Source organism: Ictalurus punctatus, chromosome 1 (assembly GCF_001660625.3).
Source record: "Ictalurus punctatus breed USDA103 chromosome 1, Coco_2.0, whole genome shotgun sequence".
NCBI lineage: Eukaryota > Metazoa > Chordata > Actinopteri > Siluriformes > Ictaluridae > Ictalurus > Ictalurus punctatus.
Window position 1 is genome coordinate 31,625,567 of NC_030416.2, and position 66,001 is coordinate 31,691,567.

General features: G+C 39.8%; 2 protein-coding genes across 4 annotated transcripts; both read left to right on the forward strand.

The window, feature by feature from the left end:
• Positions 1-13,708: 13,708 nt before the first annotated feature.
• Positions 13,709-38,261, forward strand: snx16 (sorting nexin 16). Of its 3 annotated transcripts, none has more exons than XM_017480353.3 (8): positions 13,711-13,914; positions 19,663-20,158; positions 26,608-26,694; positions 30,309-30,457; positions 31,618-31,687; positions 32,545-32,681; positions 32,813-32,929; positions 35,466-38,261. In XM_017480353.3, exons 2-8 carry the CDS (start codon positions 19,799-19,801, stop codon positions 35,566-35,568), a joined length of 1,023 nt encoding a protein of 340 aa, XP_017335842.2. In that variant the 5' UTR covers positions 13,711-13,914; positions 19,663-19,798; the 3' UTR covers positions 35,569-38,261. The 3 variants fall into 3 exon arrangements, with proteins under 3 accessions (XP_053539884.1, XP_017335842.2, XP_053539881.1); XM_053683906.1 differs by having other exon boundaries at positions 13,712-13,914; positions 35,469-38,261; XM_053683909.1 differs by lacking the exon at positions 26,608-26,694 and having other exon boundaries at positions 13,709-13,914.
• Positions 38,262-54,169: 15,908 nt separating this feature from the next.
• asip2b (agouti signaling protein, nonagouti homolog (mouse) 2b) lies at positions 54,170-60,524 on the forward strand. Its single transcript, XM_053683918.1, has 3 exons — positions 54,170-54,493; positions 56,127-56,203; positions 58,020-60,524. Exons 1-3 carry the CDS (start codon positions 54,385-54,387, stop codon positions 58,191-58,193), a joined length of 360 nt encoding a protein of 119 aa, XP_053539893.1. The 5' UTR covers positions 54,170-54,384; the 3' UTR covers positions 58,194-60,524.
• Positions 60,525-66,001: the final 5,477 nt, after the last annotated feature.

A 66,001-nucleotide genomic window follows, 5' to 3' on the forward strand; every position in this document is an offset into this window, starting at 1 on the left:
AATCGCAGACTGCGCTCCTCAGAGTCTAATTTGTTGTCCACAAACCCGCTTAAAACCTCTGAGTGACGGGGCTTTTTCTGTCTCTGCTCCTTCCCTTTGGAACTCTCTTCCTCGTGAACTTAGGGAAGCTCAGACCTGTGACATTTTTAAAGCTCAACTCAAGACACACTTTTTAAAACTAGCATAAGCTTGCTGATGTTTGCTTTTATTTTTTTTATTTTTCTATGTACTGCTTATTTTGTGTACAGTGCTTGAGAAGCTGCTTTTAAAGGCCCTCTATAAAATAAAGTTATCATTATTATAAATTATTATTATTATTAATTTTATTATTATTATTATTATTATTATTACATTTATTTGACTTTCTAAGTCATCACGTGAGAGTACTTAATGTATGCATTCATTGGACTCCAGTTTTATGTCAGCTCTAATTATTACATTGTTTCAAGATCTCAAATTTTGCATGTGTACTCAGATTGTGAACTTTATACAGTCCCCGCTGAAAGTACTGGAATGGCAAGGTTGGTCTTAGCCCTGGGTTTCACCTGTGAAGTCTGCATTTGTTGTTAAAAAGAATAAACCAGCATAAAGCTCAGGGAGCTGTCTATGGGAGAAAAGCAAGCTATTTTTAATATGAGAAAAGAGGGGAAATCAATTAGAGGCATTGCACAAGCATTCAACATAGCCAGTACAACAATTTGCAATGTCTTGAAAAAGAAAAGAAACCATTGGTGAACTAACACCCAAACATGGAGCAGGTCAGCCAAGGAAAATGACAACAGCCGATGATGAACATTGTGAGAGCTGTGAATAAAAACCCCAAAAACAACAGTATGTGACATCAACAACCTCATGGGCAGGGCTGAAGGTATCACAATCCACTATTTGAAGAAGCCACTCATCAGCAGTAAGAGTCAGAAAGCCAGATTGAAATACAGAGATGAGCCACAAAAGTTCTGGAATCAAGATTAATCTCTACCGAAGTGGAGGTAGTGTCATGGCTTGGCTTGCATGGCTGCTTCTGGAACAGGCTCTCTAATCTTTATAGATCATGTAACTCATGATGGTAGCAGCAGAATGAATACAGGAGTCTACAGAGCTGTCTGCCCATTTACAGAGAAAGGCATCCAGTCTAATTGGGAGGAACTTCATCATGCAGCAAGACAATGAAGATTCCAAAACAGACTGCCAACTCAACATAGGACTTTATCACAGGGGGAAAGTGGAAGGTTTTAGACTGGCCAAGTCAATCGTCAGCGCTTAACTCAATTGCGCTGCAGTTCACTTCCTAAAGAGGAGACTTCATATTTTATCCACAACATTGGTGGACTCTGGAGGGAAACAGTCTAATTACTCGTTTAATCTCATATGAAGCTCCTCTAAGTGCCAGCGAATCTTTTCCAACCAGAATTCTGTTAACTTTTTGTTATACCAGGACAGATGGCCAACATTTTATATAGCATCATTTCTTTTTCTCTTTTTGAGGTACACATTCAGTCTTCCTGGCCATCATCCAGAGAAAAGAAGGACTTTTTGTTCTTCTCTAAAAGCAGACATGTTGCTTAAGAAAAAATACAATTTTGTTTGTAATCTCCAGGATTTTACTTTGCATGAGCCCAGTGTGAGCGTTCAAAATTGCTCCTGACAGCATGAGCAAGAAAATGAAAATTGAGTTTGTTAAAGCAAAAATTGCTTGGCTTTTTTCTCACCTGTACAAAATGTTCTCCTAAAAACCACAAACACCACAAAATGTACAAAAGCCTTCTTTCTAGGCAAGTTCATTATGAATAATGGCTTGCTTTTAAAAAATAAAAGCATCCCAATAATGTGCATTCTCCCTGTCCACCAAAGGTCACTCAACGAAAAACATTGGCGATGACGACGAATGAGGCTGACCTTCTGCCCGTATAGATGAAGCAGTGGAGTGAAGCTGCCATTAACACAGACCAAGACGCAGAAATGCAGAATCAATCGAGGACTATGCTTTTATGATGGAGTCGGCTCTGATTTACTGAAGCAATAAAGCCTCTCGGAGAGGCCGTGTGGATTGCCAATGACTGAGAAGTAGTCTATTGTTTTACTGAAGTTTCACATAGTTCTATTACTCACTTCCCTAGCTCAAACTACTTTATGAGTGTGTGACAGCAATAAAACAAGAATACCTGCACCACTTTCCATTCCTCATGTCACACTAGTCACAGAAAGGTTGGTTTGAAAGAAATCCTACACACACGCAATTTCAACACTGGTATTTTATATATAGTGTGGGCGAGAATATATACAGGTTCAGAGTGATGTTCATTCACTGTTCTGCAAAATGGTAATACATTTTTTAAATGTTTTTTTTTTTATTTAGTAATGCTCTGAATAAGCTATTAGAAGACACAACAATAACTGAATTTACAGAAATGAACCATTTCAAAAGTTTACATACCTTCTATTCTAATGCTGTGTGTTGTTACCTGGATGATCAACAACTGTGTTTATGTTTTGTGAGAGTTGTTCATGAGTCCCTTGTTTGTCCTGAGCAGTTAAACTGCCCACTGTTCTTAAGAAAAATCCTCCAGGTCATGCATATTCTTTGCTTTTCCAGCATCTTCTGCATATTTGAGCCCTTTCCAGCAGTGACTATATGATGATGAGATCCGTCTTTTCACACTGAGGACGACTGAGGGACTCGTACACGACTATTACAAAAGGTGCAAACATTCACTGATGCTCAAAATGGCAACACGATACATTAAGAGCCAGGGGGGTTTAAACTTTTGAACAGGATGATCGGTGTAAATTGGTACTATATATATATATATATATATATATATATATATATTAATTATTAACAATATGTAGATTCTGTGTGCCCTGCGATGGACTGGCACCCTATCCAGGGTGTACCCCTCCTTGTGCCCGATGCTCCCTGGGATTGGCTCCAGGTTCCCCCGTGACCCTGAAGAAGAAGTAAGCGGTAGAAGATGGATGGATGGATGTAGATTCTGCAAGGCATATGCAAACCTATAACCTCAAATGCATTATTATTATTATTATTATTATTATTATTATTATTATTATTATTAGGTGCACAGTGCCTTAGTGGTTAGCACGTTCACCTCACACCTCCAGGGTCGGGGGTTCGATTCCTGCTGCGGTCCTGTGTGTGCGGAGTTTGCATGTTCTCCCCGTGCTGCAGGGGTTTCCTCTGGGTACTCCGGTTTCCTTCACAGTCCAAAGACATGCATGGTAGGCTGATTGGCATGTCCAAAGAGTCTGTAGTGTATGAATGGGTGTGGGAATGTGAATGTGATTGTGCCCTGCAATGGATTGGCACCCAGGGTGTACCCTGCCTTGTGCCCTATGCTCCCTAGGATAGGCTCCAGGTTCCCCGTGACCCAATAGGATAAGCGGTATAGAAGATGGATTATTATTAATATTAATATTATTATTAAGTTCTCAATTTCAAGGGTCGCAATGGATCTGGAGTCCATCCCAGGAACACTGGGCACAAAGAACCCTGGATGGGATGCCAATCTACTGCAGGGCACCATGCACACACACACACACACACACACACACACACACACACACGCACACACACATGTACACCTTGAGGAAGTTTATCTTATCCAGTCCACCTACTGGCATGATTTTGTTAGGTGGAAGGAAGCTGGAGAACCTGGAGGAAACCTACCAGACAGAAACCTGAGCTCAGTGTTGAACCAGGACAGCTGTTAAAGTTTAAACTCAAATTCAGTTATAACGTTGACTGCTAAAAATATCACTGCAGACCATTTTTAAGTAATCTTAAGCAGACTATACTCAAACACATTCAGTCCCTTTCAAAAGTATTGGAACAAGGCCAGGTCTTATGTTTGTGCTAACCACTGAAGTCATTTGGGTTTGAGATCAAACGATGAATATGAGATTTCAGCTTCCATTTCCATCTATATGAAAAGCCAATTAGCAAACAATCGAAATGAGGTTGTTCCATCTTCTGACATATTTTGTTTATTTTAGTGTTTTAGTAAAGAGTGTGCAGTGTGTGTATATGCATTTGTGTGTTATGCATGGTGCTTTTTTTTTTTTCTCTCTAATTGCTATGAATTGCTCTCAGGTGCATCATTGGCCATGTGTACAGTGATTTGTTCCAGCTCGACAATCTGCTACCACACATAGTACACATGGTGTTTTCTCTGTGCGTGTCTATGTAGGTTAACTACTCGCTGTGTTATAGCAGATTTATAGTCAGACTTGTGTGCCTCATTATTCATTTCATATCACCAAACATTGCTCCAGGGGACAGTCATACTTTCAGAAACACTTTGTGGTAATGGGATGCATCAGTGGATGGATGGAGAAGGAGAACTGGAGTCTGGTGGAGAGCTTTGTTGGATGGTGTGAAGAAAATTACCTACAGCTTAAAGGAAAAATTCACCCTCAATGATTTGCATACTAATCTTTCTAATTAACGTGTGATATTCGGTGGCATCAAGATTCTTTCATTGACCCAGTTACCTTCAAGCCTAACCCTAGGTCTATTTTCAGTTTGGTTAACGGTTTTCTTCATAACCCACAATGCCGTTTGACTACCTGCTGATCATGGTGCCAGTGGGAATTAGCTTTTGCTTCATCTCTGCCTAAAGAAAGCAATGCAGCGGCACTTTGATCCTTTATTATGTCCAGCTCTCTCACTTCCTCATCTGTACACTCCGCTCTAACAGATCAGTTTCCAAAGCTTCAACTTTCATGCTAGGTACCACCAGCAACACGTAGCATACTAACTAGACCAGCAGGTCTCTATACTTGGATAAACACTATGACATTCCATGACATTCTTTAATAAATACAATCATAATAATTAAAATTGTTGGAATAATGTGCTCTTATTGGAAAATAAACAGTGATGAGATGGCGTGAAGTATGAATATACCAAATATAGTGTTATATACAGAATATACAGAAGATAGTGTTATATACAGAATATACAGAAAAAGTGTTCTATACAGAATATAGTGTAATATACAGAATGTAGTGTTATATACAGAATATAGTGTTATATACAGAACATAGTGTTATATATTTTATATACTTTCTAACTGGAAGTACAAGAATATAGTATTATATACAGAATATAATATTATATGCTTTATATACTTTCTAACCGGAAGTACAAGAATATAGTGTTATATACAGAATACAGTGTTATATACAGAATATAGTATTATATGCTTTATATACTTTCTAATCGGAAGTTTAAAAATATAGTATTATATACAGAAAAGTGCTATAACTTAGTATGTACAATATGTACAGTGGAGAACAATATGCAATATAATATACAATGTGAAAATATAAAAAATGTATAGAGGAGTATTGTACAGAGCAGTATGAGTGTAAAGTGCCATTAGAATGGGGCGGCTGTGACTCAGGTGGTAGAGCAGGTTGTCCGCTAATCGTAGGGTTGGCGGTTCGATTCCCGGCCCACGTGACTCCACATAGCGAAGTGTCCTTGGGCAAGACACTGAACCCCAAGTTGCTCCCAATGGCAAGTTAGCGCTTTTCATGGCAGCTCTGATACGATTGGTGTGTGAATGGATGAATGAGACACAATGTAAAGCACTTTGGATAAAAGCGCTATATAAGTGTGCCATTTACCATTTAGAATGGAGGTGCGGAGTTCGGCAGGGTCACAGCCATGGGTAAGAAGTTTTAGTTCAGCCACACTGGAGGGTTTTCAAACATGAACTGCCTGTTTAAAGTCCTGCTACATCCCCACACCATCACACTTCCACCACCATGCTTGACTGCAGGTATGACATTTTTTTTTTGTGGAATTCGGTGGTTGGTTTACACCAGATGTAACGGGACCCCTGTCTTTCAAACAGTTCCATTTTCGACTCCTCAATCCACAGAACATTTTGAGGATCATCAAAGTGTGTTTTGGGAAAATGCAGACACGTCTTCTGGGTTAGCAGTGGTTTTTACCTCTCCACACGTCCATGGATGCCATTTTTGCCCAGTGTCTGATAGTGGAGTCATGAACAGTGACCTTTATTGATCCAAGAGAGGCCTGTAGATCCTTTAATGTTGTCCTTGGCTCTTTTGTGACTTGCTGCATGAATCGTTTCTGTGCTCTTGGAGGAATTTTGGAAGGTCGGCCACTTCTAGGAAGTTTCACTACTGTGCAGAGTTTTTCCATTTGGAGATAATGTCTCTCACTGTGATTCTTTGGAGTCCCAGAGCCTTTGAAATAGCTTTGTAACCCTTCCCAGACTGATGTATGTATCACCTCTTTCCTCATCATTTCTGGAATTTCTTTCAACTTTGGCGTAGTGTGTTACTGGGTAAGATCTTTTAACCAACTTCATGCTGTTGAAAAAGTTCTATTTAAGTGTTGATGTGATTGAACAGGGTTTGCAGTAATCAGGCCTGGTTGTGTCTCGTCCAGCTGAACCCCGTTATGAATGCAGATTCATAGATTTGGGGAAATACATTTTCACACAGGTCCAGCTGGTATTGGATAACTTTTTTGCTTCAATAAATAACATTATCATTTAAAAACTGTATTGTGTGTTTACTCAGGCCGCCTTTATTTTATATTGTATTTCGTTTGAATTTCTGAAACTATTCAGTATGAGATATACACAAAAACAGAAGAAATCAGGATTGGGCAAATACATTTTCAGAGCACTGTACTTACTTTCCTGGGTTAAATTTTCTATTATTTTGCAAGTGCGCACAAAACTAGGAAAAAAAAGAAAAAAAAAAGAATGAATGTTTACTTGAACCGACTGCATACTAAAGTGGAGGCAAGGTTGCTGAACTCGTTTTGCATATGCAGTTGCAGAATTTTAAACTGATTTAATTTCAAGCGTTATGGATGGTTTGATTTCAGTATTTCTTGTTTTATGTTGGCTTTAAGGCCTAAGGCTATTGTATTATGAAATGTTTTGGAAGATTAAGTGTTTCTGTCAAGTTTTCTCGGTTCACCCTCAGTCAGGTATATGGTGTGCGTGTGTGTGTGTGTGTGTGTGTGTGGAGTTCTGCATCTGGTTGGCCCTGTTAACTGTGTTAGAAGTCATTATTAAGTATTAATGATAACGATTAGCTAATGTGTATTTTTTACAGTGGTGAGATTTACAGTATGTAGTTCAATCAGCTCAAATTTGAGAATAATATACTTTTTGTTTTTTGGTTTTTTAAAGAAAATCGCTAGATTATTTTACGTACATTTCTCATAGGAATCTTGCTGCCATGTCAACTTTAGTTAAAATAAGCTTAGTTAAATTTACTAAGAATGTATGTGTGGAAATTGTTAGCACACGTTTCATGAGTGCATTTCACTCCAGTATTTATTTATTTTATTTTTTCACTGTATACACGTTCGCACATACATTTATGTGGGGGAAACATTTAATAAATAATTAATCCTCATTTAAAAGTGGCTCTAATTTAAATTCAGTTTGTAGTATGCTATTGTTTTGATAAATACAGAATATCTGCAACTCTGTGCATCCATGCTATTATGTTCTGGCAAGATTTACAACAAAGGCAATCTGTGAAAATGTTTCTACTAAGGATGCTATTCTCTCTCTACAGCTTCGGAGTCTTTCCAGATGAAAGCGTGCACTGGGAGAAGCAACAACTAACTCTTGGCTTTTATTCACTTATTCTGTTTGATATCTGCAGAGCATGAAAGCTGTGCTGAGAGCATGATATGTGGAATTCAGCTCCAGAGGTGGTGTGTAACCGGCAAACAACAAAGCTCACAAACAAACACAGTGGAGGTAGAAGAGAGGAGGGGGGGACAAAAGGAAAGGGGACGATGGTATAAGCTCAAACTGTTTTATTACATTGCCATCTTGCGGCAAAAATGAAATTATAAAAAAGGATGCTATGTGTGCTTACGATAGATTGAACATAATGTACAGAATGTTAGTGTGCAAAACACATCAGTGTGTTCATCGCTATACTGTGTGCATTACAGATGGATTATTTTGATGTAAATTAACACTTGGCTAACATTAACACTTATGTGGTTTGTGAATGAGTTCATAGGGCAGCTAAAACAAATCCCTTTAAATTATTAAAACTAAGCTTGTCAGCTAATTCACCAAAAAAATAAATAAATAAAATAAAAACATTTTCATGTCAAGTCGGGGACACAGCAGATTTATTGTGTTCAGCAAAGCATTCATAACACAATTAAATGCGTATGCTACAGAAGCATACTGAATTGTTTGGGATTATTTTGGATTATTTGGGGGTACTTTAATAATTGGGAAATTCTAGAACTTTTTGGGCTTTAGGTTCATTTGTAATACTGGTTGGCTTGTGAAAGAGTTCATAGAACAGCTAAAACAAATCCATTTCAATTATTAAGACTAATCTGGGAGCACTCTCAGTGGCGGTCGCAAACCCAGATAAAATGTCAGTAAAGGCGCCTAGGGTAAAACCTGTGCCAATTCAAATAGGCAAACCAATGATATCTAATGACTGACACCCTGTCCAGGGTGTACCCCGCCTTGTGCCCGATGCTCCCTGGGATAGGCTCCAGGTTCCCCGTGACCCTGAAAAGGAGTAAGCCGAAAGAACAACTACTACTACAGCAGCATGCTACTATAGACAACACAAAGCAAAAAATGTGAGGGGGCATTCCACATATGAGATAATTACAATAAGATTAAAACACAACGGGAGTTAGGGGCAAAGATGGATTACCAAACAGGACTATTGGCCACAGACCCAGAGGCCCAAGGAGTCAAGGGGGCTCCAAAGCCAGAGCCTCCATGTAAAGTCACTCTTATTAACTACCCTGAGAAACTATCATTGTAAATTTCTAATAATAAATTTATACAAATTTATACATTCCTTAGCGGTTAAGGCTCTGGGTTACTGATCGGAAGGTCGGGGGTTCAAGCCCCAGCACTGCCAAGCTGCCACTGTTGGGCCCTTGAGCAAGGCCCTTAACCCTCTCTGCTCCAGGGGTGCTGTATCATGGCTGACCCTGCACTCTGACCCCAACTTCCTGACAGGCTGGGGTATGCGAAGAAAACAATTTCACTGTGCTCTACTGTATATGTGACCAATAAAGACTCATTACTCATTATATTTCTGTAAAGCTGCTTTGTGACCATGTTAAAAGCGTTATACAAATCAAATCGAACTGAATTGAACATTACTCCATCAAAGTGAGTGCTTATCACTTTAGTTTTCTGTAGGACTTTGGGGGCCATATTCTCTGTATTTTTTTGTCATTGTACAGCCTTTGTTGCATTTCCTTTCACCTCGATTTCATTCCATGCATTCCATTACAGCATTTGGCAGAGCAACTTACAGTTATCTCAATTATACAACTGAGCAGCTGAGGGTTAAGGTCCTTGCTCAAAGGCCCAACAGGGGCAGCTTGGCAGTGCTGGTATTTGAGCTCAGTACCTTCCAATCAGAAGTCCAACATCTTAACCGCTGAGCTACCACCAATTGTACATAATTGAATCTTGTGTGTTTTAAAAAAAAAAAAACTGTGTTGTCTAACATCATGCCTTGTCTATAGCAGAGGGGTGGGGGACGTGTTGCTTATCTGTGCCCAGGGACTGAAAATTGTCTCATAATCCATCCCTGTTTCGGGACACAATGTTTTAGGTGGTGTGATGAGACCGGATGTGAAGCACAGTTACATTTTACCACACCAAAGTTGATTATTTTCCTCTAACAGCATGTCCTGAAGTGTTTTATTCCTCTTACACCACAGCAATTCTCCAGTGATTAAACTGTTTTTATGTATTAAGGTGCAGCATGTCGTACATTTTTTTTTAACAGTTTACATTTCGTTTAATGTTGTGGAACATACATGAAACAAGATAGTTCCTGTTATCGCTTACGTTATAGCAGCTAAACTGTTCTTCCCTCACCTGCCGCTCTTTTTCTCTCTCTTTTGAAGTAATTGAGACAAAAAAAATAATAAAAAAAATACAGCGGAACCACAAAACCGAAAGTGTTCCATCCTGAAGACTTTCCTGTGGAGGACAATTTAAAATGATAGCTTTACATTACGAATGCTGACACATTCCTTGCATTTTCTTACAGAAAACTTCACCATATCACTTATTATACATTTTAATTAATTAACCATTTTTTTAAAGTTATATATTATAGATGTAATATATGTGGAGCATCCACCATATTACATTTGAATTAGCTGTTACTATAGAAACGATAACCTATCAGAATGAACGCATTTATATAAACCTGGGATTTCAATTACATGGCATGTAGACTGGAGAACAAGGTTGTGCAGACTGACAAATATATGTGCTGGTTCCATATAAAGATAAGAATACAATGTGGTACAGTGTAAAATCATACACTTTCAGTAAAATATACAGTGCAGTATAGAATGATGTAGTATGTACTGTCAGAAAAAAGGCCCCAAACTGCACCTTCACGTATCCATCCATCCATCCATCTTCTATACCACTTATCCTTTTCAGGGTCACGGGGAACCTGGAGCCTATCCCAAGGAGCATAGGGCACAAGGCAGGGTTTCCTCCCCCAGTCCAAAGACATGCATGGTATGCTGATTGGCATGTCCAAAGTGTCCGTAGTGTATGAACGGGTGTGTGATTGTGCCCTGTGATGGATTGACACCCCGTCCAGGGTGTACCCCGCCTTTTGCCCCATGCTCCCTGGGATAGGCTCCAGGTTTCCCCGTGACCCTGTGTAGGATAAGAGGTATAGAGAATGGATGGATGGATGGTTAATAAATTGAAAATTGTAATCACTGACAAATTGCTGGTGTATAAGATATGCTTTGGAAAGTGCTGTTGTAGGAAATACTCCACTTCCTGGTGGTAACGCATCACACTGCCCCATCGTGGATTATTTTCCTATAATAATATGCCTTATTATATCTTACATAAATTCACTCTTACATTCACTTGCAAATGGAAAATATTACGTTTAGCTGCACCAGAAGAGCACAGAGTGGATTACTGCTAGAGGAAGTGGTTAAGGAAAGGCAGTCAGTGAGAGCGTTTCCTTTTTCTTATACGCCTTCAAGGGATGAATTTAACCCCAATCATCCACGGGGAGTTGGAGTACATCTTCTAGACACTTAATGTCAAAATCCAAATGGGTTCTTCTGGACTTGTCACAGGGACGGGTATGTAACCTTGTATAAAATGACTGAAGTCTCCTTCTTCTGCCAAACAACAACAACAACAACACACACACACACACACACACACACACACACACACATACACACACACACACAGTGTAGAACAACATAAGATTATGATCTTTCCTCTGATGTCCAGACGTCCGTATAAATGGGTCAGACTGCAAAATCTAGATCCATCACATGATGAGTTGCTTGGGACATGAGAGACTTTTATTAGAGCTCAGTGAAAACACACACACACACACACACACACACACACACACACACACACACACACACACACACACACACACACACACACACACACACAATGTCATCACTGCACACTCTATCTGACCTGTGTGTATCTATAGTATACTCTCTCTCTCTCTCTCTCTCTCTCTCTCTCTCTCTCTCTCCACATGGGGTAGTGTCTGACGGACATGCATCATTACTCAGCATCTGGCACACTCTCTATATCACTTCATTAGGCAAGATGGGCTCTTTTTCAATTGTTAAGAGGATGTGCAGTCTCCTTGTCCAGCTCATAAATCATGGTGAGGACTCACTTCGTGTCTTTAAAGAACTGTCAGTATGCTGTCTGTCTGTGGTCCTGGTGATGGACTGGACTGATATTAATAGGGGGGTTTCATTGCAGATAAAATATGTAAAATATCAACATATTATATTTTAATTTGATTCGCTTTTCTGTACTGGTATGCTGTGCATGGAGGGCCAGATGTGTACATTTTGTGGGCTGGAACGTTGAAGAAAATACATCGGGGGGAGGGGGGGTTAAGAACTAAAATAGAAATGATTTGTTGTCCAGAATTTGCATCCTGAATTTTATCCTGTTGCCAAGCTAAATATATCAAAAACCATCCAAAACAAATCGAAGATGTGTTACTGTAGACCCAAGCATTCCTTTCATCACTGTCATGATAAGCATGGCCACCAGAGGAGCCACCACATGGACATGCTTTCAACTGTGTTGCCAGATTGAGCAAAAACCACTCAATTAATTATTTTTTTATTATTTATTTATTATTATTATTTTTTTAATTATGTCAGGCTTAGAAATGTTTTCCCAAAAAATATGGTAGGGTTTGTCAATGAAGCCTCATCATACATCTCATCTGTCAGGCCACCACCCTTCTGAGACCTTCATCATCCTTTACTCCAGGAAATGATGTCACTGATGTGTGTTTAGATAAGTCATGTGAAAGTTCAGTTCAACTTGGTCATGATAGAGGCAGGCTGTATGGATTCTGCATCTACAGCAGGTGTAAGTGGTGTGAAATAAAATAAATCACTACATCTATGCATATGTAGCCTACTCTTAGTTTTTAAATGGTTTGGCAATACATTTATAAATACAGCACGTGTACACTATATGTTACCAGTGGAATACCGGTATGGTTAGCAAACTAGCTAACAGCTAATATGACAGTGTACGCTAAAATATATTTGTAAGGTGTATGTTAAAATAGCTTATAATAGGCACTATATAACCTGTGACCCTGCTTATCCATGCAATTATCCAGTCATCCAATCATGTGGTAGCAGCTCGATGCATGAAATCATATGCAGACACAGTACAAACGCCACAGACATGAGAAAAACATGGACACCTCAATTAAAGGGTGTGTTTTGTAGCTCTAACTTATGTCTCGGATGTTCCACAGCATTAAATGTAACTTTAAAGTGTTAAAATTTATTAAAATGAATACATGGAACATTGTAAACCGCTGTAGTATAAGGGGAATAAAGCACTGTGCTGTCATATGAAAATAATGCAGTCCCCCCTCTTTAAATCTTTAATGGACAAGTTGGTCTTCTTTCACATTGGTTAATGGTTTCATCATCAAGACCCTGCTGGAAAAATAAAATAGAAACCATCAATGAAATTTTTCTAATGGTTTCCACTACAAATACCATTACAAACCATCAGCTGTTCATCATTAAAAACCATTACCAAACGGTTTACATTAATGTAGTAGGACGTATTAAGGATGTAAGTCCTTAATGGTATCCAATAATCATGACATGCCACCAACAGAAACCAACGAATAACCAGTATTGACCCACAGGGACCTTTACAGGTTTCATTAAAATCAATACAATTTCCATTATAACCATTAAAACCATTACATATATTATGAGTGTTTCTATTGTTTGTTTTTTTGAAGCAGGGAGGTGGCTTAATGGCTAGCACGTTTGCCTCGCATCTCCAGGATTGGGGGTTTGAATTCCACCTGTGTGCGCAGAGCTTGCATGTTCTCCACATGCTTTGGGGGTTCCTCCGGGTGCTCCGGTTTCCTCCCCCATTCCAAAGTCATGCGTTGTAGGCTGATTGGCATTTCTAAATTGTACATAGACTGTGAATGTGTGTGTGATTGTGTAGGCTCCAGGCACAATCGACCAGGGTGTCCATCGCCTTCTACCATGGGTTCTCTATGATAGGCTCCAGGTTCCCTGTGACCCTGTGTATGATGAGTGGATGGATGGAACCTGAGTGACCTGAGAGGGTATTTTACCTCCATCAATCTGGCAACCGGGCTCGGTGTCCAAACAGAAGCTCGGAGCTGTAATGTGGCGTTGAAGCGGAGCAGAAAGGCGTGCTGTTAGAAACACCGCGCTTTCTCTCTTTCTCTCTCTTGTTTCAGCAGGATGTGGGCAGCTTGTACGGAAATGCTTTCCAACTGGACAGGAGTTAAGTTTGAGACGCGATATCTGATAAATGAGTAGTCAGATTAGCGGTGAGTAGGACTTTATGAGAACTCTGTATCAGTAGTGTGATATGTGAAGATAGTTGAGTGTTATCATTTCCTCATGGCTACAGCTGGCTGCTAGCTGGGTTAGTTAGCACTAGCACTAGCTTAGCCAAGCCACTGTAACATTACTCTCACCACTGCGGCGTGTTTACTTTATTACTGTCTGCTGAAATAAACCAGAGAGCCAGTGAAATACTTACTTTCCCCCCTTTTTTAAAGTTTAATTTAGTCTCATTTCCCCTTCAGAAAAGGCTGAGTAAGCTAACACTGGGGTCATTTTGGAGTGAAAAAGTTGCTAGCTAGAGCTAGCTTGTTTTCCATCTTACTTAGCAAACCTGTTATTTGGTCAGTAGTTTACCTTATTTACTATTATCATGTTACACGCAGGTGTCCCTTTGGGTAAAAGTGTTGTAATTACAGTATCGGGTTAAGGTTTGACTGTGTGATTAATATTCATGCAAGGTCACTGTGATGTATTATTTATTCTGTATCATGTGAAATAAATGTAGTTTAATCTCATGTCAAATAGCAGTCAGTTTTGGCGAGTGCTTCCTGGAAGCCGCTTTTCTCTGTTTTGTAGCCTGTTAATGTGTTCGTTATTTTTCGTTATTTATTTGTTATTTTTCTTTAGGGTCAGGAGCGTTCTTAAACTTTATTTTAAAGCTGCAATAAGCCATATGTTTCACTTCTTACTAGTACAAATGTGGAAAATGATGTAGAAATGGTCGTGTGTGTTTATTTATATATATATATATATATATACACACACATTGTATTTATAATATATAGTATGTATATGTATGTCTATATATCATACGTGTGTGTATATATATGTGTATGTATGTATGTATATATATATATATATATATATATATATATAAATACAATGTGTGTATATAATATATATATATATATATATATATATATATAAATACAATGTGTGTATATAATATATAGTATGTATATGTATGTCTATATATCATACGTGTGTGTATATATGTGTGTATATATGTATGTATATATATATATATATATATATGTATGTATATATATATACACACACACACACATTATTTTATATATGTGTATATACATATGAGTGTGTATATATGTGTGTGTATGCATATATGTGTGTGTATACATATATGTACATGTGTGTTTAAGCCTCAGAATTCATGTACAAAGCTGAGAAAAATCAAGCTGTCTATAAAGTAGTTTATTTGTATTTGGATTATCCTCATGTCAGTCATTTTATAGACACGCCCCAATCGAAAACTGTCACAAATTATTTCTCCAGTGGGAATTAGTAGAAATTATAGTGCTGCTGTTTTCTTTTAACTTCGCAGTGCTTACCTGTAAATAAACACACAGTCCAAAGGATAATGATTATTAGAACATCAATTTAAAAAAAAAAAAAAAGGACAACCTTTAATTGTTATATTATTACATTAAAGTGGGAACGAGCAGTCAAACCTTTTTTCGCAATGCGAGGTGGCCTCTGCGTAGAAAACCGACAAGTTTGGCACTTTCACCGTAACTTTCTCCAAGTAGGACAGAGAAAAATACCGCCATGGCTGATCCAGATGGAAATAATGTCACGGAAGCGCACCTGTGAAATAGAAAATGACCTGAATAGGGCTGAAAACACCCACAGCATCAGGCGCTCTGCATTCACCGTGTTTAAGGAGAGGACTGCGCTTTTGCTTCATCTTGGGAGTCAGGAGATGAAGTTCAAATACGAAAATCTCATCATCCAACATAGATCACTCATTTAACCTGATACACACGGGAACATTGAACTTCTTTTCTTGTATTATATTCTGTATTATAAGTGACATTGACTACGTTTACATGGACAGCAGTAATCTAATTATTGACCTTATTCTGAATAAGACAATATTGTGATTAAGATGTTTACATGAGTCGCTTCTAGAATGTTCCTTTCATGTTCCCGTTGTACATGTTATAGACCATAGATCGATTTACCGCACGCGTCATTACGTCACCGCGCCACGCCGTCCGACGTCCCTCCAGAATTTCACGCATCGACATACAGTTGGTCTTCGTTATGGGACCGTATACAGTTCTGTGTTTTTATTTTGAATTTCACGAACGCTTCAAGTGCGGTTAATTATTTGTCATGCTGTACGTGCAAATAGACGACTGCTTGAAGCCGCGGGTTGCATCCCAAACCGCATACTTGCCTACTAAACAGCAGCCGAGATACATGTATTTCTCCTACTATATAGTAGGCAAGTATGCGGTTTGGGACGCAGCCGTGCTCTCTTGTTCACCGTAAAACGGTTGAGCGCTGCCGTGTGTGTACGTGTCCTGTCGCAAAATGCGGTGAAAACTCCCACACGACGTTAATAGTGTATTAAGGTGTGTACATGTCTGTAATGCATGTTGATTATGCAACTAAAACAGGAATACTATATTGCTGCCAAACTAAATTTCGTTGCCCGTGCAATAAAAGTGAAAGTGGTTTTATCTTATCTGAATCCTGCTTCCCATAAGTAAGTGCTAGCAAATTGTTAGTGTAGTAAAGTTCACATATTGTCTGTCACATTAATATTTTCACGAGCATATAGCCTGTTCTACACCAGCGTGGAGATTAAAAATAATAATAATAATAAACTGTAATGTGCGTTCTTGCACTAGTTTGTTAAATGTAATATGCAAACACCTGGAAATATTATCAACATAGTATATTATCACTGTATACATTCGCACAAATTTCGTTAGTCCGGTGAGATTTTCACTCGGATCCTTTGGTGCAGTTCGAACGTACCAGAGCGTGCGTTATGACACTAGCCTGGACTGGAATATCACCCAGGTACTATTCAGATTATGATCTTACTCTGCAAAATACAGCAGGAATATTGTATTATCTAGCGTTTCCTGCAAAAACTGACTTATTCTTTCTATTAAAAAGCCGCCCTGTGTGCCGCCGGTGTCTGATGTAAAGGTCGCTGTTTTAATTATAAATCAGATTTATGTGTATAGCTCTACCTTATGAATGATTTTTTTTTAAAAAAAAAAAAACCTCCTGCAGCCTCATCATTCATGAGAATCTATATATTTTATGTGTTCATTATATAGTTTGTAGTTTGATGTGTTTCTGTTTTCTTTGTTTTTGTCATTGAAAGGAGATCCGTTTGTTTGGCTCTGTCTGTTTATATTGTGCAAGGGCGCTCTAAATAAAATACATGTCCACTTAAGAGGATCAAATCGTGCACATTAAGAAAACACTTAGGGCTGGTAGAGGAGTGAGATTTGGCAGAGATGCTGCATTGGTTCAACACCGACGAGAGAAACAGTGAGGAGTGTGTAAAAGTGTTTAGACTGAATGTTATAAGCAGATTTTAGGTTAACTGCATCACTGATTCTGGTTACATCTGATTGTTTTATCTGGGTTGTGTGAACACGATTAGAGATTAGGTGTGTGTGTGTATATATGTGTATATAAGTAATCTATAATCTAGGGATGCACCGAACGTTCGGCAACCGAAGTTGTTAATAAGTGAAAAGGCCGAATAAATTTGACCGAACAATGACGTGTTTGATGACGCGACCAAATAGCCTAGCAACCAGAGTGAGACGCGCTAATGTCACGACCTCGACGAGGGGCCGCGCGCATGCACGAGCTACGTGCACAAGCCACGTGCTCTTCGGATGTTTACTGTGGACACGTGGGTTTGTTTTGTTTCTGTTCCGGAGTATTCTGTCACGTCGCGAGACGTAAGGGAATAGAGTACGGCAGCAGGTAAAGAAGTATTTATTTAAGGGCAGGCAGACAAATCCAAATCGTAATCCAAAAAACTTAGTCAAGACAGGCAAAGGGAATCAAAGTCGCGGTCACAGAAAACAGGGTCAAATCACAAAACAAGAAACACGAACTAGTGCTATGGACTGGGAGCGGAAACACCAGCGGGGACTAAATGAACTTATCTATAGTTTAAACTAACTAAATCTATCAAGGAACATAACATTAACAACGTATCTATCTATACTATATCTACTCTAATACTCCGCGAGGTGTACAGGGACGCGAGCGGTATATATCGGTATAATCACTTTTTAATGCACTTTTTAGTTGTAGGCTACAGAGTGTTCCATTCTTTCAGCAGTCAGTTATAGGCCTAACATCGGCTATTCAACGGGGGCTCAAAGATGACCACATCAAAATATTTTTATTTTACTCATTTATTTATTTAAAGTTATATTGTGCCTTGTCGGTAGCCTATGCCTGCTGGAATGAAAAAAAATGTTCAGTGTTAAATAAATATTTTGAAATTGTAGTTTTTGTAATTGATTTTTTTTTTCTTCTTTGAAAAGCAAGACAAAATAGTAAAAAGCACATTTTGACTATTTAATTTATGCAATGGTGAAAAACATGGCAAAATAAATGGAAAAACGTGTTCGGTATTTGGCCTTTGGCCAAGTTTGTCATTATATTCGGTTTCGGCCAAGAATTTTCATTTCGGTGCATCCCTACTATAATCTGTTTTTGATGGATAGATAGAGATTTTTTTTTTATTGCATTTGTGTTTTTGTACTTTAATTAAATTTCATAACTTAAGATTTTTAAAAATAACTTATGACTTTTTTTTTTTTTTTTTTATAAAAGTATATAACGGACAGGTATGGAACAAGAATGATCAGAAATGTTTCTGAACACTAGAACTACTTTGAACAAGAGAACTAGGCTGTAATACCGTGGACTATTTTACATGTAAAACATGTTGCATTACATTCGTTTTGCATTCTAAAACCATTCACATATTAAGAATGATGTAAATTGGGACAAAGGGCGCGTCGCATTAGTCATGTTCTCAAGTCATGTTTTAAGAGTCACCTCTTTTGGTTAAACATATTGAGAGAAAATAATTGGTGGCCAGATTAAAATATCTTTTGCAAGGACAGAACACCACATTTCGTGATTTGCTGACCAGCAGTCGAGGGCGAAAACACAATATGCTTTATTAATAAGAATAATAATAATAATAATATTATTATTATTATTATTATTATTATTATGAACTTTCTTTTAAAGACTTGCTGACTTTTTTTTTTTTTTTTTTTTTCCTTGAGTGCACAAGCATTAATGTGACAGTATTGTTATAAAGTTTGTTAGTAGAAGATAATGAACGTATACTTGTTCATTTCCCTTGTATTAAATATGTATTAAAAGACTTTACCAGGCCGTACAGGATTTCGCAGAGGTTTTTTGTCATCGCCGCGGCCGAAAATGCTCGATTTTTGTTGCGGCTTTTTAAAAAAAATTACGGTGCAACTTGCAGAGTTTTCCGTGGGGTTTTTTTTGCAGAAAATTGAACTGGCAAAATTGCGATCGCAAGAAATAGTTTTGCACGGCCTTTCCCATTGACATTTATTGGTAAATGAGACCTTTTTAGCTGTACACATGTTCGCCGCACGTGAAACGAAGAGGACTGAATACGTGTCGTGATGACGTCACGTGCCGCTTCTTGGCCACGATTTTGGGGCCTAGAAAACTAGGTTTCTGGAGACCAAGACATTGGAGTTTTTACTTACATATCCAGCGTTCTAACCAACGAATGTATGATTTCTTCACCCCTTTTGTTGTTTTTACACTTTGATTTTATGTGTATAATCTCTACACTCTTATGATTCAAGATCTCAAAAATGCATGATCTAAATCGTGTCTGTTATGATGAGTAACCTCTCCTAATGTGTCCTTTTGTCTCACAGTGCACTTAGGAGATAAAAGTCCACACCTCATCCACATGCGGTTAAAGTCGATCCACAGAGACCTCGTTCTAAATCACAGCAGGTGAGAGCAGTCGGGTATCACGCCGGTTATAAACTGCAGAGGATATCCAGACAGATGGCCACGCCATTTGTGCCGGTGCCTGTGCCCATCGATCAAGTTCTTTCAGCCTCCTCCGGTGCCAGACGGCCCAAACGGGCATCGAGCGTGGGCAGTGCGTCCAGCAGTTCGGAGTCTTCTTCCACTAAAGGTGCAGCGGAAGACAGTGGTTTAGGGAGAAGCGGGAATGTGAGCTGCTTCATTGCTTCGTGTCAGAGTCCTGTAACAAAGGCCAGGGTGAACGGAGTCGAGTCCACAGTGGAGTATTCCAGCTGCGTAAGGCCGGATACGCCAACAGACGCACTCGGATGGGAGGAGAGACCCATAACTCCCACGGTGCTCGGCTACGAGGTCATGGAGGAGAGAGCGAAGTTCACGGTGAGACAGATGCTCTGAATTCTGTATGGTGGTTACGTGAACGTTTAGAGTTTTAACTGTTATTAAAAATACAGTGAATAGTCACACCTCTGTTACCCTGCGTTTTTAGTTTCTGGAATATTCTCGCCTGAATCCTGGTTCACCCTTAAATAGCTCAAAGAGTCATGCATTAGGTGGAATGATTACTCTTCCTGTTTCAGCTGCAGGATGATGCATAGTGTCTGGTGGAGGATGACGGTAATTGTGCCTGTTGTTGACGGAAACACTTAAAACACCTTTCTCGGTTAAAGAACACAAGCCTGTGTTTAAACACGGCATTATGTTCACTATGGACAACTCAATATTATTTTTAGCCATGTGTACAGACTGTGTACAGTGTATACCTGGATTATGATGACTTTCTGTGAAAGCGTGCAGGATCAGTCAAATTTTCTTTGAGCTCGGGCGGGATTGGTCAAAGTTTCTATGAAAGTGGTCAGGATTGGCGCAGTGTTCCGTGACTGAGGGTGGAATTCTGGGAGAGATCACATTGGGCAAACATTTTGTGAAAGTATGTGGTATTAGTCAAACGTTCTGTGAGAGCAGGCGGGATTGGTCAACCCTTTTGTGAGGGAGGGCGGGATTGGTCAACCCTTTTGTGTAAGAGGGCGGGATTGGTCAAACCTTTTGTGAGGGAGGGGCGGGATTGGTCAAACCTTTTGTGAGGGAGGGGCGGGATTGGTCAAACCTTTTGTGAGGGAGGGGCGGGATTGGTCAAACCTTTTGTGAGGGAGGGGCGGGATTGGTCAAACCTTTTGTGAGGGAGGGGCGGGATTGGTCAAACTTTCTGTGAGAGCAAACGGGATTGGTCAAACTTTCTGCTCGAGCTTGCGGGATTGGTCAAACTTTCTGGAGAACATGTGGGATGGGTAAGAATTCCTTCGAGAGTGGGGTTAAAACAGTCCTGTATACACCTCAACCTTATGCTGTGGATATAAAAGAACGCTGGATATAATTCATTCTGGACATAAAAGAGCACTGTCTTTACTCTTTTAATTTCTCAGAAGTAAGATCAAATGTGTTTATGAACTCTAATGGGACACACAAAAAGACTAGTTTGTGTGTGGCTTTCAGTGATAGAAAAAAAAAAAACAGTGCACTTTTTAAATTCTAGTGCATCATTTTATGAATGAAGCCTCCAGCTAACAATCATTAAGTATAGGCAGCTACTCTGTGATCACATGATCACACCTCCAGAGAGACGGTGAGCTGAGCTGTGTTGGGAAAAGGTTCAGAGCAGCAGGGTTCTTTCCTGACTACCTCACCCTGTCACGCACCAGGAAACACCCTAGTAAGCAGTTTAGCCTGCCTGTCAGGCTTGTGTTTGTAGTTGATCTTTCTACCTTGGCGCTAGGGCTGGGCAGTACAATGATATTATATTGATATCATCACACATGACATAATGACATCTGAGATTATCGTGCATACATAGTGTCCTCAGACAGGCACGGACAAATCAGTAACCCGGGCTAGATTGCATATCCAGGCTGTTTATTTTTAATTGTATTCGTCAAGCAGACAGTCTGTCACTGGTATGGAACATTAAAGCTTATAGTACAAGTATAATATAGTAGAAGTCTTGGAACGAGTGACGATAGTATCAGGAATCGCTTATAGATCCCGACTGTCAGGTTGTACGATTTAAACGAATTACAAGTTGCGACTTCCCTTATCCGTGCTCGCCAGACAGATCCACGAATGTCCCGTAAAACATGAACAAAGGCTTGATCGAGGAAATCGGGGCTATTTTGCTATACAAGAACTCGATCGTTACATTTCTGTACCGTCTCAAATTCAGTTTTCAAGCATCCCAGGACTTGTTAACAGGTAATTACTGAGGGGGAAAAAAATAATAATAAAGCTAGCATTGAACAGCTACAACCAGCCGACGGTTAACTAGCTTGCGGTATTGTTTCCACTGTAATGACGTAAGTTTACATGACACGCGTTTCGTACGTCTAGCCACGCCTCCTTCTCTTTTAAGGACAAATTCATGAGGACGTTTATCTTCCACACCGTAAGAATTCGCAATGCCGTCTATGGGAGCTGGGTGAGACTGTGGTGTGTCTTGGGGTTGAACGTTGCATGGGTGTTGTGTCGTCTTTGTTTAGTCTCCATTGTAAGAATTTCATTGTACTTCCATGCACATGCCACAAAAGCTCGACGTTTTATTATTTTTTAAAAATTTATGCACGTTGTAATTTTAAATCATTTTATCGTGTTGGTTTCCAGACAACAAAAACATGAAGCATGAATATGACCACAGGGGTCATATGTCAGATGATTATCCAGACTATTACCACAAATTAACCTGATTTAAAAAAAAAAACTGTCTGTGTTCACACGTCTGTGAAAGAAAGAGACATTTATTCAACAACAAGAAATCACATCGATGTGTCCGAGAGCTCTTGTTTTTGTTCTTATTCCTTATTAACCCACTTCTGAGGGTTTAGCATGCTTGTGTGGGTGTGTTCCACTTTGCCTTAGTCACCAGGCACAGTGTCATGTGAACTTCCTGGAGCACTCATTTGTTTTTGTCAGCTCCAAAACAGATTTATCACCTTGTCCTGCACGCCTGCTTCACTCGGGGCCAGGCTTGTTCCCCGGCCTCTGAAAGACGTACTGCAGAATTCGATGAATGTCTCTTTGTGGAATGATATGCAGATAGACCCTGCGTGAAATATCTGCATCTGAGATCAGTGTTGGCTGTAGATCAGTGACTCCCAATTATTTTATTTATTTATTTTTTTGTCAAGAAGGCTACAACGTTGTCCTAAGGCAGGTCATGAGGGACGCAATTTATTCACAGTCATTTTAGGCCATTAATGTTGCTGCAGCATGCAAAGCAAAACCACATCCCCAACATCTTCACTCACCTTCAGGTTAAAACAGAACTTCTGCCTTATCTGAACCTCTATTTTTTTTTTTTTTCTTTTCTGTCTCGTTGTGCGTATTTAGTTTTTGTTGACGTTTTCTTCCACTGGTCGCTCGTTAGCTCGGCAACTCTGCTTTTTCCCGCCGTTAGGACCATTACAACATGTGTTCTGTCTACATGAACAGTAGAGGTGTTGGTTTGAAATGTTCACAATATTACTTGATTAATCAAGTCACTGATGAAAAATTTAAGAATTTATTTATTTAAAATCTGAATACAAACATCTCTGCTCATCCTTGTGTGTGTATATACCAAAAATAATAAATAAAAAAATTAATCAAATATCCTGTTGTTTCTAAGAGAGAATTTTGTGTTTGTTTTTCGAGAACTTCTTTTAGTATTTATACAGCGGTCTGTCCGAATTCTCCATTCTGATTGGCTGGAAGGTGTGCCTTAAAACCGTTTATACTGCAGCGCTGTCGAATTCTCGATTCTGATTGGCTGGAAGGTGTGCCTTAAAACCGTTTATACCGCAGCGCTGGCGAATTCTCGATTCTGATTGGCTGAGAGACGCTCTGACGTGAGCAATTATTTTTCAGTAAATGCACAGCTAAAGTAGTTCCAGTCAGGTCTTTACCGCGTTACTTCGCCGAGTGAACTGAAATACTCCAGGTGGTAATGCGGCCGCCCATGAGACAAAGCGGAGGCTTGAGCCATTGCTATTCAGTTATTGGCGCCATCACTTTTCTCCCTGTGTTTAACCATAGGTTACTTCCTCACACTTTTCTTCCCTCTGACCTTCTTCTTGTCACCTCAGCTGATCTCTCTGTCTGTGTGTGTGTCTCTCTCTCTCTCTCTCTCTCTCTCTCTCTCTCTCTCTCTCTCTCTAATAACTGTATATAAATGGCTGAAGCCTCCGTTACTAGCTCTACAATGAGCTATGTTTTGGAATTAGCAAGGAGGCTTGAGATGGGATGTGTAATAAATTACACAAGACCGTTTTAAGGACAAAACCCTGACAACGGTCTTGAAATAAAACACCTGGACAGTATCTTCTGTGGTAACCGTGGTATAAGCGGAATAATTGACTCCAGTCCGTTGAATTATTTGAAAATAATAACGCACACCCAAGGTGCATTACCACCTCAGGGTGTGCATGATTTTCCAATAATTCCACGGCCCGATATCAGTTATTCCTTACACATACCACAGGTAGTTCCGGTCCGTTTAATCACCTTTCTAAATTAATGCGCTGCCTGTAAACAACTATAACCATAGTAACATACAGTTAAACTCGCAGCTTAAGTATTAGTAGAGACGCGGCACAGACGCAGGTAATTCACACACACACGATCTCTTTCTCTAATAACTATTTAATAGAATTCATTCAAATGAAAGTAACCTTATTGCATTACTTTATCTCCGTGTATGATTTAGAACGGGGTTCTAGATCTAACGACCCGTATATAAACTAATGAAAATTAACCCTTATTTTTATCTTTTCAGTCAGATTTTGCACTGTAAACATCAGTGGCAGCTTTAACTAGTCAATGCTGGCGAGTGACCACGGTATAAGTAGGTTAATCAACGGCAAGGTGTGCGTTACACCACTTTAATTCACTCCGCTTCGCATCGAGTGGTTCTGTACCTCAGTGTCGTGCATTAAAATCATGTAACCCACACCTAGCTGTGGATTATCCCTTACTTATCACATTGTTGTTCAAATCAGAAAGAGAGAGGCTGAGAGTAAATTCAGCACGCTGTGCCAGAGATAGATAGTTGGTTTAATTCTAGTTATCGGTATCATGTTTAAGTTTTTTGCCCGATTCCAGTCACAGACCCAGAATTTAGACCCTGCACTTGGATTTGGACCCTCTCGTCCGAGCTCGGGAAGAGGTCACACTGACCCCATCGTTCAGTGAAAGTTTCTTAGTTTAATGACACAGAAAGCATAGTGTGTGTGTGTGTGTGTGTGTGTGTGTGTGTGTGTGTGTGTGTGTGTGTGTGTGTGTGTGTGTATATATACACACAGAAATATTGCTAGGGAATGATAAATGTCAATTGGAACGAGTCAGAGATAAAATCGAAACCTCTATTACGTATGTTCGAGCGATTATAAAAACTACAAGACGTTTAGTCTACCAGATAATAAGAGAAGGAGAAGAACCGAGAGAGAGTGAGTGAGGACAAAAGGCGGGGTGATTAGGAACGCTCAAAACAACACATTCCCCGAACACAAAACAATTTGGTTCTAGTATCGTGTGACACAAACTACAGACCTTCAGAATTGAGAGTCGGAGATCATACCTGAAACTCAACAGTGTCGTGTATGATAAAGTTAGGAGCATACACTATTTAGCCAAACGTTGGTGGACACCTGTTTATTATACCTGTACCTTCCTCAAATTGTTACCGCAAAGTCAGAAGCACACAATTGTATTGAATGTCTTTGTGTGCTATAGCGTTACAATTTCCCTTCAGTGGAACTATGAGGCCCGAACCTGTTCCAGCATGACGATGCCCTGTACACAAAGCCAGCCCTATGAAGACATGGTGTGTTTAAGTTGGACTGGAAGATCTCAATCGGCCTGCACCTCAGCACGATGAACTGGAACACCGACTGCACCTCACTGACGCTCTTATGGCTGACTGAGCTCAGAACCCCACAGCCACGCTCCAAAATCTAGTGGAAAGCTCTTCTTTTCAGGAGAGTGGAGGGTATTATTGTTATTATAACAGTAAAGAGGGAATAAATCTGCAATGGCATGTTCAACAAGCACATACGGGTGTCACGGTCCGGGGTCCACAAGCCTTTGGCCGTATATTCTACTAGGTAGCAACGTAACATGTTTCTAAAAGTGTACAGTAGAGTTTGCTGTAGTAAGATTTAGGATGAGTCCAGAGCAAGTTTATTGGAGAGTGGCGGTCAGACTCGATAGGAATGAGAACCAGTGGAGTACGGAGCTTGATTGGGTTTTTAAAAAAAACGAACAAACAAACAACAACAAAAAAAACGGCTCGACTGTTCGTATTGTAATTTGAAAGCGTCAACAGTGAAGTAACGGTCTGATTATTCACCGTGATTCACTGTGAAACTGCGACCTTATGACAAACAAGTGCGCCGTAGGATGTTCTTCCTGAATCCTAAACAGTGTATGCAACCAAAACAAGCTCTATACAAACTCTTGTAATAATTATTAACAAATCCAGGTTTAATTGATTAAATCCGAGTTTCACGAGTGCTCTCAGGGTGCAGATTGAGAATCCTGTACTAGATTTTCTCCGTTTGTCCTACTGACCTACCGAGAATGGATTTCCAGACACAACCTTATTGTGTTCATTGCAAGTGTTTTGTTAAAGCTTGTGCGTGGTCCAGGACCTTTGCGTTCGGGAGGTGAATGTTGCTGCTGTTCCTGTGCGGTGTTGTGTGTTTTGGGTTGTATTCAAGGCACTATGATTGATGTGCTTTGATAACAGAAGTAAAAGGTGTGTTGTAAAGTCGAGTGATTATTGTTTTTTTTTCCTTCTGTGTAAGGTGTATAAGATTCTGGTGAAGAGGACGCAGGACGAGAGCTGGGTGGTGTTCCGGCGTTACACCGACTTTTCCAGACTCAATGACAAGGTCAGCCCCTGTTGACAGTTTTCTTTTCTCAAACACACACACACCACTGTGAAGGTTTCTCGTCATACTGACAGAAGGACTGTATCATTTCAAACTCCTTAAGGCTGTTCTTTATCTTCTTCTCGTTCAGATTTCGTAGTTTTCCACGGCTCTACTGTCGTTTCGTGATGTATGAAACCCTGAGTCTCGAGTAAACCTCCTTCGGCACATTTTAACATCATCTGAAGTCCCGTGAACATTTCCCGAACGCAACCCGAGTAAACTTTGTGTAGCGTGCAGTTCATATTGTTTGGGTTTTTAATTTAAAAAAAAATTTTATTCACACTGCACATGACTCATTCATTCAGTGGAGTGCCGAGCTCGATTTCGGTCCTTACTCACTGCAAGTATATTGTGAGAATGTGTTGTTTTTATAAAAGTGTCGTCCTATGAGTATGCGTTCAAGTAAAGTAAATGGAGAAATCAGATAAGCGTAGTGTACGCAAAGTCGCTTGAAGTGTCTATTAAAGCGACGTCGTTTATAACGTATTTCGGTTTAATTCACACACGTTTAGAGCGAAAAAAAGCAAGATGCGAGAGAGATTATACAGGCTGTGTTATCCAGAGCAGCTAAACACAATGGCACTAACATAGCAGGATTTATAAAGGTGTGATTGGCTCCTGGGATTCCCCCCCTCCTTTGATTTCGTCTTGGCCCATTCCTTACCACCAGTCAGCGCTTCATTATCATACAGCAGCTACCAATCTGGGAGGGTGACGGCTATGACGTGCTTCTGAGACACGTGAAGCCAGCCAACCACATCTTGTCGAACTCTTGCTCATGCTGTGTTACGACGTAACGCACTTGTAGGAAAGCGCTATCCGCCTAGATAGAGAGCATGGCTGCATTCGAAATCGCATACTGTGACCGTACCTACGGCATTCGATTCGGTACCTGCTGCTCGGCCGTTGATTACGTACTTGTTCTGATCAGTGTAAGTGGTGAGCACAAATGCAATCCGGACGTACTACAGCTACCGTGTTCAGTTTTGTTCCTGACAGCTCTTCCACGCCAATCCCGTTGCCTTCTGGGATAGCGCAGTATCCACGGTGTCTAGTGGTTCCATACTGCAGAAGCTCGGTAGAAGCAGTAGGTCATCCAGGTATTTCTCGCCTACTGTTTTATGAATTCTGAGAAATCGGACATACCTACTTGTATGGTAGGGCAGTAGGGGTATTCGGACGCAGCTCATGCCACCTCAACCACCATCCCAACTCTTGGACTCCCGACCACACATGGGGATTCAAACTCACGGTTTCTAAATGATGGGATGAATTGTTTCCTGTTGCACCACCCAGCCCCTGTCATGTGACCAAAATACACACCTCTATATAGCAAATAAATGGCGAGTAAATTACAATGAGCAACTTTGTGTTTGTCCCATCCCATTTTTCAGGGTGAGGAGTGGTCAGTGATGCGCTGTTTAATCAGAGCAGCATGACCGCAGGAAGAAAGAATCACTGAAGTGTGTGTGTGTGTGTGTGTGTGTGTTTGTTTAAGGGAAAATATTTCAAAGTTAAATACTAGAAGGGAATTAAACGAGCAGAGAAAATGCAATTTCACAAGATGCCGTGTGTGTGCGCGCAGGTGCTGTGTGCTCGCCCTTGCTCCTGTTAGCATGTATTGTACTTACTCTAAAGATCCGTTGAAAAAGGGGAAACCTTTCATCAGTGACGAACAATGCTGCTTACTCTTATTATTGTATTTCTGAGTCATTAGCATCTATTGAAACACCCACGGCATAGGGCAGAGTTGTGTAGCAGCATTACAATAGCTCCTTTCGAATGTGTGTTCACCTTTGTCACATTTTATGGCAAAATAAGTACAGGCTGTACAAAAAGTAAGCTCCGTCAATCCTACTCCTGATCTGCCAGCCTTTGCCTAGCTCAGTAGCTTATGCGTATTACTGCGTAGGTGAAATGACATGCAATAACCAACTAGAATGGATGTAAATAAGATGTAGGCCGGTATTCAGTACTTAACCTTTTTTACATGCTCTAAATCATTTTAATTTGTCTGCAAAATGCGTTAGAGGATCGACTAGGGCCAGAGTAATCTCACAAGAAGGTAACATTTTGAGAAGTCATCCGAGCAGGCGTTTTTGTCCAGGTTGTGGAGCGAGGCCAGGTGTCCGTGTTGTTTTGCTCTGAGGATGTCGATTTTGTTGCGCTTCTCTCCTGGAGCGTGTACAGATTTGAAGATCCTGTAACAACAGCCTGTTTACGGCATGTCCCTCTGGTTTTAGAAAACTTAACGCTAAGTATCCACGCTATGGTTGGAATATATATTATACACTAGTACCCCTCTACTCTGGCGTCATTGATTAAGGCGTTGAGCCGACATATCATCAACAGCAAGTTTCATTTGTGTCATTTACATTAAAGTATTATTCAGGTTTAAAGTCCAAATGAAATTAATGGACTAATGGGCTACCTGCAAATGCTTCCAACGCATTATAACCGAAACGCCACTTCTGCTCATCCACTAAAATGGCAACGGTGATTGATTTTTTTTTTTTTTTTTTTTTTACACCTGGGGTCTGCAGGTGCTCCTGAAAACGTACGTCAGAAACGTTCATTATGTATGTAGGAACACTTGCAATGCTCTTTTTAGTAAGCTTTGGAAAGGCGTTAGACCGTCTCTTTCGTCAGACATGAACAACTATTAAGGTAAGAAAATACCTCTTAATAGAAACAAGCTAACGTTGGCTCTACACTCTGAAGTTCTTGTAAGACGTTAGACGTTGCTGTCTCGCTGTACTGCCAAATGAATACGCGGCTACTGGTTACATGAGATTCGCGCTTCAAAACAGAAATACGTCAGCAAGAGTACAAGCTCATTATCGCTTTGTCCTTAAGTCCTGTCTTTCCAACAATTCTTAATGTATTGTGAAAAATATTGTGAATTAATTGGGAAATTGTTCAGATTATACCATGCACATAGCTATGGAAGCCTGTTTCTGCCACGGAGAATTTATTTATTAATTTATTTTTAAAGGTCTTTATATATCAGAATTGCAACTTTGTTTCTCGCAATTGAGTTTAATTCTCTCAATTCTGACTTTTTTTCTTGCCGTTTTGAGTTAACATCCCACAATTCTCACAATTACGAGTTTACATCTCACAATTTTTACTTGACTTTTTTTTTTCTTTTTTTTTTAAACTGCCAATTTAGAAGTGCACTTTGCATTTAGTTATTGAGTTACAAAGAATGCACCGACAACGCGTCAGTCATTCTCTGTAGATCGGCTGTACAAGAAAAACACTCATCAGCTAGTCAAGACAAGGAGAACCAGACGCTAGCGCACGATCCTTACCTGAAGATAGTCACATTTCAGGTACTGCGTCAAGTGCACGTCTAAATTGCCAGTAAAGGAAGAAAAAAAAAGTCAGAATTGTGAGATCTAAAGGTGCAATTACCTTTTATCTTTTTCTCCATTTTGGAAATGGGCTTCCATGCGAAGCCCATTCTCTATTAGTGCCGAGTTTATTGTTGGTACTGTGACGTAAGCGGTAAGAGAAATCATTTGCATGATCGATCAATAACAAAATATTCATGTCTCTGTTTTCTGCAGTTAAAGGAAATGTTTCCTGGGTTCCGTCTCGCCCTACCACCTAAACGCTGGTTTAAAGATAACTACGACACTGACTTCCTGGAGGACAGACAGTTAGGCCTGCAGGCCTTTCTACAGAATCTGGTGGCTCACAAAGACATCGCTAACTGGTGAGCAGATAGACATGACTGCTTTAAACCCCAGTTCACTCCATCAGCCTGCTGAAATGTACACACCTTTATCTTCCACCATCACACACCAAGGCTTATATATCAGAAGTAATATAATATAAAGAAACACTTATCAGGAAGAAGATATGTTGGCCAGGTCCACTAACACACACTGCTCCTTCAATGCCCGGAGCTTACTTGGCGTTCTGCCCTGATCACAAAGTTCAGGAAGCCTCTGGCATTCAGGCAGTTAATGTACTCCAGTTTCTCCTCAGCCCAGGTCTGCGAATACAGCTCTCTCGCGCTCTCTCTCTCTCTCTCTCTCTCTCTCTCTCTCTCTCTCTCTCTCTCTCTCTCTCTCTCTCTCTAGCCCATCATGTGGTGTGAAATGAATACACTTATCAAGCTAAGGTACATCCGTCATCTGAAGCCTTATGAGCAGGAAGGCTATTTTAGTCCTAAAGACATACTTAATATACTTAAGTGAATCATGTTATTTATTAGTCATGCTCAATTCCAATTCTGGCTATGTCACAGCTCTAGACGTATCCACAGAAATGAAAATGTGTACAAGTTAACACCCATATTATAAGGAAAATAATGGACAAGGCAAAGGACTATGATGTTTATAAACTGGAAATTTGGACGGTTTGGTACGAAAGCCCTGAATTGCAAGATTTCAAGGTTTTTTGAAGTGTCATCATTCGACTTAGTAACTCATTCTTTTTATTTATTAGCTCATTATTAGTTAGTACGATACCTTTACGATACCTTTATGAACTATTTGGAGCTCGAGAAGTTTGGTTACTTGGACTGTAAACAGAGCGACAGAAATCTCCCAGGTTTCATTAAAAATGTCTTCATTTGTGTTCTGAAGATGAACGAAGGTCTTATGGGTTTGGAACCACATGAGGGTGAGTGAGTGATGAGAATTTTCATTTTTTGGGTGATCAATCCCTTTAAGTCAAAAGACTAAGTTAATAAGTCGAAATAATGGCATGGCACTTAAAAAGTAAATAAATAAATAAAATTTTTAACAACACAAATAAAATACACATTTTCCGGTTTCTTGATGACTGCCAGTGATTCTGATCAATCGTTCAACTGACTGTTTCAGATGTTTCAGTTTGGGCATTACAGAGACGTATGTGTGTTTGCAGTGTTCCAGTGCGAGAGTTCCTTTGTCTGGACGAGCCTCCGGGACCTTTCGACAGTCTCGAGGAGAGTCGGGTAAGATGTCTGAATCTAACTAACGTTTGCACACTTCTCTACAAACAAATATCTATAGGACCAGTAGTCCATTAAATTGTCCTAATGTGTTTATTTAATAACCAGTTGCACCAGTTAGTGATCACCGCACTGCTGTTAGCTGGCTATTTGTGGTTGGAGGACCGATTTTCAGCCCAGCAGTCACGCCGAGGTATACGAGAACCGTACATAGTGTCACTGCTGTGCTAAGAATGGTCCTTCATCTAAATTATATATGTGGGGGCCTGGGGAACCTGTCAGATGTCACTGTGGATGACTGCCAAAGAGCTTTAAAAGACAAAGAAAGCGGGTTTGGGCCAAAACTGGGTTAATAATATACTTTGAAGCCAGTAATACATTTCACTGAAATAACGTGGAGCTTTTGTATTTACCTTTTAAGGCCATCAGCCTACAGATATCACGTTGAGAGACAGTTTAACAAACATAGTGATGAAAACAATGTCTGAAACCGTCAAAAAGCTTGCTAGCTAAGTGTGGTTTTGTCACACAGCAAATGTCACGCTTTGATCAGGTTGTTGTATAGCTTTGCGCTCTAGAGAAATAAGAGCAGACATAAGTCTAATCAGTTTGGTTTGTCCTCAGATACCAGCTGTCAAAATGTTCTCAGCGACTCTGCGCCGCAATCTGAATAAAATCTTTCCATGCAGTTTTGGACATAACCAGACTTTAAAATGCTGGGACTGGGATACGTGCGAATGTGAGACGTGTAGTAGAAAATATAACGCACGTGGTCAGAGGTGGTCCTGGTGGTCTTTTTTTCACTGCTGATAAAGTATTATTTTTCTCAGGCTTATTTTCTTGCCCTCTTTTGCTCTCAGGCGTTCTGCGAGACTCTGGAGGAGGGTAATTATCGGCTGCAGAAGGAACTGCTGGAGAAGCAGAAAGAGATCAGTTCCTTAAAGAAGATTTTGGAGGAGAAAGAGCTGTACATACACCTGCTCGAGAAGAGGATCAAGTAATGGCATTAGTGTTGGCATCAGTTTTGGTTCCACTCTGTCTCTTAATGAAAACCATTCTTTCACTTCACTTTGTGGTGTCAGCACTGAAAGGACCATTTGAACTATTCGGGGGGGGGGTGTGTTTCAGTGGTGAGTCTCTGACTCCGGAGAGCCCGTACGGTCTGTCTGCTCAGGGCAGTGAGAGCAGCGTGGATGCAGAGAGCTCGACCGCTGAGGCAGACCAAGACATGCCAGAGGAGACGGGGTACGTTTCACTCTAGTTAACACACACATGTAGAGTATACGCAATGTTCCTTCGCACTTTTTCTTTTCTTTTTTTTAAACTTCTGGGGATTTTCAGTAGCTCCTGGAAGTAACCCCGTTTCCCAGGTTGCTTTAGGACACAACAGCCATGTTCACCTGGCATCCGCATACACACACACACACACACACACGCCTGATCCACATTAATCACTTGGCAGAATGAAAATGTTCAGACTTTGACTGGCCTCAAAACATGCCCTCCTCCTTTCCCCAGCCTTTAAGCTCTACTTACACAGAGCCAGAGCGTTTTAGGAGCAGTACAAATTACCTTAAAAGCCTTACCGATTTCGACTCGGTCAATCCAATCTCCTAACTCAATTTAGCTAATGGTTGCCGGTTGATGCGTTTCGAGCGCTTTGCACTGATGATAATATCTAAGGCAGGGCCTGTGCATCATTCCATTCAATACATAGTGCCAAACTCATTCTCATTACTCATTATACTCGTTCTCCTTATATCACTTTCTTGCCAAAAAAAAAAAAAAAAGCACGTTACTGTAAATGGACAGTGTGTTGTGGTTGCTGAGAAAAGGCCCAGTTTTTGTAATATTACATGGGCTTTATTGATCTGGGAGTATTCAAGTTGTCTACGATCTGTGCTGCCGGATTCATAAATCATCCAGTGGCTGATTGGACGGTCTGAGGAAACGTTTTGCGGATGAAATGAAGAGCGGGTAAATTTGTATCGCGCTAACTTCCGTTTCCAATCTGCTACACACGTCTCTGGGAAGGTTGACGTTTTTGTTACGGTACATTTTAGATTTATTTATTTAACGGACGCTTTTATCCAAAGCGACTTACAAATGAGGAAATACAAGCAAGGCGATCTATCAAGCGGAGAACAATACAAGTAGTGCTACTGTACAAGATTTATAATTGAGTTCTAGAGAAGCAAAGTACGCAGAGTAGAGGTGTAAGAGCCAGAGTATGTATGTATTTTTATTTATTTATTTATTTATTTATTTATTTATTAATACTGTTGGGGTTGGAGTTTTAGGGGTTAGTTAGGTGTTCACGGAAGAGGTGGGTCTTTTAACCGTTTTTTGAACCTAGTGAAAGATTCTTTGGTCCGGATTGAGGTTGTCAGTTCATTCTATCACTGAGGGACGGTCAGTGTGAAGGTTCTGGAAAGGGACCTTGAGCCAACGCTGAGTAATCACTACTAAGCGTCGGTCGTTAATCAATCGCAGATTGCGTGAGGGAACGTAAACATCAAGGAGAGTGTTGAAGTAGGCGGGTGCTGTTCCAGACAAGGTCTTGTACGTGAGCATCAAGGCCTCGAATTTGATACGGGTGGATACAGGAAGCCAGTGGAGTGAGATGAAGAGGGGTGTGACATGCTTTCTTTGGTCTGGTTGAAGACAAGGCCTGCTGCTGCATTCTGAATCATCGGCAGGGGTTTGATGGAGCTGAATGAGAGACCTGAGAGTAGCAAATATTATTCTGTCAAATACATTAATTCAGAACAAAAATATACATGGAGCTTTTCCTCCACAGCAAATCAGACTTGAACAATTCGCACCGATGCCACGACAACAGCAATTCATTTTTATAAATTCCTGAAACAAATACTTCTGTAGAAAAATACATAACGAGAATGTCCATATCTGTACACCGTAGCCGTACGCCTCGCATTCTGCACCAGAGAGGAAACGAACATGGAAGTTAAAATACCCCCAAAGAAAGTGTGCGTGCACTCTTGACATTGTTGTGTACAAAAAGCCCTCCGAACTTCACCCCGATTCGGAGCTCTGTCTAGTATATGAACGCCCACCTGTTACCAAGCGGCGAAAGCAAGCTACCCAAGCTCCGTGTTTAGCGTGGCTGACTTTCTGACAGGGCCCTACCTCTGCTTTCAAAAAATAATAAATAACGTCGCCGTGTTTCCTGTACAAAACCTGGCCTATTTTATTATAATTATATGCTTCTGTGCTTTTGTAATTTCGGAGTTCTTCACCATCGATGCCTTCAGAGAAAACGAAGCCGTTAATTACATCAGTGTAGCTAATTAACCTCGGGCCATAGCTTCATGTCTTCTACCCAGTCATTACACTTTGACAGGTGAGGCACTGTCAGAAGACGTTCATCACGACACTGTGAAATGTTGGGACTGGGGAGCCAAATGTGCTTTTCTTTCTTTCTTTCTTTCTTTCTTTCTTTCTTTCTTTCTTTTTTTAAAGGCATTTTCAGAAGTTTAACATCACATTATCAGTTAGGAACATCTGTTAATTTGACTAAAACACTGGAGACTGGAAATGTAAAACAGGTTTCCGGTACGAGCCAGGCAAGACTCCCGCATTCAGGAAAAAGGTGGATAGAGAGAGCGTATTTGTGCAGAGTATGTGTGTCAGTCAATCCCAGGTTGCCTTGTCCTGAGTTCTTCACGCTACACTGAGTTAGCCGTATGATCGCTAATATGATTAAATCAGTTTGTCTCTGTGATTTGTGTTTATGTTTCTTGTTGGTTTTTTTTCCCAGCAGCTGTGAGCACCAGGCATCACGGAGCTCCTCAGCGTGTTGGTGTGGTCCGACCATTAGCAGCTCACCTCCGGTCATCCAGGTCACTCAGGTGGAGCAGTGAATCAGAACCAAAACTGGACCCTTTCTCTCTCTCTCTCTCTCTTTCTCTCTCTCTCTCTCTCTCTCTCTCTCTCTCTCTCTCTCTCTCTCTCTCTCTCCTCCTCCTTTCTATCTCTCTTCCCCAAGTTCTTGCACTCTCTCTTAACTTCATAGTCGATCATCTCAGAGACCGAGAGATGCGTTTCTTCTATACACAGTTTAGAGAGAGAGAGAGAGAGAGAGATGAATTGGCATGTTATGGGGGAGCTGAAATCTGGTCCACTCCCTGTAGAGACCGAAGAACTTCTGAGCATTAAGTTGGCTTATCTGAATCTGCACCGAGAGATGTTATTGAATTTTTAACTTCTCATGCAGAGGTGCCAACATGTACAGTTTAGCCATAACCTTTACGATTTTTAACCTTTCATCAATACAGGAGATGCTTAGGGTTGTTTTCTCTTCTTTCCTAATCGCATGAAGCAGAAGTCCAAACAAACGTGAATAAAATTCACCAATTCCCTCAAGTGGACAGGACGTGAAAGACGCGCTTTAGCTTCTGTAGCGTTGCCTCTGGTAAAAGACACTTTAACGATGTGAACTTCGACACGCGAATTCACGAGCCTCCGCCTCGGGAGCCGATAGAAAAGAAGGCGGCGGGTCCGTGTGAAAAATGAAGAAGTTGCTTGTTATTAAGTAGCACTCACAGCAGACTTGAGCTTTTCTGTTTTCATCTTGGGAATTAAACTGACACTGGCACTTCTGCTTGCTAGGATTTTCTTGTTAATAATGTTGGCACCTTTTGTATCAAGACACTTCACCGTGTGACAATCCAGAGAGAGTAACTGCCTTCGCTCCAGAAACACAGCGGCGTGAATCCGCCATGTGGCTAACGCAGTTACTGCAGTCATCTACTCAGGAAGGACAGACTGTTTCCCCTGTGCTGCTGTTGGTGTTTCATCAGGGCTATGAACTGATGTCTGAATATTCCAGTTGGCATTTCATTCCCAGCTGGTAGACGCTCTGGATTTAATGCTTCCTTGTTTGAGTTTTGCCTTTCGTGTCATGTCGTGTCACTTCGCACTGCCGTTGCCTCATTCACAATAGAAATGCAGTTCATCGGTGTATAGGAGCGAAAAATTACGCATTGATAAGCCTGAAGTCATTTTTTTATTATTATTATTATTAATTTCAGACGCGTTAATTTCTCGTTGCTACGTTTTGCCTCGGTCATTGTGAGATCCTGAACACGAAGTAAACTTTAGCTGTAAACATGCTGCAAGTTGTTGCAAAAAAAACAAAACAACCCCCGATAATCTGCTCACTCGATTAATCAGATCCGATGTCGGAATAGCTCTGGAAGGGATCAGAGCTAATGATCATTGTTCTCAATTATTTCAAAGTGTTTAGTCTTTTTGTCAAGTGACTCGACTGTTTTTTTTTTTGTTTTTTTTTTTTTCTTTTTCTACGCCTGAAATTGATTAGATCTGTTCTGTGCAGTCAGTAGTGATCGTTGTGCTTCAATACATACAATTTGCCACCGACAAACTTTTAGATGAAGGATGTCACCTTAAGTGTCAATACAAGTCATGGAAAAAGAAACATAGAACACTAATAACCTAAAAAAAAGAAAAAAACACTAGAGCTTCCGCATCACCGTTTGTGCTAGATGTGTGTTAATGTGTAAATATGTTTAAATGGTCACTCTCGCAGCTATTTGTTAGAGCAGGTACCACATAGCGTTTAAGGCATTCGCTGCTTGTAAATGGTCACATCGGGTCACGTGTTGCACTTTAATATCTGCTGGGATTGTGGGATACGGTGTGTTTAAGCTAGCAGGCGAAGCTTCCGTGTGTTTGAACGCTACATATAGCTTCAAATGAAGTACAGTGCCTTTATCTGCATCTTGTATATATTTGTGTCTACACACTTATTTTAATTGTGTGTCTTTATGTGTGTGCGCGCACAAATGTGCAGATTCTTCCGAAATCAACTTCCCTGCTAACATAGTGCCTTCTTCCCATTATTGTCATTTGAAATACCCGATGTTGTGATTTGTTTTTTTTTGTTTTTTGTTTTTTTTGTTTTGTTTGTTTTTCCTCTGTTTTCTCTTCCTTTAGGGTTGATACCAAATGACCAAATGGCTGTTGGGGTGACTTTAGACTTTTAAATGATCCAGATAATCCTCATCTGTGGTCAAAGCATTAACGAGGCTACTGACAAATAGGGTCACTCACCCGTTATTGTTTTTCCTGGGATCATACTCTTTCCGTATTTAACTAAACTGCACATTTAATGTTTTCACGTTGTTGTACATGGGATTAAATCGATCCGATCCACGTGTAGGTCGATTGTTTACTCCTAGGCAACGGTCTCTATGTAAAATGTGCAAAAATAAATAAATGAATCTTATGCAACGGTTCAGTAGATGCAATTAAAAATGTTGAAATGTTCTGTTGGTTCATCTTGACCTTTCTCCCCCCCATCCCCCCCCCCCCCCCCCCCCCCCCCCCTTCACGTTTGTCTTATTTAGCCATAGACGAATATTCTTTTTTCTCATTGAAATGTAACACTTGAAAAAAGGATTGTGGTTTTAAATTAGCATTCTTTTTTTTTTTTTTTTTTTTTTTTTGCAGATCTTATAGAAATATAGACGTTTAGTTCACATGGTAACAAAGTCTATTATCTGTTGAGGGATAATAAAAGCTTTCAGAAGTATTTTCAGTTTGTCGTAACTTTGTGGATTTGTTTGTTTCTCACTACATCCTTCTTTATTGTTGCAGAGCGGTTTTGCCACTAGGTGGCAGTAGTTACATGCCTAAACCCCCTCCTGGAGAATTATTGATTATTTAATTCATTGTTTTATATTATTAAGGAATGCATTACACGCTTGTTGTGTTGTTGATTAAACGGATGTGGTGTGTTTTTTATCTGTAGTGAAAGGCAGAAAGTAATGATCAGTTTTATATGGTCATGAACACACCACAAACCAAAACTCCTGCGTGAGCTGGAAAAGGAGCTTGTGATGATCCTGATTTTGGGGAGTTTTCCTTCTGAAATAATTATACTGGGACAGAATGAATCCCTGTCCTACATTTGAATTCATCTTCAGTATCCTGGTCATGGCTTTCGTGGAACTGGTCCTTGTCACTGGGAGCAAAACATACCTGATGGATAAGGATCAATGGATGTATTCATGGACTTTGGGGTAAAATAGCCGCTGTGGTAGGCAAAGAACATTATGAACACTCCACAAGGTTCGACATGATGTGTGTCTTGTGGTGCTTTTCTGCTCACCATGGATGTGAAGGGTGGTTATTTGAGTTACCGTAGCCTTCGTGACAGCTTGAACCATTTTGGACGTTGTCCTCTCATCAAAAGGCATTTGTGCCTGCGGAAGTCCCCCCCCACCATTCTGTGTAAACACTGAAGCACCCATGTCATGCGCATGGTCTGCAGGCCTAATACGACTCGTTCCAGTCAACCCACGCAATCCTGAAAAAAAAATAAATAAATATTGAAATGGGCTGTAGTACACTCTACAGCCAAAAGTTTGTGGACGCCTGTCCATAACATCTTGTTGAACATCACGTTCCAGATTTATTTCCCCTTTGCCGTTAACCTCCACTCTTCTGCGAAGGCTTTCCGCTAGATTTTGGAGCGTTGTTGTGGGAATTTGTGTTCATTCAGCCTCAAGCGCATTAATGATGTGTGAGAAGGTCTGGGGGGCAGTCGACGTTCCAGTTCATCCCAAAGGTATCACATTCATGTCTAAAAACATATCAAAAAGGCATCAGGTGCTGGCAGTGGCGTAACCAGGAATTCATTTCGGTGGTATGAGGAAATGTACAAAATAAAATCACGATTTCCTTTCGTGATTTGTACAGTTGTGATGTGCTGTGTCCATTTCAGGTGGCTGTCGGACAGCAGTAGGTGTAGTGATGACGTGAATCTGTGATTTAATCATTCACGGCACAGACTCCTGTTATCCATAAAATAGATTACATTTATGATATTTTCAGTGGAAACGATCAAAATGATGTTAACCAGTAGACCTTATCTTATAAATCCTGATCTGTTTACTTCTTCACCAGCTGTCACCTCGACCTCTATGCTTTGGTTAGTATCTTTCCAACACAAACGGGGAAAATGCGTCCCATTTGGCGGATAGCAGCTGGTGGCCAATAAAGTGTGATTAAACAAAGGAATGCATTCGTAAAACTAACTCTAATTGCTATAATAAATGTTATTACCTAATAGTATTAAGTACTTCAATAGTTTTAGCTTTTCTTTTCCTTTCCTTGAAAGCATTCAATTCTAATTTCATTGCCTCAGTTATTGGAGTTAATTGATAGAATATGTCAGGTCTCATTGTAGGAGGTGTAGATCAACGGCATATTTGTGAGATCAGCTGCCTGAAATACAGCCATCCACCTGGCAGCCATTTCCATACTCTTCCATTAATCATCTTCCAAAGACCTTTTCAAGTTCAGTGAAGGTGAATTTGCCACCATGAGGAGTGAGAGAGAGACTGAAGACAGTAAAGCCAGATAGTGTTGGAAAAATCGTACCATTTTTCTTTTTTTTTTTTTTTTAAACTAGCTTATCCCACTGTTGATGAGTGCTGAGCATGTGCTGATTTGCCTGTTGCAGTCTTTCTCATTACTGGATCGGGGAAAGTCATCTCGTTTGTGACGTGGTGCCGGACTTCTCGGAAGTCTACGTCATAATTCTTTCAGCACATTTCTCAACATCGATGGTCAGGATGTCTAGAGTATACCAGACCGTTCTTTTCAGTGATGGTGTGGCAGTTACCCTGGAGGATATTATTTTTGGCTTTTCTTTCTTTACGTGTGTGTTGTCGGTGTTGAAAGCTGACAACCATTTTGTTTATCACTGCACTTTTGGCTGTGAAGAATTGTACTCCAAGGGGAAACATTTTTCCCCTTATTGGAGGCATTAGTTGAAAGACGGAGAATGGGAGAGGTCTTCAGGTGTCAGAATGCTCACCAGGTTTCCCGCTGCCTTCAGTGCAAGGACATATTTTACCAATGCCTCTGCTTTTGTTCTCCCACATGACATTTTCGGTTCTTGCGCTTCACAAGCAGCACTGTTTTGTATCGATTATTGAATAGAAGTAGTACATGACGGGTGAAGTCAGGGGGTGGATCTGAGTAAGGATCTGAGTGACTTTGACAAGGGCCAAATTGTGATGGCTAGACGACTGGATCAGAGCATCTCCAAGACGGCAGGTTTTGTGGGGTGGTCCCAGTATACAGTGGTTAATACCTACCAAAAGTGTTCCGAGGAAGGACAGCCAGTGACATGGTCATGGGTGCCCAAGGCTCATTGATATTCTTGAGGAGCAGTACCTCAAGAACCTTGGGTCCTGGCATTCATGTGGATGTTACTTTGACACGTATCACCTACCTGAACATTGTTGCAGACAAAGTACACCCCTTCATAGCAACGGTATTCACTACTGGCATTGGCCTCTTTCAGCCGGATAATGCGCCCTGACACACTGCAAAAACTGTTCAGGAATGGTCTGAGGAACATGAAAAAGAGTTCATGGTTTTGACATGGCCTCCAAATTCCCCCAGTACTCAGTCCAATCGAGCATCTGTGGGATGTGCTGGACGAACATGTCCGATCCATGGAGACTCCACCTCGAAGCTTACAGGGCTTAAAGCGTCTGCTGCTAACATCTTGGTGCCAGGAACCACAGCACATCTTCAGAGGTCCTGTGGAGTCCATGCCTCGACGGGTCAATCGAGGCTGTTTCGGTGGCACTAGGGGGACCTACACGATATTAGTCAGGTGGCTATGGCTGATTGTGTATACCAATGTTCAAAAGTTTGTGGACACCTCACCATCACACCCATATGTAGTTCATCCATAAATTGTCGCCACAAAGTTGGAAGCATGCGCTTGTATAGAATGCCTTCGTGTGCTGTAACATTACAGTTTCCTTTCACTGGAACTAAGGAACCTGCTCCAGCATGACGACGCCCCTGTGCACAAAGCGAGCTCCATGAAGACGTGGTGTGTTACGGTTGGACTGGAAGATCTCAAATGTCCTGCACAGAGCCCTGACCCCTCAACCCGACTGAACACCTTTTGGAATGAACTGGAACACCGACTGCACCCCAGACCTCCTCACACAACATCAGTACCTGATCTCACTAATACTCTTGTAGATGAATGATTACAAATCCCCACAGCCACGCTCCAAATCCTAGTGGAAAGCCTTCTCAGAATGGTGGAATAAAGCTGGAATGGGATGTTCATGAGAGGGTCAGGTGTCTACAAACATTTGGCCGTATAGTGTGTGTATATATAGGATGGAATGATGGTTATTTTTTTTTTAATCGTCCTATTTATAGAATATATCAGATTTAGGAAAAATATCTAATAACCTTCAGTCCCAAATCTCTTAGAATGGATGTAATATTATCAGCATGTTGGGGCTCATTTGCACGGAATTGATCAGGTTTAGACTAATTATGTTACGGCTCTTTTTTTTTTGTTTGTTTGTTTGTTTTTTTGAATTGGTCATTTGATATTCAGGTAAACCTTCAAACGGTACTTGAGCTAAAACATGTATCTAATCAGAGCAGTACATAACATCATTAAATTGCTGATTTTCATTTGTTGTCATTCTTGCCTAGACCTTAGCCATCAGAGTGCCAGGGTGGTGTGATACATCCGGGAGAGTTGTTAACACCTTAACGTGGATTATTTTCTTATGACGGTGTGGCCATGTGTTGTGTGTTCTTCCTTTTGTACGACTGATTTGGTGACCGATTTGAAATAAGAATGTATTTTTCACTGACAAGTCGCGCTTTAACAGTTAGTGTTAAATGTTGTGGAATGTCCATAAAGGAGCTTAGTTCCTGTTATCACTTGTGTTACAGCAGCATTAACCAGTTATTTCTTCCCTAGCTGTTTTTTTTTCCCCCCTCGTCATTAATAAAACCACAAAAAAAAATACAGCTCCAAAGAACGCCATCCTGAAGCTTGTCCCATGTCAGAAAACCGTTACATAAACATGTCCTAATAGAAATCCTCACCATATCAAGTAATGCATCGCATTTTTAAAATCCATTTTATTAGCCTTAGATTATGTGTATGAGCTGTTAATGCTGCGCTGTTACAAATATTAACCCATACTCTCCGGCATGAGAACTCGGTAGACCTGTGGTATGAAAGGCAAATATTCTTTATAGTGCAGTTTTGTCCTGCTGTTCATTCTGAGCTCACTAATCAATAATAATCAGTACACGTTTATTGCCTACTCAGCGTGGCTCAAGGTCCCTTTCCAGAACCTTCACACTAACCGTCCCTCAGTGGTGGAATGAACTTCCAACCTCAATCCGGACCAAAGAATCTCTCAAGCATTCGGGCTAGAGGCTTCTTTTCACCTGTCAAGAACTCCTCAAGATCTGACTTACAAATCGCCAAGATTGTAGAAGAGTTATGACGTCTTAGCCAAGGAAGAAGCTGTTTCAGCATGTTTAAAAAAAAAAAAAAAAAAAAATATCCAGGTGAGTTTATTTTTCAGCACTGCAGGCGGAACATCCTGTGATGTACAGCTCTTTGGCATGCTGCAGGACGATGCTGTCTGGAAGACGTTAGCAGGAACAGAGCTATCAGGTATTTTGGGAAAACAGGCCTTGGCTTTCACTTTAAAACATTGTAAAGCACAGAACCCGTGGTTTTAAGCACAACAAAGGATTTGTAATCTGCTACTGCATGTGAATCTCTGTTTCAAATTATTATTATTTATTTATCTTTTTAAATGATACACGTGTAGTCAATCAGGATTGATGTTGATCTCACGCTGTGTATCGGCACATGAGGTACACTCCAGATGTTTCGTCGGTGTTTCGTAAGATCTGTGTTGTAGTACCACAGTGCTGTTGAATTCTCAAATCTGATCCCAAATTTTCTATAAGAGCAGCTCAGAAAGTCGTGCTGGCTGTAATTCAAATCGGGTTTATATTACTGCGTTTGGTCTAATGTTATTGTTTCTATGGTAACATCTCATTCAGAGGGACCTGTCTGGCAGAGGATCCACATAATCCATGGTTAATAATAAGCAGTTTTGTTTTTTTTTTAAAAGGTGTTTGTTATTTAAGAAATAGAATATGTAAATGTTGATATAGTAAAGTTTACTGTGAGCAGATAGTCTCCGGTTTTAGCAATTTTGCTCTAACAGTAAGTTTTTCCAACACAGGAAAGTCTTCAGGACAGGTTTTTTTTTTTTTTGTGCGGTCTTTTTCTGCGTTGTTTTTGTCTTAGCGTCAAGCGAGTGAAAAAATAAAGAGCGACTGGAGATAAAGAACCACCCGATGCGAAGCGGCGTGAATTAAAATCGTGTAACGCACACCTAGCCGTTGTTTATCCCGCTTATACCGCGGTCACTCGCCAGCATTGACTAGTTAAAGCTGCCACTGATGTTTACAGTGCAAAATCTGACTGAAAAGATAAAAATAAGGGTTAATTTTCATTAGTTTATATACGGGTCGTTAGATCTAGAACCCCGTTCTAAATCATACACGGAGATAAAGTAATGCAATAAGGTTACTTTCATTTGAATGAATTCTATTAAATAGTTATTAGAGAAAGAGATCATGTGTGTGTGAATTACCTGCGTCTGTGCCGCGTCTCTACTAATACTTAAGCTGTGAGTTTAACTGTATGTTACTATGGTTATAGTTGTTTACAGGCAGCGCATTAATTGAGAAAGGTGATTAAACTGACCGGAACTAGCTGTGGTGTATACATTTTATTTATATATATATATATATATATATATATATATATATATATATATATATAAACACGTTTTTAACGCACACCTTCCAGCCAATCAGAATCGAGTATTTGTACAAACCATGGTATAATTAGAAAAATCTGCCGCTTGTCACATAACTGAGAAACTGCAATGCGTGAAGACTTTCCCTGAGGTGGAAAACTTAAAGGAACAGCTTTACCTTTTTAAAGCATTGACACTGAGTGAAATCTTATGAATGTTAAACTACTCCTTACAGAAAGCCTTACCAGAGCCATACTCTGTTGGTTGTTTGGGTTTGTTTGTTTTTTTTATCCACTTACTATGGGGTTTAAATTATCATCATTTATGTAATCTCCATGCTTGCCACAATTTAGTTCTAATTCGACTGCTCGATGTCACTCATTTTAAGTGCTATAGTGTATAGTACTCTTTTTGGCTATAGTGTAGATTTTGGAAGGGAATCCCACTTCTTTATTTCTGTTGCCTCAGGAATGGGACCAGATGAAAACTGTTCACCGCGCACAACCATTTGTGTTTGTATTAAAACTGACGTCCTTATGGTTTGGGAAATTATTGGTTCCATGAATATCTGCCCGATGATGGATATTTTCCCGAATTTATCCTATGACTCTTGTAACAGAAACGACGTGTCCACGAAAAAAAAACATGAATTTCCACACTCTGTGTACAAATAAACATGGCATGATTTGAATATTTTGGTCTTATATTGGCCTCATAATATACTGTTAGTAAAATAAGTAACCATAAAACCAGTTCTAAATGTTTTATTGACAATAACAGATTTTTCTAATTATGGAAAGCAGATATAGTAAGGAGAATATATCGCAGCCATGTGGTGTGCATTGCTAGTACATTCTGAAAGTACTTGGAGAGTAAAAACAACTATTTGTTTCTGTGTATTCCAGCAGGTTTGACTGAAGATGAAAAGGCTGGTATAAAACTGTTGTATTTTATTTATGGGAATATGTGTTTTATTATTTCCAGGTTTCAGAACCTGTTGTGCTCAAACAGTTATTTTAGTATAGATGTGTTGGTAGTAAATAGTAAAGCAAAAAAAAAAAAAAAAAAAACCTATTTCATCTTTCCACTAGCAAAAATATTCTCTGATAAACGAAACCTTAAAAATACTCACCTATATTTAACTTGTTTTTTTGTTTGTGGTTTTTTTTTTTAAAATATATAAATAAACCTGTGTTTTGTTTGCACTTGTTTGATATCTATGAGAGTAGAGTATCCAAAATCCAAAAGTTAAACAATAAAGATGATCATTTTCCACAGCGTTCTTTGCTCATATTTACCAAGGGTGCCAATATTATTGGCGGGCACTCTATTTGTAAATCAGACTCTACCTTTTTTTTTTTTTTTTTTTTTTTCTTTTTTCTTTCTTTCAGAGAGAAGAATGCTTACAAATAAGTTCCTGCCTGTTCTGGTTTCTGCTTTAAGTACAATGGATATTAAAAAGTTTACACCCCCCTGTTAAAACAGCAGGTTTTTTTGTGATGTAAAAAATGAAGGAAGGATAAATCGTATCAGAGCACTTCCACCTTTAATGTAAAACATTACAGCCTGTACAATGCCATTGAAAACCAAACTGACACATTTCAGAGGAAAAAGATTTATTTATTTCTTTTCAAACTTGGACTAACCTAATTGCATAAGTGTGCACACTCCTAAACTGATCCTTTACTTGAAGTACCTTTTTGAAAATTAAATATCAAAGTGGAGGGAATCGTGAATAGCTACGAATACCAGTTAAATTTAGTGCAGAACATTCAGGAGTCTGCTGGTAATCTGAAGATGAAAAGGAACTTCCCCTTTCAGCACGACAATCACCCAGAGCATACGGTGGGGGAAATAAGTATCGGACGCGTCGACATTTTTTTCAGTAAATATATTTCCAATCAGGTTATTCACATGGAATTTCCACCAGACGTCAGTATTAACTCAAGAAATCCACACACACAAAGAAATCACAACATTAAAGTCTTGCGTGGTGAGCGTGAGCAGTGGAGTGCACTGCCTATTGTTTTCTCTGTGACGATGGCACCTGCTGCCTCCAAGTGTTTCTGGAGCTCTTTCCGAGTGGTCCATGGCTCTTGGGCTATTCTTCTGACTATTCTTCTGACTCCCTGGTCAGAAATCTTGCGAGGAGCTCCTGTGCGTGGCCGGTTGATGACGGAGTGATGTTGCTTCCACTTGCGGATAATGGCCCCAATGGTGCTTACTGAAAGATTCAGAAGTTTTGAAATGCTTAGTATCCGATTCCATCAATATGTTTCACAACAATAAGGTTGTGAAGGCCTTGGGAGCGCTCTTTGCTTTTACCCATCATGAGATGTTTCTTGTATGACACCTTGGTAATGAAAAGCCTTTTTATAGACTATCAATTTACTAACCCAGCTGATATTAATGTGCACAGATAGGGGGTATAATTACTTACGGATTTCAGCTGATTCCTTGCCATACCTTGCCTTGGAAACCCGCTTTTGATTAGCATGTTTAATACTTTTCCCCTGTGTCATTCCACTTTATTACACACAACTTTATTTAATCACTTTAATGTTGTGAATTCTTTATATTTCTGGATTTCTTGAGTTAATACTGATGTCTGGTGAAAATTTCATGTGAATAGCCTCATTGGAATTGGAATGTTGTGTGAGGGAAATAAGTCCGACACTTATTTCCCTCACTGTATGCTTTGGGTGATTGTCGTGCTGAAAGGTGAAGTTCCTTTTCATCTTCAGATTACCAGCAGACACCTGAATATGTTGCACTAAAATTGACTAGTATTTGGAGCTATTCGCGATTCCCTCCACTTTGATCAAAGTCCCAGTTCTAGCTGAAGTAAAGCAGCCTTAAGCATGATGCTGCCACCACCACGCTTCACCGTGGGTATGGTGTTCTTTTGGTGATGCACTTTTGTTTTTGCCCCAAAAAATACCTTTTGGAATTGGTCTCATCAGACCACAACACATTTTGCCACATGGTTTGAAGTGATTTAGTTGAGTGTGGATGTTTTTGTGAGAAAGGGCTTCGGTCTAGACACCTTACCCTCATAGCCCAGACTTGTGAAGTATATGAGAGATTATCACATGCAGAGAGTAATCAGTACCTGTCAGATGTACCTGCTGCTCCTTTAATGTTGCCGTAGGTCTCTTGGCAGCCTCCCTTGTAAGTTTTTGTCTTGTCATTTTGTAAATGTCGGAGGTATGTCCCGTTCTTCGTGATGTCACTGTGGTGATCCATTTTCTCCACTTGATGATGTTGATTCCCAGTGTTCCATGGTATATTTAATGTTTTGGAATTTCTTTTAAACCCCTCTATTAATTGATCCCGTTCGACAGTGAGACCCTGAACAGGTTTTGTACGCTCGTTGCAGTCCATGGCTTCGGCAGTCAGATGAAATCAACGAGATGTGAAGAAAATCGTACAGAAACAGCTGGTCTTTATTTGGGATTTCTAAGAATAATGTCATGGATGACATCCTACAGACCATTCTGAACACAAACACATCACCAATTATAAAAGGGTGTGCACACTTATGCAACCGAGTTATTGTAAGTTTTCTATTTTTCCCTAAACTGTTTCTGGTTGTTTTTCACTTAATTTTTATACGTTGTTATTTCACATTGAGGGTGGAAAAATTTCTGACATGATTTGTCTTGTTGTCGTCGTCTTCATCTTTTTTTTTTTTTTTTTTTTTTTTTTTTTTTTTTTGTTTACACAGGGGTGTGTAAATTTTTTCCTTCCACTATACTTTGAATGTCCTTTTATAGTATTGCACCTTTTGGGGGAATTTACATTAAACCCCATCAATTGTATATACGACATTTCTCTTATGTTGATCTAATCCTAAAACCTTTTATTGCTAGATTAATAGAGTTTTAAATAGTTTATTATTTAATAGTGAATTTACTTCATGTAGACAAACATTTAAAATCTTAATTGATCGATTTCCGCTGGTTTAGACCTTCTCAATTAGGAATCCTGAGTTGATGGGGGCGTTTTCTTTGGCATTGTGTAGTCAGAGATTGAAACATTCAGAATTATGTAGCATTTCTGAGCTATTTTTATTTACAGCCATTAAACCTTATTTTTGATGTCCTTTTTTTTTCCCCTTTGTAAAAGAGGGAAGTCCTAGTCTTACTCTATTTTATTTACATCATCCAGCCCTATTGATGCTTCAGTAATTCAGGATTCGACTGCAAATTGCATTATTCAAATTTCACCTTCTGTAAGCTCCGAGATGACCCCAGAGCATACTGTTAGATTCTGATTTTATCTTGGTGCTGTTTTGAAGCTGGATGTTTCATTGCCTGTACTTGTTTAATCTAAGCTTTGTTGATTATTGATTGACAGGTCACCCTTTTGTTAAAGACATTTCCCTAGTGTCAAATCAACAACACCGAATCACTAAATCTCCCAGTACTGATGCGCCAAAATGCTTTGTTCTGCATCCTATACAATGTCTTTCTTTCTGTCCAGTCAGCAGAGACGGTGCAGATGTGACCCTAACACCCTCTGACGGTGTTGCAAATAAACCACAAAGCACAGTGCTGCTGAAATTTCCAGCGAAGTTTATACTGCAAACTAACAGTATATACTATTCAAGGTTGGACTTTTTGTGAAACTGTACTAATGAATTTATTCAGTATGCAATGAGTTTTTGTTGTTGTTTTTTTTCCCCATGTTGAGTTTTAGGGTTATTTACCATTACTATTATATATACTAGTTTTTCTATTTGCGATTACTATTATTTGTTCAGTAGTTTGGTCCTATTTAACATTTGCATTGCTTTCTGAACTTTGCCTGTTGAACGTATTTAATATAACAGCAAATATAAAGTAAGAGAAGCTCCATATTGAGTAGGTATGCCAAACAGAAACAGCTATATTTCTAGGATCTGTCTCAGACAAAAAAGGCAATCAAACCAGAGCCCTGTGCTTGATTTTTTTTTTTTCTTCTTCTTCTTCTTCTTTTCTCCTTTTTTTGAAACGTTAAGAATCAGTTTGCCATGGTGATACCACCTGTTTGGAGTAAAACATAAAAGAGGAACCAACAAAAGACAGATTTTCCTACTTTGATAACAGAAGAACAAAATAAATCATAGACCCTTGAAAACTCCAGTGAAGTGCAATTTTTTATTATTATTTTTTTTTATTATTCGTACAGACAGGAACTGTGTCAAGAAAAGTAACTCTAACTTCAGTTCGCCTGAAGTTAGCGGCAAAATTCAAAGAGATGTGACCATGTTGTTTTTTTTTTTTCCCCTTCAGATTTTCTTAAATAGGAACATATGAGCTGAAAAGCTGCAGCACACCAATGGTAAATTGGACTGGATTCTAATGTCTCTTGGATAGCTTCCACTATGCCAAGAGCTTAGAAGAAAGTCACAAATTGCAGAGTACTATTCGGGGGGGGGGGGGGGGGTTGCATTTTAGTTAGTTTTTTTTTTTTTTCTTTTCCCCTGAGCACCAGAGATGCAAGAGTGGAATGATACAATATTTATGCATATTAATACTTTTCTGTAAAACGACCAAGCATTTGAACCTAGCATTTTATTTAGAAATTTGCAATCAGATTTCAGGACTTTCGGATTCATCTTAAAGAATTTGCTGTTAGAAAGTTAAATAGCTTAAATGTTTAGAGATAATACCCTAGAAGTGTATTAAATCACAAAAAACATACGTGTCAGAAGACTTATTTCCCCTCACTGGGGACAAATGCTATTACAGACATATATTAGGTGTTGTACGTATGGCCTAGCACCGATCGTTTCATACACAAGGGAGTTCTGAGAGAGGGAGTTTGTGTCTGTACTAAAAAAACACAGCCTTGATGAGCTGACATGCATAAGGGCCAACATACAAAGCTGCTTTTAAATGCCACATATAAGTAGAGGGCTCAAGAGGAAATCTTTTCAGTTTATAGCTGTTCTGTTCTGGGATTGAAGAATTTGCACTGTTCTGTTTTCCCAGAGCCCGCAGCACACAGGCCCACGCACCCGCAGCGTTTATGACCATGTTTCACAAGCTCGAAATACTGTAAAAGTCTAATAGCTCATGTAATGTGGCAGAAAATAATTCAGTGAACACAATTCAGAGATAACATTCCTTAAGCAAAACACAGTAGGCTCGATTGCTTTACATTCATCTGGCACCAATAAAAAGTAAAGCTACATTCCAAATCATATATCACCCCACACTCTTAGAAAAAGGTTAAATGTAGAGCACTTCAGTTCCTCAACTGTCTTTCCGGGCAGCTCTGAAATGTTCACGTTTAGATTGTGTGATAAACAGAAACCAGTGGTGACTACCATAGTGTCAACTACAAACGTATTGCCGCCACTCCTGAAAATGAGTAAAGGTTCAGGCGTAGTTCCCGCTCACCTCTTCCCTGTGTGTGCATGAGTTTGCATGTTCTCCCCGTTTTTCAGGGGTTTCCCCTGGGTACTTCAGTTTCCTCCAACAGTCCAAAAGACATGCATTGTAGGCTGACTGGCATTTCCAATTTGTCTGTAATGTAGGAATGGGTGTGTGATTGTTCCCTGCGACGGGTTGGCACCCCCCGTCCAGGTTGTCCCCCCACCTTGTGCCCAGAGTTCCCTGGGATAGGCTCCGGTCTCCACGTGACCCTGTGTAGGATAAGCAGTATGGAAAATGAATGGATGTTTGAATGGATTACTTCTCTTTTCAAGATGTGATGCAGAAACACATTTGGCAGAAGAAACCAGTCTGGACAGGACATCAGTCCATCACAGGTCATCTCACACACACGGGTATGCATACCGTACTTTTGGCCATGTAATGTATATGGATCCTATCACTTAAATTAAAACGCGTTATCTGTTATTATGATGTGGGTGCACTCTTCAATTCAGACCACAGTTCAGTCTTCCAATGGGATTCGAATCCAGAGACCGAGACTCGCGTTTAAAAACGTGAACACACTGTTTTTACATCATTTTGTTTTGCTCGGGAGATTAATAATACCATCGATCTTCTCAATCCACTCCTTTCAGCAAACACGCCAGTGGAATGCACAGCCCGAAAAACAATGCTTGCATCTGACCACCGAGTATAATTCCTACTGCTGTTCCAATGTTGCTTGGCTCCATTTCATTGCTGTACTTTTCTGCAACACTTGATTTGGAATCAAATAGAGTGGTTGTAAAAACTGAAATATTACAGTACACTCTTCCAGACATCTGAAACATTTTTATTATGGCCCTGATTGGTTTTAATAGTACTTTTATGCATTTTATCCTACGTCCACTGGTCAACAATCTCTCCTAGTTGTAGTAAGTGCGCTGTGTTTTACCATCATGATAGGTCTGCACATTGTGCACCTCTGCTCTAGTAAGAGAGAAAAGGTGAAGAAAGTCAATGTATTGTACTGTGGAGCAGAACTAGTAAGAGCTTTGTATACGTAAATTAGAAATTTTAAATCGATTATAAACTTGACAGGAAGTCAGTGAAGAGATGCCAGAATAGGGGAAAATATGATCCCGCTTTTTGGTCCCTGTTAAAAATCTAGCTGCTGCATTTTGCATAAGCGGCAGACGAGATAAGGCAGATTGAGGAAGGCCAACATACAAAGAATTACTGTAGTCCAGCCATGATGTAACAAGAGCGTGAATCATCGTTTCTAGGTCTTTTCTAGAGAGAAACTGTTTTAACCTTGCAATAGATCTTAAATGAAAGAAGATTCCCTTAACAACAGCACTGATTTGTTTATCAAAGTGCAAGTTGAAGTCAAAAAGAACTTTTTGATATTTTTATTAACAGAGAGAGGACCTGACTGGGCCTCAAGATGAAAAAGGGTATGAGAAAATGTGAGGCAATGCACTAGGCGTATATGGTTCCCTTGCCTATGAAAGCATGAGGTGAAGTACCATCTAGGTGCTCCTACATGTGGACAAAATGAAATGAAGTGCCCTCTAGGTTCTCCTATGAGACAAAGTGAAATGAAGTGCACGCTTGGTCTACCTACGTTAGAACTTGAGATGAAGTGCCCTCTAGGTTCTTCTGCATGTTAGAACATGAGATAAAGTGCCTCCTAGGTGCTCCTAATTGTGAGAAAATGTGATGAAGTACCCTACTTCCAACCCTTCAATTCGGGGCGGGGGGGATATTAAATGCCCTTTAGGTTGCTCACTGTGTGAGAATACGTGATGCAATGCACTATATGGTTCTCTTACCTGTGAGAAAATATGATAAAGTGCCCAGTAGGTGTCCCTACATGCGAGAACATGAGATTAAGTCGCCTCTAGGAACTCCTACATTTGAGAAAATGAGATGAAGTGCCCTCCAGGTGCTCCCATGTGCAGGAAAATGTACTCTCTAGGATTCTTTTGCAAAAAAAAAAAAGAAAAAGCTTAATTCCCTCCAGGTGCTCTTTTGTTTTTTTTTATTTAAAAAAATTTGCCCCTGCCCCTCAGGCAGCCTGTGTCCCCCCCTTAATTGGAGGATGATGATGATGATGATGATGATGATTATTCACTCAACTGCTTTCATTACGCTCAATTTCCAGGTCACAGTCGGAGTGAATCCAGAGTCTACCCCGGGAACGCTGGGTGTGAGGTGGGAAAACACTCTACATGATTCACCTGTCCATCACAGGGCACCACACACACACTCATTCACACCTAGAGGCATTATACTATAACTAGTCCACCAACTGGCATTTTTTGGCAGGTGGGGAAAAAAGTTTTCGTGTCCAAGGCTCAATATTGCTTCCATTTCTGTCGCGTTTGCTCCCGAAATTGAATCTGTGCGACCTCAAAATATATTTGGTAGGATTTGTGCAAATGCAAATAATTGTTGTGGTGCGACCGGTTTTCGTTTCCCTACGAAACGTTCGCTAACTACTGCACGGTATGTGCTTTCCGTGAGCGATACAGCGAGCGGTCCGTCGTTCTATCCAACGTTACATAACCAATTAAGTCATCCTTCATTTCATAATGCATCATTCTTAACTTTAATGCAGATTTTAGATAATATAAATATTAGCCGACAATCGCTCTCTTTCACTGCGCTCTGTTATCACGTGACGGGGAGCTAACTCGCGCTCTGGAGAGAGAAGATAAAAAGAACACTGAGAGATTTCTTTTGTAAGCTGCCTAAAATTACAGATAATGTAACTCCTGGAGTTGGTGATGGAGATCATGTGGTGAATGTGGATCCACCAGTGGAAAGAAGGCTCCCAGTTTTCAGAGAGAGAATGGCTGGAAGACTTCGAGTGGCTTCATTTTCGGTGGGTGCTCCTAAATTTGTGCTGGTGCTCCTAACGTTTTAAAGTTTAGGAGTACCAGTGCCAATGTGTTTTTAAAAAAAAAAAAAAAAAAAAAAAGTTCATTTCGAGCCCTGGGGTCCCACCTCTCAAAAACACATTCCAATAAGTGCACTGAAGGAGACGAGGAGCCTATGAGGAACTCCACATAGACAGTAATCAGGATTAAACCAGAGACCCTGGAGCTGTAAGACCTCCCAGGGGATCGGCAGTTTCTGAAATACCAGAGCATCTGGCACTAACAACCATGCCACGATTAAAGTAATAGAGATCACATTTGTCCCCATTCTGATGTTTGATGTGAACGTTAACTGAAGCTCTTGACCTGTATCTCCATGATTCTCTGTGTGTGTGTGTGTGTGTGTTGCAGAAACTGCATAAAAGCCATGTTATTTTCCTCAAGCACCCAAATCGCAGAATATCCATATTCATGAAAAGATTGTTAATTGTAGCTGAGTAATTAAGGCACACTTGCTTTTGATGAACGTTTTCTCTCTCATGTGTGTCCAGTGATCTCCTTGACTCCTGGCCAGATGTTCCATATCACTTTGCTCAGCAGTGGGAAGACCATGAAGCTCGTATAAATAGAGTAAAAGGCAATGCGCAGGGGCAGGACAACTCAGTGGCTCTCGCACACCAGCAAGGGCAACACCACGCTTGTCGTTTCGACTCGTATTTATTTCTGCGTCTGTGATCAGTCCAGGAGGCTTCACTGCGCTGGGAACAGAGATGAAACTCGTCGTGTTGTGCGTCGTGGTCGTCCAGGTTCATGCAGTGCTGCTCATGGTCGAGGAAGAGCGCCGAGTATCACCAACCCACCATATCTTCCGTCAAACAGGTACAGAAAGAACACTGTCATGGAGGTCTTTCTCTGCGGATGAAAAACAGATTTATAGTAGTGTAGGTGAAATCATCTCATTTCAACATTTCCTGATCTAGATGTTCTTCTTCTTCTTTTTCTTCATTATTATTATTAATAATAATAATAATAATAATAATAATATAACCGCATGTTTCCAGATTGTCGCCTGTTTATAGCGCTCTGCTTTCTTCTTCTTTTTCTTCTTCTTCTTTTTAAACGTGCACTGAATCACTTTTGCACTTCTTTTTAATTATTTCCACATCAAACTTATGTTTTTGTTTCCTTCTTCTGTTCTTTCAGGTTGCCTTTCATTATCTAAAGCACCTTAATGTATGAAATGTGATTTATATAAATCCACGTACTTTCAATTTTACAAACATTTGAGCAAGGGTTGTTTTTTTTTATTTTATTTTTTTTATTATTATTATTTTTTTTTTTTTAAATCGTCTCTTATTCGGTAAGGTTTTGGAGCATACAGTGTTCTTTTGTTTAGTTTTGTTGTTGTTGTTGATATTTAAGCTTTATTATTATTATTATTATTATTATTATTATTATTATTATTATTCAACCATCACATCACTATACTGTACTTTTCCTGTAAAGCAACAAGAAAAAGTACCTTTTAGTGTGTATCTTTTACCTAGAAAGATGCATGTAGTGTATCTTTTAAAACTTGCTCTACAATCAATTATAGTCCATTTTATTTACCTGAAATGATTTTTTAATGACACTCTATATGAATCCTTCTATGACAAAGATGCACGCTAAAGGTACTAAACTGTTCCTACTACTAAACTAAACTCCTTTTCCTTGTCCGTGTAACATAGTTGTGTATCTTTGACCTTGAAAGGTGCATGTAGTGTAACTTTTAAACTTACTCTACATATTCTCCAATGAATTATGGTCCATTTACGTACCTTAAATGAATCTGTAAAGGTACACTACATGAATCGTTCTAGGTGAAAGATGCACTTTTGTACGTTTCCTTGTCGCTGTAACTTTTGTACCTCCAGTGTGTATTTTTTACCTATAAATATGCGTGTAGTGGACCTTTTTATTCTGGTCAATTTATCAACGTTAAATCATTTTAAAAGTACCTTAGACAACAGTTTTCAAGTGAAAGATGCATATTATCTGTAACCATATTACTTGGTACAAGCAAAGGTACACTAGTTTAGTGTACTCTCTTTTTTTTTTTTTCTTTATATTTAAGATTTGTTTGTGTGGATCAGGATCAGGGGGGCAGTTGCTCAGAATAGAATCGAGGTAAGATACACACGGGTACAACACGAGTGCCACTGATAATCTCCGAAAAAAAGAATAAATAGAAAAAAAAACAAAGAGAGTACACTCATTCTTTTTTCTGAGCTTATCAGTGGCACTCGTGTTGTACCCGTGTAAATCTTACCTCGATTCTATTCTGAGCAACCGCCCCCTGATCCTGATCCACACAAACACATCATCTTGGGGTTTTGTTGTTGTTGCTTTTTGCGTCTAAAATTCAGCTGAGAATAATTTTCAAACCTTTGCAAGAACTTGGTGTCTCTATAAAGACCGTCGAGCTCAGTCCTTCTGTTGTTCTCACTGTTGCGATCATTTCCACCAGCAGATCTCTGGAATCCTGAAAAACATCAAACGCTGTTTGCCCGAAGGGGACTCGCAGAATATGAAAGATCACAAGCGATGGTAGGCCTTTTCATATCACAGCCTTTTATTAACTTCATATTATGCTCACTATCTCATCATGAAAGCATCTGAACTGGGGAGAGGAGAAGAAATCCACTATACAGAAAAGAGAGCGGGAGATAACACTTGGAGTAATGAAGGAGTAATAAAATAAATTAAAACATTCTGTATGTGTTTGTGCATAATTATTGTTCAGGCACAGGCTTGCAGATTGGCCAGTTGTTGTTTTTTTTTTTTTCTTTTATTGCTACTTCTTTATTGTGCAAAATAAATCTATCAGTAAATAACGTTGATTTTATATGCTGACGTAATGCACACTGTGTTAACTTTTGTTCAGCTAATGAATGACTTGTTGTACTGTGAACGCAGAGGAAAGTAATTGAAAGGGATTTTTTTTTTTTTTTTCTTTTTAGGAAATCATGAGAACATTAAACCAAAAATATTTACCGAGGAAAAAAAATTCTATTCTACTCGTATTTTGGTACTACTAATTGCCTCTGTCCTAAATGTAATAGATTTTGTAGGTTTACGTCATTGTTTAAAATGAAAAACAAGAATAATGAGAGAATATGTGGTGGGTGGATTCAATTAGGAAGGAATGTACAAACAATACTAAGCCCCGAATACAGACCTAGCTCTAACTGCAAAAACCAGTAATGAAAAACTATTTCTGTATACAATGGCAATGAAAATTATTTGGAGTCTCGAGTGTAAGTGCTTTGAAACAGTCTGCAACTCTCAGTTGTCTGACATGGGAAAGTCTTCAGAGCAAAACGCTGGAGTTTGGAGTCACACACTGGAGTTAAAACACGCTATGTATCGCTTTAACAGTTTTATAAAAGCTCTGCGATTGTGCTGCAGGATGCAAGAAATGAAACATGGTGTGAGATCCGAGTTACCACCCTGACGCGTGTTCTAGGGTTTATTCCTCGAATATGACGGCAACTTGTCAACACCTATCAATGTTTTAATATATTCATTAAAGGACAGCATATCATACATTTTATCCGTACATTCATAGTTTTTGTTTAATGTTCTAGAATATCTGTAGATAAGTTACTTTCTGTCCTTACGTACAGTATATTATAGCTGTTATAAATGATCATAAATCCCTTTGTTTAAAGACTTTCCTGTGTCGGAAAGCTTCAAATGAGAGCGTTGGCTCTGCCTGTTATGAAGTGCTGATACTGGCGACTCCTTCCAATGATCTCAAAGAAAATCAACATAACCCATATTAACAAATACACGCCTTTTTAATCCGGTCATGTTCAGTGTCCACTATACGAGTCTCTGTGTAAGTTGTTCCTACACGAGCAATAACCTCTTAGAAACTGTGATTTGAATTACAATCAGAACTACTGTCAGAGCTGCTGTTATAGAAAATCACGGCCAGAGAGAAAAGGTGATGTTACACAGTGGTAAACAGTCGACTGTGTTACGTGCCAGGGCGTAATTAGTTTTGTTTTCTTTTACTAGTGTGGGGTTTTTTTTGTGTGTGTGTGTGTGTGTGTTTTGTTCTCTCTTGCTTTCTCGCTCTTTCTCCTCGCTCTCTCTCTTTCTCCTCTCTCTCCTCAGTGCAAAGCTTAATGGAGACCAGCTGACTCTAGTGACTCTAGTTACTCTAGTCTACCAAAGAGTCAATTTTCAAATGACGTTTTTGTTTTGTATTTTCCGTACTGTCCCAACTTTTTCGGAATTGGCCAGCTTGATAAATGAGGCCCAGTGTTAGCTCTGGTTTGTATCTCCTAGTGGAAGTTTCATAATTTAATCACTGCGGTGAAGTTGTAACAAATCTCTGTGTGTGTATTTCATTTAGAAACCGCTTAATGATCCAGTGTTGAAAGCCCCTCGCTGTTCCAGACTGAAAGAGAACTGTGCTCCTGATTCACACTCGCACTGCTGTGACCCTTGTGCTTCCTGCCACTGCCGCTTCTTCAATGCCATTTGCCGCTGCTGGAGACTGGGCCGTCCCTGTCAGAGAAAGACTTAAGATAGACGCAGATAAATCAATGTATCGTGGTTTATGGATGGTTAAATAATCATAATAGTTCCTTAGATTTACAGTTGCAATCAAAATTTTTCAACCCCCATTGTAAATCAGGTTTATTGTCAAAATGTACAGACTTTCAGCTGTTTGCGATGAACAAATCAAACAAAAGCAATTGAAATAGTTCAACACAATGAATGCTTCAAGTGGTTTCCACAAATTCAACTGAAAATGCAACTTATGATGACTTCTCTGGTCTTAAAATTATTCAACCCCTTCATGGCAAACATCTTTAGTACTTAGTAGAGCACGCTTTTACTGTTACGACCTGCTGCAAACGAGATGCAGAGCTTCTGGCAGCGTTCCTGAGGAATCTTGGCCCATTCCTCATGAGCAATGGCCTCCAGTTCAGTAATGTTCTTGGGTTTGCGTGCTGCAACCGCCTTCTTCAAATCCCACCAGAGATTTTCTAGGGGGTTCAAGTCAGGTGACTTTGATGCCCCTGTAGAATCTTCCAGAACAACTTCTGCAACCAAGCCTTGGTGGAATTTGAGGTATGCTTGGGATCATTGTCCTGTTGGAAGGTCCAATGATGCTCAAGCTTCAGCTTCCTCACAGATGGCATGACGTTTTCTCCTAGGATTTCCTGATACTTCAATGAATCCATCTCGCCTTCCACATGCTGCAGGTTTCCAGTGCCAGAGGATGCAAAGCAGCCCCAGAGCATCACCGAGCCACCACCATGCTTGACTGTGGACAGTGTTCTTTCTTCATTCTTCTTCCTCCAGACATACCGCTGATCCATCGTGCCGAAAGTTTTGTTTCATCGCTCCACAGAACAGAATCCCAAAACTTCTGTGGTTTATTTATATGATTTTGAGCCGAATTTTCTTGTGATTTTGGGTCAGTACTGGTGAACGTATTGGAGTTCTGGCATGGAAACCTTCTGCGTTTAGTACGCACCTTACTGTGCTCACTGAAACCTCAATTCCTCTTGCCACAAGTCTTGCTGCAGGTCTTTTGCAGTCACTCGAGGGTTTTTCACAACCTGCCTTCTCAGAAATCTGGTTGCAGCCGTTGATGGCTTCATTTTTCTGCCCCGTCCAGATATTTCATGTATTTCCTGCCCCTAGCCAGTTCAGGTATTTCATGTGTTCCAGCTCAAGCACACCTGGTGCAAGTAATGAAGCCCTTGAATAGTTGCATCAGGTGTGCTTGAGACAAACACCTGTTTTGCATATTTGTGCTGTTGTGAGGGATTCTATTCAGGGGTTAAAATGATTTCTCCCTTTTCAAAATTATTCAAGTTGAATTTGGGGAAACCACTTGAAGCATTCGTTGTCTTGAACTATTTCAATTGCTTTTGTTTGATTTGTTCATCGCAAACAGCTGAAGGTCTGTACATTTTGACAATAAACTTAATTTGCAATGGGGGTTGAATCATTTTGATTGCAACTGTATATAGTGCTTTTCTGGGTATTCGAAGCATTTTACATTGATTGGGGGGGGATCTCAACTCTTAAACCAGCCAGCCGCTTAAAGCACCATTTATTCAAATGATCCACAGCTTGCCCTTTGCCTTTATGCACTTTGTAAGTAACCATCTATCATCCAACTTGTATGAAAAGTCAAGTCAATAATCAAGGTTAAGGCTTGTGCTTACATTTGAAGAATTCCTGCAGAATTTAGCAGGAGATTAAGTTGGTCTTACTCGACCATGTGTGATCGTAAATTTGCTTGACGTTTTTATCCAGTGCAAGGCAAAATTCAATCCAAGAATAGAGCTGAGATGTTTCAAGTTAAGATTAACCTTGTGATATGGTCTCACAACCTTTCAGTCATGAGGACAGAACCGTAACCTCTGACCAATCACAAACTGAACAAGTAAATGTGCAGATTCACTTATTCTATATATATATATATATATATATATATATATATATATATATATATATATATATATATATATATTAGTATATGTAATTTTATATGTATATGGGGCAATGGTGGCTTGGTGGTTAAGGCTCTGGGTTACTGATCAGAAGGTCGGGGGTTCAAGCCCCAGCACTGCAAAGCTACCACTGTTGGGCCCTTGAGCAAGGCCCTTAACCCTCTCTGCTCCAGGGGCGCTGTATCATGGCTGACCCTGCGCTCTGACCCCAACTTCCTGACATGCTGGGATATGTGAAGAAAAGAATTTCACTGTGCTGTAATGTATATGTGATCAATAAAGACTCATTATCATTATTATATATACAAACTTATACTGAGAAAATTTTGTTAATCTATACTCTGATAAAAAAAATAAATAAAAAACATGAAATCTTCTGTTTCTCCATTCTGTTATGCCGTTTTTCCAGACTCAGAATCAAAATAAGTCGGTCAAACAGAATGGATCCCTACGAGGTTATTGCTTATAAAGATAAAACATTACCCTGATTGATTTTGTGACTAGTCTACTATTTAAAATCTAAACTCCAGCGCAGACCCAACGTACATCAACATTTACTGTAGTGTGAACTGACAGAAAACAGAATATTGTTCTCTTATTTATTCTCTCTAATCATTCAGGCCAACATTTTTGAAAATCCATGCTTTGTCTGAAAATAATATTTCCAGATGTGCGCTCTCCACTAAGTCCAGCTTATTTGTGTGCTTCTCATCCCAGACATCTAACTAATTTATAAAAAAGTAAAACACAACAGGAAATGACCCGTGATTAATGATGAAGCATTCGATATTTGAAGATGTATCGCGTGAAGGTCAGTCAGGAGGTCACGGAGAAATTCATACTTAGTGCTTGATGTGATTTCGTTTGTCAAATGCGTTCAGTATTTGAAATCTGTTTTCTAAACAGATCTGGAAAAAAATAAAATAAATAAGAATAAGCATACTTTACTATCACAGACATTTGTCGGAAAGGTTTTTGTATCCGGCAGTCACAGGGCCTTCTTGTGGTCTGAAAAGAATAGAAACCGAAAGACCTCTGACTACATTAGTTAATGAAGCAATCATATCTGTCTGAGGTGGAAAAACCCCAAAAGCGAAAAGGAGACATTTTTAATTAGCATTAATTCATTAAATTAATTCTGTTCAATAGATTTTGTTATCCTCTTTCTTGCTTGGAGAAAGACACGTTAGACTAACTCATGTTAAGTTGCCAGATCATCAATACTTGCAATGACATTTACATTTATGGTATTTTGGCAGATGCCCTTATCCAGGGTGACTTACATGTACCTCAATTATACAACTGAGCAGTTGAGGGTTAAGGGCTTGGCAGTGGGATTCGATCCACTGAGCTACCGCTAACCCAACAGTATCCTGTTGATTCTGTCACGTACGGTGCTTTTCAGAACTGGAGCAACTCGGATGATCACAAGCAGTGAAGGAATCATTTTCCTGACTTTAATCCTTTCATCATGCTGAGAAGCCGAATGGTCTAATAGTCATTTTTCAGGTTCTATAAGGAAATATTTGGGACATCTTCAGTTTCAGAACCAGCTGAAAACAATGCAGATACACTTTAAAGCCAAACTGAATGTTGAGTATATGTATTTTTTCTGCTTTCTTTTTTTAATTGCTCAATAAAACATTTTTCACTCATCCAAGATTATGACATCGATTCTGTTCATTCTTGCATAATATGATTGGTGTGTGTGTGAGAGAGAGAGAGAGAGAGAGGAGGATGAGATATAAATAAAAATCGAAACAGATAAAGCAATCCAGAGTGTAATTACTAATGTACAGCTATCATTAAAGTTAACACCTGTGTGTGTGTGTGTGTGTGTGTGTGTATACACCTGAACACCTTTATGATGAACTGGAAGACCGACTGCACTCTTCACCCAACATCAGAGCACAAGCTCACTGATGCTTTCATTACTGAATGATCACAAATCCCAGAGGAGTGGAGGTTATTATAACAGCAAAGGGAGAATAAATATGCAATAGAATGTTCAAGTACACCCTTACTTCATTTTGTTTGTTTGTTTTTGTTTTTCAGTTCAGTTTGGTATTGATATCTCTCATATTTGCTGTCAAATATGAGAGACTTTGACTTTCTCCAGTGCGATAAAAAAAAAATAATAATAAAATAAAAAGCAACAACAAAAAAAAACAGGACCCAATCAACAGTGTGTGATTTATGTTAAGCAGAGAGGGGTGTAGTCCATTAAATAGCCCAGAAGAATTAAATGACTAATGCAGCTCCTTCAAAACGCTGACTGGTCACTTTTATGGCACGTGAAGTTTAGGAAACTAAAATGTTGTAAGAGTTTTTTATCTGGAATCACTCTCGTGCAGTCTTATATAAGGCCAGAGAATGTTATTTCCTATAATTGTCTATGGAACACTTTGAAAAGCTATTATGGACTAATAGCAGGGCTGTGTAAAAATGATGATTATGTCCAGATTGTCTGGCTTCGGCACTCGTGAATCATGTGGCAATGCAATGAAAACTAAAGATACGTAATTTATCCTGAACTGAACATTCGGGTAAAACAGCAGGACGGAGAGAGAGAGTGAGAGAAAACACATAATCACACACTCTATAAAATGCAAGCAACTCTGGAAAGGAAAGGAAGCTTCATAATCAACATTTAAGTCGAGATGTTATGAGACTGTGTGAATTTTTGTGATTTAGCGCCCTCTATTGGTCGGTGTAGCTGCTGCGCACGAGCAGTGCTGTGTGAATGAATAGGGATTACTGATCAGGTCAAATTGAATTCAACTTGAATAGACTACAACAGCTTTATTGTCAGGAGTTGGAGTGAACAATTCTTGACAAAGCATTCGGTATAACAGAAATTACTAAAGAAATATCCATTCGTTCATCTTCAGTAAATTTTTCCTGGTCAGACTTGTAATGGATCCAGAGTCTATCTCGGGAATACTGGGTACAAGGTGGGAATACATCCTGGAATGTACGCCGGTCCATCGCAGGGTGCCATGCACTCACAGGTGCAATTTAATGGAGCCAGTTCCCCTACCTGGAGTAAACCAAGACAGACAGTAACCTGAGATCCTGAGTACTGGATCAAACTGGCGATCCGAGAGCTGTGAGACCGCAACACTACTTACCCTCTGTGCCACTCTGCTGCCCACATTAAAATATGTTTAAACATGCAGTATGTGACAGTTATGCACACACTACTGTTCTCTTACACCTTCATCCACAAATATTGACATGGGATTCATTAAGGGTTCTAGTTCTTTTATGTCAGAGTACAACAATTATATTCAAATAACAAACACGCTCTCCATCTCGCACTGTTACATGGAAATATACTGTAGGCTATACTGTACATCCTAGATCCTGATTGGTCAGAAGTTGTCGATTGGTTTTCTGTAACGACGCAGCTCTGATAGTCTTTCTGACTGCATGGCAAATCACTGCTTCATCTTAATGCTCTCGCTCTAATACATGATAGTTTCTATCATTTCTGTAGCAGCTCTTTGACAGGGGCTTGTAAGGAGGATGGACATAATCGAAGACGAATAATAAATGGATAAGAAAATGTTTTTTTGTTATTTAACAAAGAAGCAATAGCGACATAAGAGTTAATATGGTGAAGTTTAGATTTATGAACATGCAACGAAGGAGTCTCCGGTGTGTGAGAGCTTTGAAACAGTAAGTTTTCCATCACAGTAATGTTTTCAGGAAAGAGAGGAGTCTGGGGAGGTAATGACTGTTTATAGCTGCTTTAACGTAAGCGATAAGAGGAACTAACCTGTTTTACGGATATCCCGCGACATTTAATGTTAACTAGATGACTTGTTCGTTGATACGTTAAAAACTCTACTCACTGGAAAATCACTGTACCTGTAGTATAAGAGGAATAAACACTTCAGGGTGTGCTGTTATAGGACAATAATCAACTGCAGGGAGGGAACGAACAGTAACTTCGCTTCACTCCCATCTTTGATTGTTTTCCCATAACTTCATGCCAATAAGTGTTTATTCCTTGATGGTATATTTTCAAAACAGCAATGCTCCTGATATTCGGCTTCTTGAGAAACTGGTAATGAGAATTGTCACATCAAAGGTTGCAGTTTGTTGGAAAAAATGAATTTGCAGAGATTCCTGATTGAATCCATGTGCAGAGAAAGTCAGTTTTGCAGAATGCATGGGGGAAATAATGATAATGGTACATATTTGTCATTTGTCATTATACATTACAGCACAGTGGCAGTCTTTTCTTTGCATGCCCAGAAGTTCAATTCAATTCAATTCAATTCCATTTTATTTGTATAGCACTTTTTACAATGGACATTGTCTCAACGCAGCTTTACAGAAACACATAAACACAGGATACAGATTTTAAGTGTGTGAATTTATCCCTATTGAGCGAGACGGTGGTGAGGAAAAACTCCCTAAGATGATCTGAGGAAGAAACATTGAGAGGAACCGGACTCAGAAGGGAACCTGTCCTCATCTGGGTAACAACGGATAGTGTGAAAGTAAAAGAAAGTTCATTATGGTTTTAACATGAAGTCTGTTTGTTGAACTAGTCCACTGTTCACTAAAGGAGACCTGAGGGCAAAACTGCATGTGGTAATTGCAGTCCCAAGGCCATCGCAGCAACCGGAGTCCCAGCACCCACAGTGAGACTGTCCATGTGGAATTGGAGTTGAGATCAGGCAGGTCCGGAGAGCAGATAGGGTCAGGAACACTGGCATCTCCATAAAATCATGTGTGGCTCGACAGAAGGAGAGAGGGAGAGGGAGGTAAAAAGTTGGGGTCAGAGATGATACGGCGTCCCAGGAGAAAAGAGGGTTAAGGCCTTGCTCAAGGGCCCAACAGTGGCAGCTTGGCAGCGCCGAGGCTTGAATCCCCGACCTTCCAATCAGTAACCTAGAGCCTTAACCACCTAGAGCCACCACACACACTAATGCTAATGCACACACATTTTCCAAGTCAGTTTTTTTTTTACTCCTATGCTTCGAATCCCACCTCCACCCTGAGTGCGCAGCATTTGTATGTTCTCCCTATGCTTCGTGGGTTTCCTCCGGGTACTCTGGTTTCCTCCCCAGTCCAAAGACATGCCCTGTAGGCTGATTAGCATTTCCAAATTGTCCATAGCGTGTGAGTGTGTGTGTAGTTGTGCCCTGTGATGGGTTGGCACCCCGTCCAGGGTGTCCCCCACCCTGAGATAGGCTCCAGGCTCCCCCATGACCCCGTGTAGGAGAAGCGGTACAGAAAATGGATGGATGGATGGACGATCCACGCTCTGAAATATAAAATTAGATGGACGCAACACAGGCGGCAATGATCGATCGTGACTATTTCCATTACTGTGCATACCTTTTTATCTACATAGAATTGAATGTGTTAATGCACCCAAGGTGCATAACAGATTTAAATCTGATCACCCGGACCACTTCAGGAAGTCTGAGATGCATTTGTAAATTCATCCGTCTATTTAAGACACATTACATCCCAAAGCTCTTCTAACAGGTGACGCACGTGCTCTGTGAATGCCTTTAAAATGTTACGGAGACTGAAATTATTCACACGGTAACTAAAAGGAGGAACACTTGCAAATTGTTATTCATATGTAATGAGCTTGGGTGCACTAACACTTTATGCAATATGTGTGAATGTTTGTGGGTAAAATATTATCATGATTCAGTCCAGATACCGGACTCATGAAGGTCTAAATGTTTCTATTGTTTTTATTGTCATTAAATTGGATATTTACATCTGGATGATATCTGTGTAGTTTTATTATTGGGGTAAGAAGGAGACCAGAATGCAGTCTTTTTTATCTCATATCTCATTAAGTGATAAACTTATAAAATAAGTTAAA

Bases quoted from the DNA above. Each gene is read 5' to 3' on its own strand.
- snx16 (XM_017480353.3), top strand. From the start codon at position 19,799: ATGGCCACGCCATTTGTGCCGGTGCCTGTGCCCATCGATCAAGTTCTT. The intron at 26,695-30,308 runs GTCAGCCCCTGT...TGTTTTCTGCAG, and splicing joins TTTCCAGACTCAATGACAAG to TTAAAGGAAATGTTTCCTGG. The intron at 32,682-32,812 runs GTAATGGCATTA...GGTGTGTTTCAG, and splicing joins CTGCTCGAGAAGAGGATCAA to TGGTGAGTCTCTGACTCCGG.
- asip2b (XM_053683918.1), top strand. From the start codon at position 54,385: ATGAAACTCGTCGTGTTGTGCGTCGTGGTCGTCCAGGTTCATGCAGTG. The intron at 54,494-56,126 runs GTACAGAAAGAA...TTCCACCAGCAG, and splicing joins CCATATCTTCCGTCAAACAG to ATCTCTGGAATCCTGAAAAA. The intron at 56,204-58,019 runs GTAGGCCTTTTC...TATTTCATTTAG, and splicing joins ATGAAAGATCACAAGCGATG to AAACCGCTTAATGATCCAGT.